This window comes from Oryctolagus cuniculus, chromosome 5 (genome assembly GCF_964237555.1).
Source record: "Oryctolagus cuniculus chromosome 5, mOryCun1.1, whole genome shotgun sequence".
Lineage (NCBI taxonomy): Eukaryota > Metazoa > Chordata > Mammalia > Lagomorpha > Leporidae > Oryctolagus > Oryctolagus cuniculus.
This window is the reverse complement of record NC_091436.1, coordinates 81177152-81249240: the sequence shown is the minus strand read 5'-3', so window position 1 is coordinate 81249240 and position 72089 is coordinate 81177152. Positions and strand designations below refer to the sequence as shown.

At 39.1% G+C, this 72089-nt stretch overlaps 1 long non-coding RNA gene and 1 pseudogene across 1 annotated transcript; one reads left to right on the top strand and one right to left on the bottom strand.

The window, feature by feature from the left end:
• Positions 1-16638: 16638 nt before the first annotated feature.
• Positions 16639-40712, top strand: LOC103349817 (uncharacterized). The gene is made up of 3 exons (XR_517956.4): positions 16639-16822; positions 31516-31637; positions 33983-40712. It is a non-coding gene; the product is annotated as an uncharacterized lncRNA (long non-coding RNA).
• A 29209-nt stretch (positions 40713-69921) lies between these two features.
• LOC127493321 (U6 spliceosomal RNA) lies at positions 69922-69993 on the bottom strand (annotated as a pseudogene).
• Between the last annotated feature and the right edge of the window lie 2096 nt (positions 69994-72089).

Here is a 72089-nt window from a genome sequence, read left to right as displayed (position 1 = left end):
TATACTTGTGCTATAATTTTTTAGATCAAGTAAAATGTCTGAATTCGTGATGATTCTCATTTGCCTGTATTTAAAACTTGAAAAGAAAATGAGAAACATCAAGAAATCAGACCAGTGTACTCTATCCAAAAGGAGAGAAGCACTTGGAAGTGAATGGAACAATCTTATTCTACTCCAGTAGAAAAGAAAAGCGTTTTGTCTTTGTCTGTTTGAGAAAATGGGCACCCAGGATTTCCTTGTGAGCATGAAGACCCAGGACTGTAGGCGTCAGCCAAAATGAGGCTTAGGACATTAAATCTGTGATGAAAATTCTAGAATTTACATAAAAACTCCTGACATAATCTTGGCATTGATAAAAATGTCCAGCTGAGTGAAGGCAGCAGGCTGATCAGCTCTCAGGAAAGACCTAGTGAAAGCCAAGCTTACTATCCTCTACTTAGAACAGTCATATCAGTGCATTTGCCTATTAATAGTTGAATCTAAACAGGATTTATTGACTTTAAATAGATGAAAATATTACGATAAACATCACAAGCATTACAAAATACAATAGATGTTTTGTTTGCTTATGATTTATTTATGCTTAAAATTTACATACTTTCTTTTCCCAAAGACATATTTTATTTTATTTGAAAAGCAGAGTTAGAGACACACACACACAGAGAGAGAGAGAGAGAGAGAAGGAGAGAGAGAGAGAGAGATCTTCCATCCACTGGTTCACTCCCCAAATGGCTGAAGTGGCTGTGACTGGGCCAGGCTGAAGCCACTGGCCATCATCCCAGGGCATTAGCAGGGAGCTGAATCAGAAGTGGAGCAGCCAGGACATGAACTGGTGCCCATATCGGATGCCAGCATAATAGACAGCAGCTTTACCAGCTATGTCACAGTGATGCCCCCTTCTATGTCAATCTTACTGAAGAGCAGTAGCTCTTTATGATTTCAAATGATTTTCATGCTCATCAACACATAATTCTCATAAAAATCTGGTCTTAATTATGTGATCCCTTTAACACTTATTCCTATCTTTATAGGAAAGCCAAGACACTGTGGCAAAAAATGACCTACAGGATTCCACCTTCTGGGTACAAAATCTTCATTGTATTGATGCTAAGGATATTTCAGAGTGCAGATTCATTTAGAGAGTTCTGGAACACTGGTTCATATAAATTACTAATAATGAAACGTTCACTGAAAAGCCACTCCATTATCCTGTCCAGTTTTTGATTGTTGCTCTTTTTGTAAGAAAGTGTAAGACATAAATAACCTAAGACAAAGTTACAGAGTACTTCTGAAAGTTCATCAGAGAGGAGTATTATAAAACAAACTACACATGGATTTCAAAAATTTGAATCAAAAAAGCGTATCTTTTACTTTCATTTCTTGAAGTCCTCATATTTATTCACATTGAAAGTGATGGAATGAATGTTTGTGTTCCCTGAACTCATATGTTGAAGCTTTAACCTCCCAGTGTGTCTACATTAGGAAATGGGATATTTAAGGAAGTAATTCAGATTTAATAAGGTCGTAAGAGTGGGACCCTGGTCTACTAGGATGTGTCCTTAAATGAAGAGACACCAGAAAGCTTGTTGTGCTTTGTCTATACCGTGTGAGGACATAAGATGGTGGCCGTCAGCAATCCAACACTACTTGTATCTTAATCTTGGGTTTCCAGTTTCCAAACTGTGAGAAATAAATTTCTCCTGTTGAAGCTATCTGTGATGTTTTGTTATAGCAGCCTGAGAAGTTTAAGACAGTGAGTGGACTTACCGGCTGCCTGTATGATGAGACATGAAAGTATCAAGTGAGCTGGTAGTTACCTTCGAGTAGTAAATCCTAATATATTTTACCATTTAAGGTACTTTTTGCCTATTAATAGTTGAATCTAAACAGGATTTATTGACTTTAAATAGATGAAAATATTACAATAAACATCACAAGCATTACAAAATACAATAGATGTTTTGTTTGCTTATGATTTATTTATGCTTAAAATTTACATACTTTCTTTTCCCAAAGACATATTTTATTTTATTTGAAAAGCAGAGTTAGAGACACACACACACACACAGAGAGAGAGAGAGAGAGAGAGAGAAGGAGAGAGAGAGAGAGATCTTCCATCCACTGGTTCACTCCCCAAATGGCTGAAGTGGCTGTGACTGGGCCAGGCTGAAGCCAGGAGCCCATAGCTTCTTCCAGGTCTCCCACGTGGGTGCAGGAACCCAAGCACTTGGACTATCTTCCACTGCTTTCCCAGGTGCATTAGCAGGGAGCTGGATGGGAAATGGAGCAGCCGGGACAGGACATTGTGTATATGGGATACTGGTGCTGCAGAGAGCAGCTTAACCCTGTATGCCACAATGTCCTCCCTACATGCTTATTTTCTGACCCATTTTTTCTCATCAAGGAAACAGGAAAAAGAAGTACCTATGAAATATGCCATATTTCTGCAATTTCATATTAAGTATCTAAGAAACAATTGCAGGAAAACAGGGAAGTTCTATTTCATTTGGAATTATTCAGGAAGAGACATTATCATATGATCTCAAGTCGCGCAGGTAAGGTTTGTGCAGTGTATAGGATGGTGGGAAAGAAGCACGCACAGCCTAATAACTAATAGTCCTCGTGGGGAATTGGAGCATTTATCAGAATCTCTCAGCAGTTCTGAGTCTGCCACTCAGGTGCCTGTCGCTTTCCTCAGCATCTCGGTTCTTGCCCTCTCAACATCACCCATTGAACCCACAGTGCTCTTGTCTTCTTCCAGCTCATCTCTCATTGTGGCTCTTAGTAACATTTCACCTGTTCCAGTTATTATATTTTCCATTTTTTTCCTTTGTTTCCACTCAGCTAGTTCATTGGTAAGGACTGTTTTGTGTGCCTCCCCTAAGCATGGTTTTGTAGCAGTTGGTTGTGTTCCTGTAGGACAGCAAGGTAAAAAGTAGTGTACTATCTAGAAGTAATGTCTCCAACATTGACCTAAATCTTAATGTACAATCGGGGGAAATATTTCCTTCAGGAATTATTTCTGTACTTTCTAAAGTTAGTTATGAATGCTTTCATAGTCTTCTAACTCAGTAGTGGGCAGTTCTGTCCTCTGTGACGTCCCTCTGTGTCTTTATGAAATTTAGTAGCAGCCGGTGCCGCGGCTCACTAGGCTAATCCTCTGCCTTGCGGCGCCGGCACACCGGGTTCTAGTCCCGGTCGGGGCGCCGGATTCTGTCCCGGTTGCCCCTCTTCCAGGCCAGCTCTCTGCTGTGGCCAGGGAGTGCAGTGGAGGATGGCCCAAGTCGTTGGGCCTTGCACCCCATGGGAGACCAGGAGGAAGCACCTGGCTCCTGCCATCAGATCAGCGCGGTGCACCAGCTGCAGCGCGCCGGCGGCGGCGGCCATTGGAGGTGAACCAATGGCAAAGGAAGACCTTTCTCTCTGTCTGTCTCTCTCTCTCACTGTCCACTCTGCCTGTCAAAAAAAAAAAAAAAAAAAAAAAAAAAAAAAAAAAAAAAGAAAGAAATTTAGTAGCACCACATTCAGTAAAGCTTCATTAGCTCTGGGCTGAAGTGCATCCAGGAAACAGGACTGTAACCCACTCTTTTCAGCCTGGGAGCCGTCATGGAGCACTGGCTTTGTATGCTTAGGGATATTCCCTCTAATTATATTTAGAAGTTTCCTGAGCTGAGTGAAACATGGCTTTGGTGCTGGCTAACACATCCTTTCTGACCAAAGTGTCAGTTAATTTCCAGAAAGATTAAACCACTCCTGCATACACAAATGTTCAAAATTCACAGGCCATCTGGGGTTCCGGCATCCTCACATGAGAGACCCCAGATGGATTGTAAATCCATCCCTGTGGGTAATATACTGCTGCTGCTCCTCAGTCCTCCTGCTTTTTCCCAGTGGCTTCTGATACTATGGCCATGATGAGGTTAATTTATGTGGCTTGATACACTTTATCATCTGTCACTTGTGTAGCTCTCGCTGTGCCATCTGGTGTCTCAGAGGCAGTTTCAGGAAGCAGCATGCATAACAAGGTATCTGCATTTGTGAATTCTTTCAAGCATTTATAGGTAATAGCTGAAAGATATGTTGAGAAGCCAGTGTCCATCACTGCTGTGGATCACCACTAACGTGGATAATCTGACATGAGGTTCAAACAAAGCCTGTTCTATTTTGCACGAAAATACATCTGAATTAGTCTGCAATCACCAATATTGATGGAACCTATTTATTTCGAGACCCTGAATATCTCTATCAGGCTGAGAATATCTTACTGGGCTCTTGTACAAATCAAGAAAAGGCACAGGCAATGGCTTACTACCAAACATGATGGATGATGAGACAAAGCAGCATGAAAAATTGTTTAAATCAAAAAATCCTGCAGCAAAATGCCTAAGTGCACATGTTATAATGATTTCATATCCATGTCTCATTTTCAGCAATGTGTTAGGAACTCGAGAAAGCCCAACAAAACATCAAATAGATAAAAAGAGAGAGAAAATATACTCCGAGAAAGTGGGGAATGCTGTAATGATGCAGTGTGGATCATCCTGTCAGGTATCTCTGTCAGGTGCCATGGACAGGGCTAGGGATGGGGTGAAGGTGGTTATTATTGTCCTCTGAATGTTCCACTTTACTTTAGGAGAGTGAAATAATGAGGATCTCTATTTTAGTGAACACTCAAGTAGAAAAGAGGAGAAAATCAGGGGTCTTTTTTTGAAAGGAAAAATGGCAGCATACGGCCAAGTTCTTGAAAGAAATTATTGTTAATTACAGTTCTGGACAAGGGAAGACAGGCCTTTAGGAAAAGTACACAGGAGAAAGCAGAGGTCAAGAGGCAAAGTTGAACGTCTGCATATAGGGTATAGTTGGGCCTGAGCAAGGCACAGAGGTCTGTGGTTGGAGGTGGAATCAGTAGACAAGGAGGAAGCCAATTAGTGCAGGTTGTCTTAGGTTGAGGTTTTGTTTTGAAATTTAATTTAATAGTAATCACAGAACGATTATGTGTTTTCAGGGGGTTAGCTAACGAAAGTGGAGTTGAGAAGAAAATTATTCTAGCAGTTGGATGAATCAATATATCAAATATTGGGGGGAGAACAGTAAAGACCTGAACTGCTGTTAAAATCTAACCATAAGGTAGCTCAAGTACATGAGCTATCAAAGGAAATCCATTGTTTAAAAATCAATCTTCAGTCCATTAATGAATTTACAAATATTGTGAAGCTTTATTATTTCCTCCCCATCCTGTCTTCCTGTCTTTCAGCTTTCCTCTCAATATTAGAGGGATAAGTAAACACAGCCCATGCATATGTCCCATCAAGGCAAAATTTGTTTGGAGAGCTGTAAGGATAGGAACAAAATTATTGAGTTCAATTGAAAAGTCACTTGATCAAAAAGCACCCTTTGAAAACCATCTGCTCTGTGTAGAACTACTTCTTGGCACTTTCTGATTATAAAGTCCTAGAAAGAAAAATCTAAATTTCATGTTTGAATGGCATTGCTCATTAGGAAGGCCTCACTGAGCCAGTACAGTCATAAGTTGAATCTCCAGGGATTGGTTCCAGGATTTCCTCCCTTTTGCATGGATAGCAACATCCAAGAATTCTCAAGTCCCTTATATTTACATGTAACATATGAGCATCTCTTATATATTCTAAATAATCTCTAGACTACTTATAATACTTAGTACACTGTAAATGCTATGCAAATAGCTGTTAGATTGAATTGTTTAGGGAATAATGATAAGAAAACAAAGTCTGTATATGTTCAGTATAGATGTGATTTTTTTCTCCTGAGTGTTTTCAATTTGCAGTTTGCTGAATCTTGGATACAGAAGCAGCAGATACAGAGGGCCAATATATTGCTGACAGTGCTATGAACAAAGGATTTCACCAGAATGCACAAGGATTTGCTTTTTATGTCAATTTCCAAGAGATTGGAGAAGTAGCATGGCCAGGCTCATGTGCTATTTTAAGTCCCTCTGTGACTCTTTCCCTGCTAGGCAAGTTCAAAAACTGTTGTAGTCAGTCCATGGGATCTCCAGTGCCTACTCAGCCCAGGGCCTGGCAGACAGTAGGAACTCAATAAATGACTGTGAAATTCACTGTGTGTTGATACTGTCCAACTTCATGAGAAAGCAACCTTTTCTTTTCTCCTACTGAAACACCTTTATTCAACCTGCTCAGAGAGCAGCCTGGTAACCTTGGAGTTGTGGGAGAACACCCTCAATATTTCCTCTCTGCTAGTATATATTCTGCTGACTAGGCATATTTTTGACTGACTGGAATAAGTCATGATCCTACTTGGCAATCTTAGTCATTTATCCCTCTTTTATTAGTCTAGAGGTCAGTACATTTTTATGTAGAAAGTCACATGGCAAACAGTTTAGCTATTTTGGGCTGGATGCACCATCAAAGTCCAATTCTGCAGTTAAGGTTTGAAAGCAGCCATAGACAAAATGTATACAAATGGGTGAGCCAATCAAACTTTATTTCTGAAACAGACAGTGGTTGTATTTGGCCTTCAGGCCATAGTTTACTCATCCAATTTAGTCTTCGTGGTATATTGACCTCAATTTATTGTTTTGAGTATTCTTACCTTCCTACTCACCAACATTGTGATAATGTCCACTCTTTTCTCTTTTTTTTACCATTTATTTTGTCCCATATATAACTTTCATATTCATGCTCAAACAGACAGACTTGAGTCTTACTAAACTGTGCTTTGTGCACTATGGGTATTCAGTTCTTTAACAGAGAACCCGCTCTAAACTATAAAGTATATTTTTCTATTATTTAAATAGAAGGTGATACTGTCACATAACAATGCAGCAAAATATAATTAAGGCTGGTCAGTTTTCTGTTTATTTCTAGAGCTGTCACTGATCTTGTGAATTGCTTCAGCAGAATGTTATCTTGTGTTTCTGTAATAGTAATTAAGCTTCGCTTGGCTTCCTGGTATCATGGAGCCTCTTACTACTCATTCCTTCATATTTTTGACCTTCTTTGAAGAACTAATGGCTGTAACTGGCAATTTACCTTCTCTCCATCACCTTTCCCTGACCTAGGCCTGATGCTTTACACTTTCTGAGAGGAGGGAAAATTGGGTAGAGTCAATGGTCATTAAACTATCGTCTGTGATGTAGTGACTTTTTTTTGAAACATCCACAGGGGTTCTTTGAATGCTAATGTGCTTACAGTAAAGATACTCCTTTCATCATCATCAAGATATCTGATAATGAGAGCCCTAGATATATGTTGTACAAAGGAAATTTTGCAGCTTGAAGAAAATTAGGTTAAGAATGTTCTCCAGATTCTATCAGTCTTGAAACATATTTTCATGACAAGTGTCATTTAAGGGCTCTTGTGTTTGTAAGTTTTCCTTTGGTCTTTTTACACTACTCTGTATGGTAAATGTGGAGTCATGTAGAAACCAATGCATTTTGTGACAGGCTCCTTTTAAGAATGCGATCTGTGTATTACTTCTTTCTGTTTCTCCTAGGCAGTCATGCTTGAGTCCCCTCCCCCAGAAATAAGAGGTCTATTTATAACACTGCCCAACCAATATATTAAAAGAAAGCTTATTAAAATGCAAAATACTGTTCCCAAAGCAATAGTAATTTTATTGCCTGAGATATATAAAACAGGTTGATTAAAGAAAAAGGAAATAAAATGTGAAGAGAAATTCTAATCTCTCCTTTACAATGGGGAAAAATAAGCTTTTGCTTTTAATTGCTGAGATTCTCAGTGAATGGTTGTCTTGCCAACATAAATAAATAACAATAACAGCAAGGAACCACAGTGAATATAGAACCATGAAAGTGTCAGAGTTCTTCAGTCAGTGAGCTAAACTCTGGACAAGGGATTTCATTTGTCTGTTTTGATCCCCAACTCAGACACATGTACTTCGTGATCCAGCCTTTAAAAGCCTTTGACCTTTTCATTTAAAACTTTTTATAAGGGCAGGCATTTGACATAGCCCTTAAGATGCCAGGCCTCCTGTGTTCAATACTTGTCTCTGGGTCCTCATTCCAGCTTCCTGCTAAAGCAGACCCTAGGAGACAAAGGCTCCTGGCCTTGGCCCAGCCCAGCCTCAGATTTCACAAGCATGCAGGGACTTGATCAGTGGATGGCAGCTCTCTTGGTGTCTCTCTGGTTGTCAAATAAATGAATAATTTAAAAAAAACAAAGCTATAAGCAGTGAGTCCTGCATACATTTGCTGTTGAAGAAAGCAGTCATTTCAGGTCGTAGGTCTTTCAAAATTTGGCCTTGTATTATAAAACTGCCAAATTCTGCAAATCTTGAGAAACTAGATTGGAGATGTGAGTGAGAAACTAGATTTAGAGATGGCTGAAGGCATTTTCCACTTCATGAACATTTAAAACTCATGAAAGACATGCAATGAATACAGAATTTAGGGGAAACGTCCTTTTCTTTAAGAGTGATAAGATGGGAGAAGGATCATACAAATTGCAGCTCTCAAAATAGGAGCATTGTATCAGGAAGTAAGTTGGAAAAAAATTCTATTTAGAAAAAAAGTATATCGCACAGCTGATGGAGATGTTCTCCTGAAAAAATTTAGAGCCAACTCTTGGCATGGTGTGAGCAGAGAGGGAGAGATGTGAGACACACATGGCTGTTTCCTCTCGGCCCTTGAGAGACTGTCAAAGCTGTTAAATATAAGAGTGGGAATAAGAGAGGGAAGAGATGTGCAAACAGTAGTTAGAAACATACCAGGGGATTCGAATTCAATCCCATCAAGGTGGCATGTACCAATGCCATCTCACTAGTCCCAGTGATCAATCTCTGTTCACAATTGATCATAATGACAGGACTAAGAACCAAAGGGATCACATAAACAAGACTAGTGTCTGCAAATACTAGCTGATAGAATAAAAAAGGGAGAGAATGGTCCAACATGGGAAGTGAGATACACAGCAGACCCATAGAATGGCAAATGTCCTAACAGCACTCTGGCCTCATAATCAGCCATTAAGGCATGCGGATCCGGCTGAAAAGCCCATGAGAGTATTTCAGGCATGGAAAGCCAAGACACTCTGGGGGGAAAAAAAAAAACCTAAATGAAAGATCTCTGTGAGTGAGATCCCAGTGGAAAGAATGGGTCATCAAAGAAGGAGGTACTTTTCTCTGAAGGGAGGAGAGAACTTCCACTTTGACCATGGCCTTGTCTAAAAATGATCAGAATCAGTGAACTCAGGGGGCTTCCATAGCCTTGGCAGCTCATGACAAGAGCCTAGGGTGATTACTGAGGCCATAAACAAGAGTGTCAATTTGTTAAGTCAACAACAGGAGTCACTGTGCACTTACTCCTCATGTAGGACCTTTGTCCTTAGTGTGCTGTACATTGAGATGTAATGCTATAACTAGTACTCAAACAGTATTTTTCACTTTATGTTTCTGTGTGGGAGCAAACTGTTGAAATCTTTACTTAATGTATGCTAAACTGATCTTCTGTATATAAAGAGAATCGAAAATGAATCTTGATATGAATGGAAGGGGAGAGGGAGTGGGAAAGGGGAGGGTTGCGGGTGGGAGGGACGTTATGGGGGGGAAGCCATTGTAATCCATATTCTGTACTTTGGAAATTTATATTCATTAAATAGAAGTTAAAAAAAACAATATGTTGCAATGTCATAAACCAAGGAACCATCATGAAATCATCAATATTGATGTCATTAAACACCATTGGATTATAATAAAAATCAAACAAACAAACAAACAAACAAACAAAAAAAAACAAAGTAAAGACCCCAGGATGTGTTCAGAGGCTGTCAGTGGTCTGGGCACCGTGCAGACCACATGGCGAGGGAATTGGTGGCTCATAGACGTGAACTAGGTTTTGTTTCCACAATTCTCTATAGATAGAAAGAAGGGAGAAACATTTTATTCTTGATCAGAGAACAAATATAAAAGAGGCAGACTACATGGAGACCAGGATGAGGATTTAAATTTAGTCAGACCTCCTTTCCTAGCTACACACTCCCATGTCTTAAATGGTATGGGGAAAAGAGACAGGGCACCTAAATGTAGTTGTTGGAGGAGAAAAGGCTCTTAGATCTTTATATTAACATTAAATCCCATGGCCTCAGCTCTTAGTGTCATGCAATCTGTCTCTAAGGCAGAGTTCAGACTAGGAGAGCAAGGTCACCATGTTTGACGTTTCAGTGCCCTGAGAGCTACTTGCTGCCTGAGGAACAGCCTCTTATGAAGGTTCCTACTATGACGCATGATTGGGAATGACACGCAGTGAGAATCCAGATGACCTGAATTACATGGCTGGATTTGGTTCGACTAAGTCCATAGTCCATATGCTCAGCAAGCATATTTCAGAGAAGAAAATACTTTGCTAATCACTGACTACTCCCTTCAACGTGCATTTCCAATAAAAATACTTTTTTTGAACACTTACTGTACCACTATACTTTTTTCCTGATTTCTTTCAATTGACAATAGTTATCAGAAACCAGGATGATCACTTTACATTCCATTATTTTCATATCTATATAGACTGGGTTTGGTAATGTGCCCAGAAGCACACAAAGCTATTAAATGCAGAAGGTGGCACAGGAACCCAGGTCACTTTATCTGCAAACCACTCCTTCTAGCCACTTGGTAATAGTGCTTCTTTTTTTCTGAAATGCTATATACTCTTTTTGCTGCCATATGTAGTTACATTAAATGTATACATTGTAAGTGACCAAGTCAATGTACAAAGTGCCAACTGCATACAATATGCATATTCCAAAAATTTTATGGAAAATGGAATTAAAAGATAAGTTTACTTTGGTGCAGAAAATTTTTTGAAATTCAGGATAGTTCTTCCATAATTCACATTTTCCATGAACTTTTTGACATCCCCCCTCACATTCCTGGAGAAAGACTCTCCCATCCTAGGTGTGCTAGTAATAAAAAAGGGCCTTTACCAGCTGAGTGTAACTATGACCCTGGTTGCCTGCCTAATTATCCTTCCTCCTCCAATAAGATTTTCTTTTCTCCTTCAGCAAATTGAAGAAATATGATTGGCTACTGGTCACTGAGCTATTAGGGAACGAGAATTGGTGGAAAGACAGTGAAAAAGAATGGAAGGTAGATGCTTCAGTACCCTAGGCAATGTGACGGTGGCCAATGAAGTTGCCATTGCAACTACCATCAAAAAAAAAAGTGAGCTTTTTGACAGCTAGTACTTAAGAATATGCATAAACATTTGAGGAGATCTGTCTTTTCTTTGCCTGCTTATCCCCACTCCCTGTCTTCTTGGTAGGATATGGTGAAAGAGAAATTCCTGCACAGCTTTTGCTGGTGATTGACTGCCTTTGTTCTATAGCCTCTCACTGTTGGCTGTGCTGAGCACTTCTTGCTGAGACCTGGGCCTGCTGCAAAGGCTGTCGAAATCAGTTTCACCGGTAGTCCCAGTCACTTCCCAGAGCAATAGTGGAATGATTCAGACTTAGAAAAGGACAAGGGGATTCAACAGGCCGTGAGAGGTTGTGTAATTTGAAACTTTGAGAATGATAACCTGAGAAGAGACGATAAAGGAAAAGAAAGTGATCTTTATTTCTATAGGTAGGTCTTGAATGGATCATTGGTTCAGCACAGAAGTATCTGGGACATAACCTATTCAATGTGTGATTTATCATCTTCAGAAACAGAACTTGCTTTTGCATTTATCATTTTACTTTAGTATTCCATTACATCAGCTAAGCTCACAATCTCTTTTACTCTTCCCACTTCTATGTTTTATCAAAAATATAGTGGGTAAGCATTTTGCTCTGTGCTGACCCCCAGCCAGTTGAGAATGTACATGGCACTTGAGCTAGAAAAACACACAATTCCATAATGCCACTGACATCTGCGTATCTCAGCATCTTTGCAGTGACATTGAAGCACACAAGGACCTGCCTTTAACCACCTAGCTGTTGATTCCTTGCCAGAAGGACATTCTGCCACATTAATCCTTCTGATGGCCTATCTATGTATGTAGATTGGTTTTTAACACACTGTTTTTTTTTTTAACTACCTAATATCTCTATTGATAACCATTTTAAAATTCCGTGTTTCTTAACTATTAGCGACATAGTTCACACCTTTTAAAATGCACTGAATTAGAAAAAGGTTCTAATATTTTCTTCTTTTAAAAGATTTATTTATTTATTTGAAAGTCAGAGTTATACAGAGAGAGGTGAGGCAGAGAGAGAGACAGGTCTTCCATCTGCTGGTTCAATCCCCAATCAGCCACAACGGTCGGGGCTGCGATGATCTGAAGCCAGGAGCCAGGAGCCTCCTCCAGGTCTCCCATGTGGGAGTAGGGGCACAAGAACTTGGGCCATCTTCTACTGCTTTCCCAGGCCATAGCAGAGAGCTGGATCGGAAATAGAGCAGCTAGGTCTCTAACAGGTGCCCATAGGGGATGCTGGCACTTCAGGCCAGGGCATTAACCCGCTGCGCCACAGTGCAGGCCCCCTAATATTTTCCAATATATCTGATTTTACAATAGCAAAATAAATCAAGAAAGATCATACATGTGTTACACGACCTGTGCACATTAATTAAATAATAATTATGTTCATTTTTTTTTGACGGGCAGAGTGGACAATGAGAGAGAGAGACAGAGAGAAATGTCTTCCTTTTTCCATTGGTTCACCCTGCAATGGCCGCTGTGGCTGGGCGCTGCAGCCGGCGCACCGCGCTGATCCAAAGCCAGGAGCCAGGTGCTTCTCCTGGTCTCCCATGCGGGTGCAGGGCCCAAGCACTTGGGCCATCCTCCACTGCACTCCCGGGCCATAGCAGAGAGCTAGACTGGAAGAGGAGCAACCAGGACAGAATCCGGTGGCCCAACCAGGACTAGAACCCTGGGGTGCTGGTGCCGCAGGCGAAGGATTAGCCTATTGAGCCGTGGCGCTGCCAAATATGTTCATTTTTAATAAAAGATTCTGAGTGTTTGGATTGATGGGAAAGTTCAGACTAATTGCTGAAACAGGTTCATACTTCATCAAATAATACTATGATCTATTAGTACACAGGAGTGGTTAGGCTTTGTGAAACATCTAATCCCAGCCATATCTGTATGGTGGATGCTGATATGTTTTAAATATAACTCTATAATGAAAAGGTGAGAAACCCATGTACCAAAAGCTGAAGTCTTTATACATGGCTCCAGCTTCTCTTAGCAGAAAGACTTCAGGGAATAGAGAGTTGTAATGGAAAATGCATTCTGAGTCTGTGTGGTAGCTGTGAAAACCAGAGACCATGTTGAATGTAAACATATTTTTTTTCAACTGGGCAAAGAATATCATAGTTGGACAGAAGTCTTGTTAGCTATTGTGTCAAACTGGAATAATGTTTCTACCAGAATGAGTCTCATTCTTAAAAATAAGCACTGTAACTGTAAAAACTGTAAGTGTTGGCAGCACCATATCTTAAATTGGGCAACAAGATAGTTTTTTTACAATAGAAAGATTGTAAGATTCTTCAGAAGCAGAATTATGTTTCCCCTAATTTCTAGATCTCGTAAAAAATTTCTGTGTGAATTACTCTGCCTGAGGCACTCTGTATAATCGATATTCCTATTTTCTTTTGTTTTACAATAAATTTTATTGTACATATCTAAGTTGTACAACATATATTTAAGTTAAAAGATACATATTTAGTAAAGTAGTTACCTCATTTTCAGCTAACCAGAAAGAAAACACTTTGAAACATATCTCATTCAAAATGATGGTAGACTGCCTAATAGGTGAGAAGCAAAGCATGGGAGAAAAGATGGGAGATAAGGATTACTTATTCTGCCTTCAAGTCTGTATGTGGTAATCAGAAAGTTATTAACCATTGATACAAAGAGTAAAACTGAGGGGGATGGAGAAGACCTAGACTTAAATGTTTACTAAGTACCAGGAGCTGTTCTATAAGTGAGTATTTTCTCTATCTTAATAGATTGAAGTGTGGGGATGGCACTGTGGCGCAGTGGGTTAAAGTCCTGGCCTGAAGCGCAGGCACCCCATATGGGCGCCAGTTGGAGACTGGGCTGCTCCACTTCCGATCCAACTCTCTGCTGTGGCCTGGGAAAGCAGTGGAGGATGGCCCAAGTCCTAAAGTATATATGCTTTATTTAGGAACACTTGGAAGACCTGTAAGAAGTTCCTGGCTCCTGGCTTCGGATTGGCACAGCTCCGGCTGTTGCTGCCAATTGGGGAGTGAACCATTGAAAGGAAGACCTCTCTCTCTCTCTTTGCCTCCCCTATCTCTGTGTAACTCTGACTTTCAAATAAATAGATAAATCTTTAAAAAAAAATAGAAGTGAAGTAACATGTGATTGGTCTGAATGGGATCATCAAGCATAGACCTGCATGTTGAATACAATCAGTATTACCCAGCAGTAAGCCCAATGCAAGCACATAGCTCAGTGAATGATGTGTATTCCTCTTGTCACAGCAGGTCTTTGCCATCTTAATTTCATGTGAAATTCATTGTCTATTCATTTTAAATTTGGTTTTCCTTCTGCTTTAAGGCAGTTTTGTTTTTCTTAAATTTGACTATTGAAAGCCAGTGTGAGTCTTTATAAACAGTATGTCTTTAGGCTGAAAGAACTAAAAATGTTCAAAATAGTTTGGAACACAATATAAATTTTTGACTGCCATCTTCAGTGTCACATGAACCACTGGTCAGAAATACCTGGAGGACACAGGTATAGTTTCTTGCACTGCTTCTACGTTATCAGCAGAAAATCTCTGGGGAGTAATTTTTCTCGGCTCTTTTTCTGAGCTGAAGAAGTTTTATGGAGTGTTTGACTGGAACCTGATCATTGATTATGAATAGAATAGCTGTAGTGACTTTCACTGCTGCTTCAAAACTCTTTTGCCTGACTGACCACAAAACAGAGAATGCAACCCTCTTCTCATTGTAGCAATGAGGTGATGCCGGCATATTGTTTGTCACTGTGGCAATTATTCATCAAGTTTCTAGTGCTTTCTCTCCTCTCCCTCTCTCCTTTCCTTCCTTCCCTCCTTCTCATAGTGAATAGTGGGAAATGAAGATGTGTGCCCTAAAAGGTCTAATTTCAATGGAAAGTCCAAAAATTTCTTATAATTACCTTAAAAATTGGATGTTTTGATCTATTGACTCTGTCTTCTTTAACCATATAAAAGTATATATGCTTTATTTGGGAACATAACCTGTGAATTGATATTATGAAATTCTCTCTTTCCTTAACTAAAGGTGTTATGTGGGTTACTTTGAAATGAAAATGTTACCCAAGTGTGTGAGCTGAAACAGTTCCAAGTTTTTATCTGATGATGAATGACATTGTATATGACCTTGAAGAAGGTACTTGTCTTACAATTGCTTATCTGTAGAAGTAGGAATAATACAGGCACCTAATGATTATCAAAAAAGCTTTGATGTTTCAAATGAAAGAAGATAAGTATATGATTTGAATTGAATACTTACAATGGATATAATTTCATTACTTTTCATAATTTCCTTGTGAAGCCAATATGTGTCATGAATTACAAGACTGTCCTACAGATAAATATAACAAAGCATAACATTGTTAGTGGACTAATGTAGAAAATTATTAGGGAGTCAAAACTTAAATCCAGATTTGCTAACTTTAATTTCCTTTCAATTAATTTCTTTTCATGTATTATTTTAAAAATGATTCATTACTTTATTTATTTGAAAGACAGAGTGATACACAGAGAGGGGGAGAGACAGAGAAAGAAATCTTTCATTGGTTCACTAACCAAATGTCTGCAACTGCCTGGCCTGCGCCAGGCTGAAGCCAGGATTCAGGATCCAGGAAAGCAATCCTGATCTCCCTTATGGGAGACAAGAGCCCAGATACTTGCACCACCATCTTCTGTTGGCTTTCTAGGTACATTAGCAGGAAGCTGGGTTGGAAGCAGTGTAGCCCAGACTAAAATTGATATTTTCACATGGTATTCTGGCCTTGTAAGCAGTGGTTTAATCCTCTGATCTATGACTTTAACTCATAACTCAGAAATTTCCATGGTTTCTGATATTCTTTACCCTGTAATTCATAAAGAATAACTAGAAGTATTATTATTATTTTAAAATCTAAGATGTTTTTCATTGTTAGGTCAAAATCCTCTCACAAAATCCATCTATATTCTTACTCAGAAATTCTTATGTAGCTTAGTAAAAATCTCAAATCTCTTTGATTCTTAGTTTTTCTCCCTGTAGGAATTTTTATGATTTATTAAGAACATAGGCCTTCGTCAGGACCACGCCTGCACTGAGTGGCCGTGTGACCACGTGTAACCGGGAAGCCATCTTTGGACACGGACATCTTTGGACTGCACCCCTTACTTGGTGCAGGGCCTGACACAGATGCCGGGAGCTGGTGGCTCCCCTTCCTCCGGGAGAGCGCCTCGTTCTGTCTGCTCTACCCTGACACCTTCCTACTGAAGATGGGGCTCAGATCTACACCTGGATAAATCTGGCTGGGTTGCCCTAGAATCTGGGGAGGATTGGGTTCCTGAGATATACAAGGTGTTTAAATTGCTGAATAGCATAACCAGAACTCCCCGTGGATGGCTGCCTTGCTGAGATCTTTCCACCAGGGTGGTTGATGGAACCAGGCTGGGGGAGGCGGAGTACAAGGCAGTCTGTGGGTTACCATGGAAACCGGAGTGTGTGCGGCCACAGCCCGAGCCAAAGAGCTGTGGAGCACTCCCCCAGCCATGTTGGGGACAAGCTGTTCCCTCTCCCCGGGTCCCGCCTTCGTAGCACAGGTGTCTTTGCCCTGTCCCTGACTTCACTCCACGAGATTAAGGAGGCTTCTTCAGAGAGAAAGGTTTTACTGCTTTTTGTGTATCATTTTTACTTGACTATATATATATATATATGTAATTGTAAAGAAACAATCATATTATGTTGTCTTTCTTTTATATTCTTGGAATATTCTGAAATTAAATGTCCTTGTTTCATAAAAAAAGAACATAGGCCTTTCATATTACAATCATATCTACATTATAAGATTTAATGAGTATTTGAGTAAATATAATAATATGTATAAAATGCTTCTCAAACTGTAATGGATTATAAAAATGTAAGACTTTGTTTTTGAAGGTAGTGTGTGATCAGAGTATAGCGAGCATTATATATCAGTGTTAGAAGTGCTATCCCTGATGAGTTAGAAGTGCCAATTTATTGGAGAATGGAGACCCCTTAAACATTTTAAGAAAAGAAAGTAAAAAAGATCAAATAGAGCTTGGAAAAGATAGATCTGTATGACCATTAAAGAAAATTTGAGGTTCATGGCTTGGGGATAGGTAAAAGACTAACAGAACAGTTCAGATGAGAGATGAAGAGAAGAGTCTGAATCAGACCAGTGGCTACAATATTAAAAAATAAAAATAACAGATGCAAAAGTTATTACCCAATAAAATCCTTGGAACCAGCTAAAAAATGAAAAGGGTGGGTTAAGAAAAAGAAAGACCAAAATATGGCTTTGAGTGTTTGATCTCATACATATGAGACAAAAATTAAAAAAATTTAGAAAATGGAGTTGAATGTTCATAAAAGATGAAAAACGAACTTCAGCATATTCTTACTTTTAGAAATTGGAAAGTAGTGTCCAGGAGACACTGAGATGCGTTGAATGAAATCAAGGACATGGTCAAAGGATAAAGTATTTAGAGGAGAAAGAGTAGGTTTCAGAGAAGCAATAATAGTAGTCCTGGGATAGAAGTCTTTGATGAGAAAGATACCACAAAAACAGAAAGATTTATATTCTCATATTAAGAAGTTGTGAGAGGGGCTGGCTCTGTGGCTCACTTGGCTAATCCTCTGCCTGCAGCACCGGCATCCCATATGGGCACCAGGTTCTAGTCCCTGTTGCTCCTCTTCCAGTCCAGCTCTCTGCTGTGGCCCGGGAAGGCAGTGGAGGATGGCCCAGGTGTTTGGGCCCTGCACCCACATGGGAGACCAGGGGGAGGCACCTGGCTCCTGGCTTCTGATCGGAGCAGCGCCGGCCCTGGTGGCTATTTGGGGAGTGAACCAACGGAAGGAAGACATTTCTCTCTGTCTCTCTCTCTGTCTATAATTCTACCTGTCAAATAAATAATAAAAAATTAAAAAAAAAAAGTTGTGAGAAAGTGGGGTTACAGAAGAGAACTGGAAGGAAGGTCAGAGAAATAAATGAATCAAAAGAACATAGCATCAGGGGTTGACGCTGTGGCATAGTGGGTAAAGTCGCCACCTGCAGTGCCGGCATCCCATATGGGCAATGGTTTCAGTCCTGGCTGCTCTGGTATGCCCTGGAAAGCAATAGAAGATGGCTTGAATCCTTAGGCCCCTGAACCTGCGTGGGAGACCAGGAGAAGGCTCCTGGCTCCGGCTTCGGGTCGGCGCAGCTCAGGCCATTACAGCTGACTGGGGAGTGAACCAGAGGATGGAAGACTTTCTCTCTCTCTCTCTCCCTCTCTTTCCCTGCCTCCCATTCTCTCTCTGTATAACTCCGACTTTCAAATAAAATAAATAAATCTTTTCATTTATTTATTTATTTATTTTTTGACAGGCAGAGTGGACAGTGAGAGAGAGATACAGAGAGAAAGGTCTTCCTTTGCCGTTGGTTCACCCTCCAATGGCCACCGCGGCCAGCGCGCTGTGGCCGGCGCACTGCGCTGATCCGAAGGCAGGAGCCAGGTATTTATCCTGGTCTCCCATGGGGTGCAGGGCCCAAGCACTTGGGCCATCCTCCACTGCACTCCTTGGCCAGAGCAGAGAGCTGGCCTGGAAGAGGGGCAACTGGGACAGAATCCGGTGCCCCGACCGGGACTAGAATCCGGTGTGCCGGCGCCGCAAGGCAGAGGATTAGCCTAGTGAGCCACGGCACCGGCCGATAAATAAATCTTAATAAAAAAGTTATAGCATCCTGAAAGCCAACCAAGGAGAGAAGCTGATACATACATTCATGCAGATGGCTGCTCAGTATTTTAAAATGTCTTATAGGTCAATAAGAAACCACATGTATTTTACCTTAACACTACTACCTAATAATGGCCTCCCATTTATGAGTAATTTATTAAATATTTCTGCGAATGAGTGAATGCTGAAAAATGGGTTGTGAGAATTCAGTGAATAAATTAGTCACTTAAAGATATAAATTTAATTTTAAAGATATTTGCAGTGTTACAAGGATTTATATCATGAGTGTATGTTGCTGCTATTAACGGCAAAGATTTGCTTATAGCTTGCTATTATTAACTCATTTGATATGCTCATTGATTCTATGAAGGAGGAACTATCATTATCTTCATTTTAAGGTTGAGGGAACCTAAATATAGAGAGATTAATAAATCATCTGAAGGTCATATATCTGACCATAGAAATAGGATATATCTGATTGTATCACTCATCTACTTAAAATCTTTAATAGCTTCCATACTGAATTCTTAGTGTTTACCACAGTATCTCGCACTCTGGAGGATTTATTGCCTTCCTTCTGATGGATAGACCAAGGCACAGAAATCAAATCTCTTGCCCAAGGAAGGTAATAAATCCTTGAATGTGCCAGACAATGTGTTAGACACTAAGAATTCAATATGGAGGCTGCTGTAGATTTTAATTCGGTGGGTGATATGATCAGATATACAGTTAATTCTAGTGGTTGAGATTGGGTTTAGCTTCAGGCACTCTGATTCCGGAAGGCCTGCCCCCAAACACTATACCACACAGCCTCAAACTATGTTATGCTTGACATGGTTGCCTATGATATTGAGCCTTATCTGGCATTAAGAAAAAGTATAACTAGCAATGGAAAATTGGGGGAAAAGTGAGTGATTAAAAAAGTAAAAATTTTGATGAAGAAGAAAGTAGGATAGTAAGTATGGAAGAAATGACAGAGTGGGAGAAGTGATGGATAGCCAACCTTCTTAGAGGAAATGTGGTTCTGAGTGATGCGGGGGTCTGAGATGCATTGTACAAGTGTGTGAGAGTGAGTGGACTTGAAGGTCACCAATGTTGTATACCATGAGACCAGGGAGTTCAAAGGCTGCATGTGATGAGCTTTTGGAGACAAATCTAGATAAAGGAAACTTCTATTTTCAGGCAGTATCTCAGAATTGCTGGAAATTCACTTGTAGTGTGTTAGCAGTATCCACATGATGGGTTACAATCCTCTTGGAGTTTCTTCTCTATGGAAGATGCTAAATCCCCTGTGGGGTTCCTTCACTTCTAGAGTTGTGAGTCTAGAGAAGTTCCTCTCAATATGAATTTATGGAACTTTCTTTTTAAAAAATGTATCTGACAGAGAGAGAGAGAGAGAGAGAGAGAGAGAGCACTTTTATCCACTGGTTCAAATGTCTACAATAGCTTTGCGAGGTTGGGGCTGAAGTGGAGACATGACAATTCAGTCTAAGTTTGTCATAGGGTAGCAGGGACTGAACTACTAAAATTATTACCTCCCAGGTTTCACATTGCCTGGAGGCTGCAGTCAGGAGCCAGAGTCGGCAAACATATCCAGGAGACAGAGCCAGCAAACTAAAATGTAGGATGTAGGCATCTTAAGCATTTAGTAAATGTATGAATTATGCAGATTGTGCCTAATAAGAGGTCTCATCTCACTTCTAAGTAGAGTATTATAGCAGGTAACTTCCCTTCATTGTACTTTCTCCAAAGATGTTGATGATAATAATTTTCCTAAGGGAAGTCACTTGAGGGTCATGTATTCAATTCAGAAGTCAAGGATGTGGTTTGGAAGTTTAAGTGTCAAGGGTGAGACTTTATGAGTGACAGAAGACACTGATATTCCATTATATTCTGTTCACACAGAGCTGCCCTAAAGATTCCTGCCATGTTGCACCACTCCCAAAGGTCCTAAGCTAAAAAAACTAGAATTCCCTCACAGTGCTCTGAGTGTCCTTCCATGGTTCCATGTTGAAACAGCCCCAGTTAACATGAATTATGTCTGGTGGATTGTGGACTTCAGAAAGAAATGTTACATGGTTTAGGAACAGCTCTAGTTGAATCGACAACCTCGCTCTAAGGAGAGAATCACATTTGGTATTCATTATTATTCCAGGCTGCATATTTCCTCGTTCACCTGTGCTCTCTCTCACACACACAGATACACACATAAACACACACACACACATGTTCACATGCACATACATGCCTTTTCCTCAATAAATCTTCTTAAAAGCCTGACATTCTTCTTCTGAGACAGACTGCACATTAGAAATACATGTTGAGCCTAGTGAGATATAAAACATAATTCCTCTTTAAAAGAAGACATTTCTTTTTCTTTAGATTCTTATTCATTACCGGTTCAGGAAGTTAGAAGAACAGGCAATAAAAGGCAAAAATGAGCCACATTTTCCCATAACAGATAGTCAACTTCCATAGACTTTTGTGTCATTCTTCAGAGGTATTTTTTTTCTTCCTCTTTGAAACTTTTGCAGGTATAGTTTTTAACTATGCTGTATTAGCCTCAGTGATAACCTAGTGAGGGTCAGTCTGTAACTGCCTTTTGGATCGCGAGAGAGAACAGAAGTTAGAGTGGGACTAATAGCATGTGGGGAGTTCAGTGCTTTGGCTGCTTTGAAGCCTATCTGTCAATTTTTCTTAAAATACACACGTCTGTACACTGCCTTGGGTCCTTTCGCTGACTGATTAATGTGGCTCCTTTCCTCCGGGCGAACACATGCTGCACTTGCCTTGTTTCTAGCAGCCAAGCCCCTCTGGTGTTGCCCGAACTATACCTGGTTCTTTCCGACAGATTATTGTGATGATTAAGAAAGTTTGATGATACATCATTTTTCAGATTGCAGACCTCCTATCAGATAATAGAGTCAGAATTGTGAGGCTGCTGCAATGCTCTGAGTTCAAATAAAGTGTCAGGATGACTAAGTACAAGGGATTTGTGGAATGCTTTAATGTTGCCTCATTTCAAATCACTTCATAAGCAGCCTAGTAATGAGCTCAATAAATTCTGTTGGAGGAGAAAAAAAAAGAGCCCTGTATTCACTACAGAAAAAGTAGGTTGCTATTTTATAATTAGGCCTCTGGGCTGGTGGGAAGGAGTCTTATTTCCTGTTTGAAATCCACTTTGTTAGCTCTGTGATGTGGAGATGGCTAAATGAGTATGAAATATTATAATTAAGGACATCACAAGCTGTTTATCTTATCAGCAGTGTTTTTCCTTAAAGGCTGCCTGGTTGACCACTTGTGTATTATAACGGCTCTTTTTTGTGCTTTGCCAGTTGTAACCAACAGAGGTTTATCTGCCCCTGAGGGGTGAAAGAAGCGAGAGGAACAGCAGCCCAGAAACCAGAGTCATGTGAAAGACCAAAATTGCTTTTATTTTGCCTGGATCAGATGTTCTTTCCATTAGCTGTAAGAAGCTGCTTGTTTATAGAAATAAGCAAGTTTATAAAAACTGTGATAAACCTGGTGAGAGCATGTGACACATGCTGTCTAGGGCCAGCCCATGGGGCGCTGCCATGGACTTGCTGCCAGGCATGGTGTTTTCTTTTGAGGAGAACACAGAAAACCAATCCCACTTTGGAAAATGAGAACTAGTTTATTATTGATTTGGGTGGAAAGCAAATGGCTGGATCTTTAACCTCCACTGTGATTTGACAGGCTCTACCTTATGATAATCTTTTGACCTGCCAACTTCTGTGCTTTTATTCAGCTGGGGGAGGGCGGGTCCTGCACTGCTATAATAGGCCAAAATGACAATTCTCACTAGGTTGTGCTGAAAAGGTCCAGATACAGTGATTTGCCTGGTAAGCTATTTGGCTGAACTAAAAAGATCAAATCATATATTTACAACAACTTGCACTAGTGTTGATTTCTAAAAAAAATTCTAGTTCTCCAAAAACACAGTGAAATCCAATGTGCTCTTAAGAATGACGGCATATCTGGATATTCAGCATTGATTTGCGGTTGGCAAGATGATAGAGGGTGACACATTTTTCCTCCAAATTCCATCCATAAACCTAATTTGAGCCTAGAATCTGAAAGCTCTTTCTGTGTGCATGCTGTCTGCAGGCAGAATTGCTTTAAGTAACAGGACAAAATAGTGATAAACTCAGTCACATTAGAAGTGTTCAGCACTTCTTTTTTTAACTTTTATTTAATATAAATTTCCAAAAGACAGCTTATGGATTACAGTGGCTTTCCCCCCCATAACTTTCCTCCCACCCGCAACCCTCCCCTTATCCACTCCCTCTCCCCTTCCATTCACATCAAGATTCATTTTCAATTATCTTTATATACAGAAGATCAATTTAATATATATTAAGTAAAGATTTCATCAGTTTGCACCCACACAGAAACAGAAAGTGTAAAGTACTTTTTGAGTACTAGTTATAGCATTAATTCACATTGTACAACACATTAAGGACAGAGATCCTACATGAGGAGTAAGCACAGTGACTCCTGTTGTTGACTTAACAATTGAAACTCTTGTTTATGACGTCAGTAATCACCTTAGGCTCTTGTCATAAGTTGTGAAGGCTATGGAAGCTTTTTGAGTTCACAGACTCCGATCTTATTTAGACAAGGTCATAGTCAAAGTGGAATTTCTCTCCTCCCTTCAGAGAAAGATACCTCCTTCTTTGATGGCCAGTTCTTTCCACTGGAATCTCACTCCCAGAGAGCTTTCGTTTAGGTGTTTTTTTTTTTTTTTTTTCCAGAGCGACTTGGCTTTCCATGCCTAAAATACTCTCATGGGCTTTTCAGCTGGATCCGCATGCCTTAAGGGCTGATTCTGAGGCCAGAGTGCTATTTAGGACATCAGCCATTCTATGAGTCTGCTGTGTCTCCTGCTTCCCATGTTGGATCGTTCTCTCCCTTTTTGATTCTATCAGTTAGTATTAGCAGACACTAGTCTTGTTTATGTGATCCCTTTGACTCTTAATCCTATCATTATGATCAATTGATCACTTAGACTAGTGAGATGGCATTGGTACATGCCACCTTGATGGGATTGAATTTGAATCCCCTGTTCAGCACTTCTGATAAGGTTTTATGTGATTGGCTGGCACTGTGGTGCAGCGAGTTAACCCCTTGGTCTGAAGAGCTGGCATCCCATATGGGCGCCTGTTTGAGACCTGGCTGCTCCACTTCTGATCCAGCTTTCTGCTATGGCCTAGGAAAGCAGTGGAAGATGGCTCAAGTCTTTGAGCCCCTGCACCCACATGAGAGACCCAGAAGAAGCTGCTGGCTCCTGGCTTCGGATTGTCACAGTTCCGGCCATTGTAGTCAATTGGGGAGTGAACCATCAGATGGAAGACCTCTCTCTCTCTCTCTCTGTCTCTCCTCTCCCTGTGTAACTCTGACTTTCAAATAAATAAATAAATCTTTAAAAAAAGGTTTTATGTGATTGATACACAGGGCTCATATTTATGCCTGTGATTTTGTGCCCTAGCACATTTTGCACTCAGTCCATTCAGCCTTTCATCTTGGGACAAGTTTGGGTCTCTGTGGAGACATGGGCTGTTTGCTCTAATTCACTGTCCACTGTGGATGCCTGTGCCCAATTTACACAATAGCACCACATGAGCTAGAACTGAGTCCTGTATTATTTTCAGTAGTATAAAATGACATAAGTCTGCAATTATAACCTTTCTGTTATCATAGAGGTTATTTGAATACCAGGGCTCCGGAAATAACCTTATGTACATAGAGGCCAACTTTGTCCATTTGCAGAATTATCGTACAAACATTTGCATTGTTTGTATTAAGTGCCAGCATGTAAGCCATTGAATGTTTTAGAACAGAGGTTGGTAAACTTTTTCTGTAAAAAGCCTTACATTAAATATGGGTATTTTAGGATTTGCAGGACATGAGGTATCTGTCGCAACTGCAGCTCTGCTGTTGTAGCACAGAAGCAGCCATGGGCAATACATAAGTGAAGGGGTGTGGCTTTGTTCCAACACAGTTTTATTTATGGATGTTGAAATTTGAATTTCATGTAGGCTTCACATGTCACTGTTTAAAAATGTGCAAACCATTCTTAGCTCAAATTCCACACAAAAGTGGGCTGCAGTCTGGATTTGACTGGTGGCCAGTAGTTTACTGGTTGATATATCTCTTCTACAGTAACTAGAAAGTATGGTCTCTACTTTTCCTGGGGGCTGGACCATGGTAGGGACAGGGTAACCACTGAATGAGCGTTATAACTCTAATGACACATTCTGAGAAACTGATTTTTTTAAAAAGATTTATTTATTTATTTGAAAGTGAGAATTACACCGAGAGAGAAGGAAAGGCAGAGAAAGAGAGGTCTTCCATCTGCTGGTTCATTCCCCAATTGGCCACATTGACCAGAGCTACACCGATCCAAAGCCAGGAGCCAGGAGCTTCTTCCGGGTCTCCCACACCAATACAGGGGCCCAAAGGACTTGGGACATCTTCTTCTGCTTTACCAGGCCATGGCAGAGAGCTGGATTGGAAGTGGAGCAGCCAGGACTTGAACAGGCACACATATGGGATGCCGGCACTGCAGGCAGCAGCTTTACCCGCTAAACCATAGCACTGGCCCAGAAACTGATTTATAAAAGGAGAAAAAGGCAAGCGACATTTTAAAACATTTTATTTCCTTTAAGTTCTTTATCTATCAAGTTTTTCAAGGGAGTGAGACCATTTGAAAATTATCATTGGAATGCAAGAGAGAATCAACAAAAATTGAGATCTGCCTGATCATAAATCACAATTAATGCTGTAAGTTCTACCTGATGTCTGCAGGGTTCTAGTATTCGTTTGTTCACTAATTGATTTAGCAAATACATGTTGAGCTCTTGCTTTCTGGAGGATCTATGACACATTAATTCTAGAGAAAAGAGCAAATGGTTGGAGGCAGGTTTGTTGACCTAAGAACTCTCAGCAAAGCATTCCAGAGGCCAATTAGAACTGCCACAGAAGGCTGAGGACAATCAGCCACCAGCAGATAGATGACCTGTCTCATGGATTCTTTCTGGGAGCAAGTGTGGCACACACCTTAGGAGAAGGGGCGGGGTTCCACATGACAGCAGAACGTCAACAACAGCTGGACACTATCCACCAAAGCACAGCTTTCCAGGGTGAATGTGGGGCTTTCAGCCACAAAAAATCAAACAAGCAAACAAACAAACAATATAACCTGAGATCTTAGCAGTTCAATCTTCTAGGAGGAAGGAAAGCCCTCCTTTATTTGCATATTTGTTGATAACATAGAATGAAATCTTTTGCTCTTTCCTCCTGAGATTTTTGTGTTTTTAATAGGTAGCTCCTTCTATCTGCAGTCTATCCATTGTTTTCCCTGCCACGCTTGATGTATTTCTTCATTTTTTTTCTGGGACAGCCTTTCTGAAGTAACACCTTCATCACCACACCACCTCATCGCTACCACCACCTTACACACTGATGGGATTCCCTGAAAGCGAAATTTATGATTGCACTTGATTTTTCAATGAAAGTATTAATTGAACTGATAGAGGAAAGAGTTAACGTGACTTCTCATAGTCATCCACAATTCAGGCAGTCTGCACAGAAACTAAATGCATCGGGAAGAAGTAGAAAATTTATTTTCATTCCAAAGTGCCCTAAACATCTGGATGAACGTGAAACATGAGAAATGCAGTCAAGTGTCCAGATACTACATCTTCTAAATGACAAGCACATTATATTTACTGATTTCTCTGCCTTAAAATCTATATAGAATAAGGCTCTGACACAATTTATTCATTCTGTGCAATATTTGTGGAGGTCTTCATATTTTCAAATAGTTTTTCCAAATTGTATTTTACTAAAAACTGCTTAGTGCAATTTTAGCAATAATTCCATTTTGCAGGAGTCGCAACTTAGGGTGAAGACATGAAGAAACTTGCCCCAACTCATTGAGAGAAGACAGGGTCTGAGAGCTCCGTCTAAGGCACAGGTTCTTTCAATTATTCCATACTGTCTTATTATTTGACAAAATAGCACGAAGGCTGCTGTGAACTCCCTTTGTAAGTATGGTTACAGAAACCAAACTGTTTAAGCCATAATCTTAAATGAATTGCTGATATTTTCAATCTTCTGTTGAAAGCCTCACCTGTTGGTCCCAAGTTCTCTCCTAACCTAGCCCCGGAAATGCGAAATTCCAGATCCAGATGTTCTCTTTGCTGCCTGATGCTTCCCTTTCCTGAGAACTTGTACAACATGGCATGTGGTTTAAAGTTGCTGAATATCAAGCATTCAGCCAAGCCAAATGCCTCATAAAGTATTAGGCAGATGAACACTTTGCTGTGGATGTGATCGTTCATCATCACAGGGAGATGTATAAGCAGCATCATTCCTAATGAGACAAGAGACACAGACTTCACGTTTGATGTGATTCTGCCAACAATTTAACATGGTGCAGTTAAAAATGACATGGATCATATATTTGGTTAGTGGTCTGTGAGGGGAACTTATCTCAGCCCCATCAAGATGGGGCATATACTGTACATCCCGTAGCCTCCCGTGAGAATGTTTATTTTAAAGGGGGTGGGGAAGGGATACATTCATGAGAATGTGGTGATGCCTAATTGCTTTCCAAATCTAGCATAAATATTTACCTAGAGAAAATTCTCCAAGACATTAAGGCAACTGTTCTCCTAAGCCAGGGAAACACAGCAAACCACAGGCATTTGTGGGCTGTCAGAGAGGCCCAGTTGATTCACAGTAGCGCTTGCATGTGCCTTCTTGAACCTCCATGGTTACTCTCCTACTGACACCCTGCAGGCTCTTTTTTCCACTCTTAGCAACTTAGGCAAACAAGACAAAAATATCAATTTGTAAAAAGTAGCAAACCAGGTACAGAGAAAATGCAATAGAGGGTTTTTTTTCTTCCTTTCTCCTCTGTTTCTTCATTCTGGACCCCAATTTCTCCAATGTCCAAGAGACCAAGAGACCATGACTGAGAAAGACGTAAAGTTAGATGAACCATGTTCCTGTTTACCTGCAGAGGTGTTCCAGGGAAAATTGAGGCTTTGGGTGTTGAGGCTTTGGGTGTTGAGTCACTGGCACATTCAGTATCTGCCCGTGGCTGTGCTGAGCTCAGAAGGTGTGTCTGCCTTCACTTACCACCCCTAAAGTAAAGATGCAAAACCCAGCCTAGTGGGGCAGGCAGAAACATATGTTAAACAATTAATACAGAATGATGAAGGATGGGCCTGGCGCTATTAAAGCATAAGGGAGGGAACTCTAACCCAGATAAAGGACAGTGGCAAGACTTCCTAGAGGAGAGAAACATGTGCACCCTTGTTCGACGCTCCTGCCAGGGCTCCTGTTTCAGTTTGTCTCCTGTCATCCTAGGGCTTCCCACTGGGTGGCTCACATTTGCTGTTTCTCACTTGTCCCATTCCAATCTGGGCTGTGATGCTGCTGTGTCTTGTCTCTCTCCTGCTCAGTGACAGGCAAAATCTCTGGGATGTTTCTGCTGAAGTCTGCAGAGGGAGCTGATGCAATGGTCATGACTAGTGCTGGTGCTGCTGGACTGACCTGAGTACCACTTCTCCCCCGACCTCCAGCCCTGTAACACCTCTCACCTTCCCCACCCCTCACCTCAGGGCTAGCCCTACCACAGGTCCGGGCACTGAATAAAGATGGCTAAACTGTATTGAATTGCTGCTCAAACTATTTTGCCTTGTGCCCACGCTGCTGCCACTTTAATTCTGAACAATGGTTTTCATCCCTGTCCCTGCTGCCATTCAGAGAAGCTGTGTGCTTGGGTTTTCTTGCAGAGAAAACAGTTCTCAGTTTTCCAGTTGGGCTGTCTGTGGTCTTAGGACTCAGGGGTATCAGGCAGTGGAATCTTCTCCTGCTGTAGTCAGGAGAAAAATAAATGAAAGCCTCACTCTTGACCTTAAAGCATTGTCGTTGGACATAATTTGTGTGGCTTGATGCTCCCTTTCCAAAGATAAATTCTTTCCCAAGATTATCTCTTACTCTGTCATGCATATAAAATTCTAAAAGGCTTTCCTGAGCCAGCGTTCCAGATCTGCACAGACACATGGGAGCCTCCAGAGAATGTAGCTTAAAATCTAGCAGATAGGAAATGAAAAAAGCAGGGGAGAAAGTAGAGTGCCAGGGCAAAACAAAAACAAAAAACAACCATGTTTGCATGGAGGGCGGAGAACTGCCAGTCCCTACCTAACCAACTCTCACATACCCTAGCAGTCTGGGTTCCCTAACTCAGCTTCTGAAAGACTCCTTGTGCCCACAGGAAAGAGCTGTGGGGTAGAACATCTGAAGAAACCCATTGGTTTTGAGTTCCACCCTCTTCTTGGATCACTGGGAAAACTAATTGATGTGAGGCTGCCTTTAACCATAGTAACAAAAAGAAGAGTGTATGGAATCCTGGCCAGCCACGCCCCCATGGGGTGATAAGAAAGAATAAGTGTGACTTAGCCAAGGGGATTGTCCCACAGGAGGTTTAATTTTCTTTTACTGGGGAGGATCTGATCTCTGAAACTTCAAAATGTATGGCACTTAGAAACTCTCTCTATATATATGTATAAATATATATGTATATGTACTTTGTAATTAAATATCAGTGATTTCATATAAAATATTTACTTCTGTACTCTTCGTCTTGATAGCTTTCATTTGCAAATATCTGGAGCCCTTAGCTTGGACAACACCTGTCATTTTAGATTTTGGAATATAACTGCGCATTTTAGATGTACAATATGTATTTGTGAAATTATATTAAATAAAATTGGAAACTATATCTGTTACTTGGCTTAAACCCTTGGACTTTCAAAGAACAAATCTGTGACTCAGTAATGTTGTAGTAATAAAATAAGGAGTATCCAGCCTGGACTCTGTTGCTATCTTTTTATTATTTTTCATTTTGATGCTTTTCTTATACTGTTGGCTCTCTTATTAGTACCTCCTGTAGGGAAATATTTTCCTTTAGCATAGTATCTTAATAACTATTATGGTGGCTTACTCAGGGTTTCTCAATGCTTAGCATTCTCAGGAATTGTAATTTGGTAAATATCATGTGGGCAAAGGGACTGCATTTTTTAAAAAATCTTTCAGTGATTGCATATTTTATGTGTGATCTAGGCACATTCTTAATATACAGAAACAATCTCCCTTGAGAAATATGGCATGATTTCTGATAGAAAGATACCTCATTATAGATTATAATTTAGAATTTTAAAAAGATCTTTTAAAAATCCGTTTCTAAATATGGAAGGCTGGATTTTGAGATTTCAATCCCATGAATTCATTTTCAGCAGAGCCTTGTTTGATTAAGCTCATTAGTCTCGGTAGATGGGCGACAGCCATTGTAACTGAATTATTATTGTATAAAACAATTACTATTTCTCATCAGCTTCTCCTTCAATGTATTCTCCAAAGTGAACACTTCACTATGAAAGAAGCAAATATGAACACAGTTTTCAGCATCTTCTGAAATTATGGCATGACAGATTGTATATTTTGTTGTACTTTATTATTATTCTTCATCCATTTCCAATATAATTTTATTTATAAAAACATTATTTCAGCAATATATAGTTTTTTCCACCATTCCTCAGAGGCTTTGAAACAGCTTACAGTAATATATACAATGATGTGGTGCATACTTCGTCCCTTGGCAAAGTCATTAAGAACCTGCCAAATTAATTCAATGCTGATAAATTTTGGAAAGATAATAAATGCTTTTGATATTTGAGAATTTCTGTCATTCATCATTTTGAGCTTCTAGGTCACTGTGCCTATACCACTGCCTACACTTTTTTTCTTTTCTTTTTTGCCACTGAGATAAGAAATTATAGAGGCAGGTAAGAGGTTTGCGAATGGCTAATTATAGTCAATTCCTGATTATACATGGGGGAGTCATTGCTGATTATCTTCTGCAAATCTTGCTTTCAAGTTCTATTGACATTCAAACAGAATGGGCTATAAAGTCATTTGTGGTTATTACTCAATACCTTTGGTCTAATTTCCCTTCCCCATGTAGCCTATCACCCAGCAGGAGATCTTTTATGTCAAAACACTTAATTACCTCCCCAAATCAGTGAAGGTTAAAAACAAAGCAAAACAAACAAGAAAAACAAATATGGCATATTTATAGCCTTTCACCCTGACTTATGATTTGCTTTTACCTGCCTGGCTTGAAGCAACTTGCAGAACGTAATGAAAACAAAGACTCTTTTCTGAAGGCAACAGCAAATCTTCTTCTTAGGGGCCCACTATGTTTGAGTGGCGTTAGGAGACCATGAATTAAGGAAAAGAGATCTGTACCAGCCACTTGTACTACAAAACCTTGATGTGTTTGAGGATACTTTGTGTGTGTGTGAATATGTGTGTATGCATGTGTGAAAGGTTTATATTACAGACACCAAATATCTTTGTGTATGTATAGATGTGTGCAGTATCTATAAGTCTGTGTGTATCGGGGAATGTCAAATACAAGTAAAATAACTCAATGAAATGCATTCCATGTCTTCTGTGTGTAGTTAATGAAGATCTTCACCCTCTTATATTCTCAGCCACTATATACTGCTTATGTTTTTATAGATGTAGAACAGATGAAGGATACAATCTTTAGTCCCCAATGCCAAAATATTCTAATTCTACTGTTTCCTTGGACCTGCAAATCTTCTCTGGGTAAGGGTCAAAGATACTCTCAGGACTCAAAGGTGAGACTTATTTTTAAACAAAGATTTGCATCCTTAGACCTCCAACAACAGAACCAAACTGTTTTGCTTGTCTCCCTTACAACATCACATGTTGTGAATTTCTCAGATACATTCCTATAAAAGAGAGAATTTGCCCATTCCTTGTCCATGCATTTGCTTGCAGAATACATTGTTGGCTTGGATGCTGTTAATACTGCCACCATCCCTGCCCCACCCCCGCCCCGCCTTGTTTTTAGAAGCACCATGTGACCCTAGAAAAGCAATGCTTGAAGTGTGTTTCTACTTCACCTGTGAGAAGATCTAATGTATTTCATCATTAGACTCCTGTGGAAATATACAATGAAAGCAGGGGATCTGGTTAGTGCCGGAGGCAAAGCACTACTAACTCATCCCAAAAGATTGCTTTTTGATTAAGGGGCTCTTGCTGTAAGGTACTCAGCCTTTGCTGCCTCTGATATGAACTGCTATTCTTAGCTTTATCACCTAAGTTGAACATCTAATTTTTTTTTTAAAGAAACGGCAATTATATTAAGGAGTCCTCTTGTAAGGTACAATGCCTTGAAATTTTCAAGTAGAATTCAATAAGCAGACTGAACTTTGTGCCGTAGAATTCGGTAGAAATTCATAAGAGAAAAGAATTTGTCTGGGGAAGGTAAGGATCATTCCACCCCAAATGTTTTCTGGGCAAATAGGACTGTTATCAGGCACAATTCAAACTAGCAGTCTGCCCTGCGTTAAGAAAATGAAAGGTAGTCTAATGAATAGCTGAGCTTAAAAACAAGGTAATGCTTTTTTTCCCCCCTCTTGCATGCCCTTCATTTTGTTAGGAGAGTGAGAAGGCAGTGAAAGGGGGTAGAGTAAGCTGATGGCAAATATATAATTTACTTTCCAAACTGGGACACTTTTGGAGTTGAAGGTACTCTAATAATAATTACAACAGATAAAAGACATAAACTGGGACTCTTGCAGGCAAACTGGGATGTTTGGTGACCCCTGGGAAGTACAATTAATACGGCTTTATGTCCCTGGTCTTTTAGCCTTGCTGTGACCATGAGCTCACAGTAGAAACATCATTTCAGTTGATGGCTTTTTTCCTTCAAGGTTTCTGATCATAAACTGTCTGTGGTTTAGGCAATCTCAATTACACTTTGTGGGGGAATAGGTTTTCTGTTCTTGGCATTCTGTTATTAGATTAACAAGCATTTTATTGTTCCTTTTGTATATGGACTTTTTACATTTGGTACAATTGGAATGTGAAAAAGGAAAAAAAAAGTATTTAATAGGACAGCTAAAAAAGAACATCAAAGCCCACTATTTGAATTATCTTTAACTGTTAGCTATCTTTTGTTCTTTACAGCTCCTCTATCTGTGGATTCTGCCTCTTTTCTTCATATAATGATACTGTTTTTGCATTTTCCCTGGGAAAAGAAAAAGGCAGAAAGAAATTTGTTGTGATTGTTTTATAAAAATCCTCCTGATTTTTCTTTCACAGAACTTTCTCAAGAATGGAATACATCATAATTTTAGTACACAATATTGGTCTAACTGGGTATCCTTTGATACTTCTCAAGCCAAGTTTGAAACTGAAGAGATCAATCTGAAACAAGGACAACTGTGTACTAACATTAGGAATGTGAAATGTTGTGGTTTCATTCATCAGCTTTAAGTACTCTGAGATGGCAGATTTTGGTTATGTTATTAAAAATACTACTGTCATGTAAATGACAAAAACTCACTTGAGAAAAGGAAACTGTAAATCATGCTTAATTGCTGATTTTAAACATTGTATATTCAGAGCTCTTGCAGGTGTTTGGGACATATTATGCTCTGCTGTAGAGCAAGCAAAGCAACCAACAACCCCAGAAGGTGATACCCTCCACTTATTAAGAGCTTATCCAGTGCCAGAGTCCGTGCTAATTGTTTCAAATACATTAGCTCATGTAATCCTTAAGGAAATCGTATAGGTATGATTTCTATATAAAAGGTAAAAAAAAAATCAAAAGTCCTAGAGGGCAAATTACTAGAGCAAAATCACAGGGGAATAAGAAAGTGAAAATCAGACTATGGTAGCATTAAATGGGTATGACTGCCTACTATTTAAAGAGAAAATTTAGGTGAAATTTTAAAAAGATAAAAGTATCATTTTGTAAATAATTTTCCACTTGAATTACTGTGTGCATATGAAAATTACTATTTGAATATGAATACACATTTTAAACCCTAGTTTTTTCATAATTTAAAAAAATCATTAGGAAAGTTAAAGGCAGGAGAAGTGTGTTACTAAAAATGTGACCCTTAGCTCTTTCTTCAGTTACACAAATCACTTCTCTGTCTCCCTTACACAGAATGCTTCCCTGTGAGGAAAAGAAGAATGATATCCCAAGACCCGATTTAGCAGCTCTTAACACTGCTCAGCTCACTTTCTCCACTAGAATGACAATTCACTATTCATCATTCCCATTATCTGTCTTTTCCCGTAAAGATCCTGAGAACTCCTCCTCCTTCAAAGACCCATCAGCTTGGTAACTCCCATCAATAAATGAGTGTTGGATTAAATCGACTGAACTGAATCACAGGTCTCCAGACGCTGGTCTACAAACTGACTTCCCCATCTCCTGTCTCTTGTTTGTTCTGCTTGAAAGAAAACTGGAAATCAGAGAGAAAATATTTGAGAAGTTCCTAAGTCTCATACAGAAAAACAATCAAAATGTATTGATGCCATTTGGGGTCAAAGCTGGGAAGCCACTTAATGTTTTGGAGGATAAACAATGAGTAGCAATGGATAAGCATTTGCAATAGAGATTGGCATCAGTCAGAGCTTTGTTCAAATTCTGATCTAAACCATGATCAGCTATGTGACCTTGGATATATCACTTCTCTGGCCTCATTTTATGGACCTGGAAATGGGATAATAAATTTATGCCCCCCAGGGTTGTGGTTGAGGATTAAAATAGTGAAGGTACATTTCTGGATGGAAGAATGCATTCAGTTCTTGCTTGTTGGTGTCTAAGTAAACAGGACTGGCTTCTAATTCTTAAAGATGTACCTGCATTTAGTGTATCAGTAAGCACTATTAAGAAATGAATGAAGACATTTGTATTATGTAATAAAGTGAAATCAACAGTGCTAAATCTTAGTTTAAGATAGCTTATGTCACTTCATGATTTGTATCATGTTTTCTCTTATAGAAACAAAGAATGCTAATACAATTTTTTTTTATGATGGATGTGACTCATTGACCTTCCTTATGTTTGGAGTAAGGATATTTAGATGGAAACTGTAATTCATGTATCAGGAGCCTTTTATAGAAATCTTGAATGGATATTGTGTTTTAAAATATAAAGTTATTAGAATGTTTTCTGGGCATTCTGTTTTCTACTTGTACCCATTAAATTCTGTCCATTCATGATAAGCACTTTATTTGGTTTCTATCACATCTTTCTTACAGGAAAGCCTTACGATATCTTGTGTAGCTAATGACACACTCAAATTATATACAGAATTAAGTGATAGGAAATATTTCTAAAAGACTGCCTTTATGAAACTGCTAATAAGTTGATGTCTGTTTCCATTAATGACCTGAAAAACAAGTGAAGCCTGTCGCATTTCAAACAAAATTGGGTTAATTACAATATTTTTTTCTATTTTGTGCAGAGATTTCCTTTCAGTTATCATGTATTTATGATTAAAGATGTGCAGATCCACTTTGATATGTGCAAAATCTTGTTACAAATATTTGCTGGGCATTCTTTTGGAACCACGAAATTCAAATTATTTAAGGCAAATTTTGAAGAGTGTATTCTTAATAGGGAAACTCTTAGCCCTTCTCCTTAATGCAATTCTTTTTATTCAAATAATGGGGATGAGTCTTATGGTATTGTCCTGTTAGCTTCTTAACAATATTTTTTACTTCTTTCATAGTGACTGCAGGATTATTCCATAAATATTATTGTTTCACATTTGATGTTTAGGACTGAAGCTTAATATTGATGACATTTCTCATCTTCTGCACATGCATGTCCCTGCATTCACGGTTCCAATTTAAGCTGAGTATAAATACAAGAAGGAAAAATAATGTTGTAGGAGATAGAATTAGACTTGCCTGGTTGATTGTGTTGGGGATGCAGCCGCAGCTCTCTGTAGCATGGCTTGCCACTCAGGGAACCTCCATCATGAGATTAAAGTGCTTTTTCAAGCTGTCTGATGAGGGACTTTTAACTCACAATGTCTAGGTATTGCAATGGCTTCTTCTCGTCACGGTTGCTAAAAACACACAGCCTTTTGTCAGGCTACAGAATGTTTTAATTCCCAATGCAAATCTCGGTGACATGTTTGTTACGCTAGCGGATATACCTGACAGATCCTATTCTGAGTTTTCCAGGAAAAAACACACGTCAGCACGTTTGTGGGATATCAAATCTTTTATGTGAGCATGCCTTTTAGTAATTGGGGAAACCATTTCAAACTAGAGTTGATTTGATATAAAAATACCATGGAAGTTGGTGTTTGTATAATTCCTAGCGTAAGTACATTTGAACAGATCTTGTTGTTAGTTACAAGAATGGTTTTATGGTTTGCATGAAGCGCTAAATAAGAGTCTGTGAAAATAAAAATAATGCTTCCATCACACCTTTGCTAACCTTTAGAAATATACTCATTGAGTTTTACAGTTACACATATGTGTACAAAATGTGTAAAGAATTATGGTACATGCACTCAAATAAATATAAAACAGAACAATTAAATACACATGTTTCTGAAACCATAAATCATAGGTGTTTGCAGAAGTATTCTGAAGTGTATTTACTATGCACTACAAAAATAGATATTAAGGAAACTTTCCTTGAGATTTCAATTCCATCATTTATTTATAATGAGATACATTGCCTTTAGCCAACAGAACATAGATTCAAATTCAGGTCACTTGGATGTAAGGAACCTACCTGAAATGTTTGGTCACAGTATTCAATAACGTTATGGGCTTGACTGTGTATGCAGTGTCTCCTGGTAATAAAGTTTTTTGAGTTTAAAAGCAGATTTTTAGATCACATTACACTGTGTCCCAAATTCTTCATTTCTGTTTTTAGAATTAAAGGAAAGGAAGATGTGAGATATACCCGTTTTGAACTTCTTCATTAATTTTGCTTAGTACTGCTACAAAGATTTTTAAAACATGCTTCCTCATTACAAAATGCTAGTAACTGCAAGGTTTCAGTAATATCCTCAATTCCCCTTCTTTTTATCCATTACCACTTGCGTTTGCTTTTTTTCATTCTTATATGTGTCTTTGTTTTGAATTTATCATCTGCAATGTAGTATTTGTTATCTGAGACTATTCTATGTATGAAAATATGAGAACTAACAGTATAAAACTGGGTGAGAATAGATTAGAATTGGGCATGTATCCTTTTAATCTTTTTATTGAAAATGCAAGTTGCATATTTAGTGCACTTTAATCTTATTTGAATAAATTGTTATGTTGGTTCAATTAATATGTTTGGATTTCCTTGCTCAGGGGCAGAATTGTGATAAAGTATTTAAATTTCTATTTGCAGCCCTCACCTTGTGGCATGTGAAAAGGAGCTTATCTTGTTTCAATTTGCAGGCCACCAGAATCTATTTTCCTTTTAATATAGGTATAAGAAAGACTAAGCATCCCGACTTGCTGCAATTGGTGAGAATATTCTTAGACTTTACAAACTTACTGAAAGAGAGTGTTGAATTGACTATGGATCCTCTGCTTTATTTTGAATATTTTTATTCCTTTGTAAGTTACTAAGGTTATTTATATTATTCTGCTGAACTATTTGCTATTGTGGAGATTTGGTGAGTCATTGAAAAAATGCCTTTTGAGTTGTATTTTTTCTTTGTTATTACCAAGAACCTACTGGAGGAGCTCAGGGATAGCTATAACTGTGTTAATGTACTTCTACTTCAGGACCCGGAAATAATGTGAGATCTTGGGAGGGTCATGTCCACAATCCGATTGACAAAGACTGCATAAGAGCAAGCAACTTCTAGAGAGTTGTGGGCTTGTGGCATAACAAAAAATAAAAAAGGGCAATGGGAGCAGGAAAGGGAGAGATTTAAAAAAAAAATTTAACTGTAAAGGAAACAAATTTTCCTCTGGGAAACTACTCAAAGTGCAACACAAGCATATTTTTCTAATTAGATAGATTACTCTATGCCTTTGGCACTTAAAAGAAAGTCCTTAGATTCACAGCCTCCTGAGTTAAACGTATTTCCCAGGTTAATTCTCTGGAAATTAAATCTGGCACTGTTTTTCGCCACTTTGCTCCCTTTTTTTCTATTTCCTTTTCTTTTTTCACCTATGGCTCATTTCCTTCTCTCTTTTTGATCCGTCCTCAACTCTTCTACCTGTTGGAGTGAAATGGAACCAGCTCTGACGTTTCCCCTCCATCTTTGTCCCTTGAGGCAGAATGAATCACTGCTTAGCTTATATCCCTATAAGACTTACTTCATCCCATTTCGTGCGTACAGCTCTTCATTGTCTGTCTCCAACAACAGCTGGTTGCCCACATGTCCATTATGATTGCATCAAGGGCATCTTAGGAACAAAGGTGTCATTTGTTTCCTGCTGTTCTCCAGTGTTAGACATACAGTTTTACATAGAGAAACCACTCGAAGGAGGCTGAACTTGTTTCTGGTTAAACATTATCAGCAAATAAGCCCTTAAAATCTGTGAAGTGAAGATTTATATTTCTTTTTGATTTTTAAATTTAGAATTTTTTTCCCTTTTTATATCTGCCTTCTCATCTTCTGTTCATTCACTGAGATACCCCTAAGTGCCACTACAGAGAAGAGTAGAGATGTGTGTATTTGGAGTGTGTCTCCACACAGGACTGTGTATGGTGTGTGCTGCAGATGCAGGGGACTCATTGGTCCCAAGAAAGGAGCTGACGAGAGACTAGGGCTGAGAAAGAAATTGTATTGTACTAACAAGCAATCATTGGGAAATCATTTTAAGACTTTGACAATAATTTCCCAGTGGTTGGTTGTCTAGAAAAGGGAAGGAAAAAAAGAAAAAGAAATAGTGTTTTATGCTGAATACCAAATAATTCCATATGACAATGCAAATCAAGTTTGAATGCCAGAAGCGTAGAAATTAAAGCCCACTCAGCCATTAGGTTGTCTGTCTTGATCAAGAAGGCGTGGAGATTCGTTGCCTCGGAAAAGCAATGTGAAGGAAATGTAGAAAAGGAATTTGAAGGTGAGAGGCTTAAAATAAGAGCATTTTTCAGTTTGTTCCAAATGAAAGCCAAGGCAAGTCAGTAATACAGAGCTAATGTATCACTAAAATGTGATAAACAAAATGTTATACCAAGTCCTGCCATTGAATACTGGGGAAATCATCTTATAAAAAAATTAAAAGGAGAAAGTATTAGGGTACCAAACAGCATGCCTTTATGAAATGGATCACTTGGAATTGGGTTGTGGTTTCATTTTGTATGACACATTGGCATACATACATAAAACGTATTGCATTGAGTGTTACAACATGCAATCCCAAGGTCTCCTTCTTTTGGTTTGTTTTGCATAAGTGGTGTCTATGTTTGTGCCTCTACTGATGGGAATTCATATATAACCTACTGCAGTGAATTTTTGAACTGTCTTTTGTGATGAGCTCCTTTTCAGTACCTAAGATTTTTTCTTGAGATTTCTGTGCCATAAGAGACTTCAAATGTGCATATTAGAGAATTTCATTGAGCAAAAAAGCTTGGATCAAGGTTAGATAAAGAAAAACAAAACCTTTAGATTTTTTTCTCTTACATTTCTTAAACCAATTAAAAATGGACACTGGTTTATTTTATTATATTAAGAAGTCTGGGTTCAAAGGAAAATTTACTGAGAAAAGTAAATGGAAGCTTTCAAGATAAAAAAAAAATGCAGTTTACTAAAAGATATACATTGACTAGAGGTCGAGTGGTTGGAAAGACATCAAGGCCATAATCAGAGACTTAGTTCCAGCATTATCTATTGACCACTCTTTAGGAGACTTGTGGCCACATGTGGTCATACCATAGAAACCTAATCTTAGAACCAGGGGCAAAAGAACTGTGGGGGGACAAAAAATCAAAGAGGTAGGCATTTGGCCTTGTGGTTAGGTGCCCATATCCCACATAGAAGAGTTTGGGTTCCGTTCCTCGCTCTGGCTCCCAATTGTAGCTTCCTGCCCATGCAGACCCTGGGAGGCCGTAAGTGATGGCTCATGTAGTTGGGTTTTTGCCAGCTCGTTGTCTGCAATTGGGAAATAAATCAGAGGATGGGAGTTGTGTCTGTCTGCCTGTGTCTCTGCCTCTGGAATTAAAAAAAAAAAAAAAGGCAAGCAAACAAAAACAAAACAAAAATTCGATGTCCTTTCTTGGCACCAAGGGGAGGTGATCCCTGCTTTTGCATGTGAACTCCGCCGTCTTTTATTCCACAGTTAATGGTATTGATAATTCTGTTTCAGCTCATCTCTGGGTGAGGTTGGTGTCTCTGCTCCATTTTTTCAGTAAATCCAAGAGGCTCAGCTCAAGTCGAAGAAACCCTAACATGATGGTAGACACTTTTCTTATTTTTAATAGGCCAACAAGGTAATATAACTTCTTTACAGAGATGAATAGCATTTACTTTACAGAAGTTGCATAAACAACCTGCTTGCCACCAAGGTTGCTGCAGATGACTGCACATCAACTGGGGGAGCCTTGCTCAAGAATCGCTTCTCCCAAGAAGGCTTCTCTGGCTGCTCTGTTTCATGAGCTTTCTCCCTGTACTAACAGCCTGTTGTGATGTGTTTGCTTTTTCTAGCACACAGTTGATTATAAATAACAACACGTCCTTCATTCAGAGGTCTAAGGCAAATCGCATGGCACTCAATTGCTTGATTCCAAAGCAGAGGTGCATTGTCATATAAAAATCAAGGCAGCACTTACTAAATGCACAGACATTTACTGAGCTCCTGCTATACATCACACTATGAGTTAAGTGCTAAGCATGCAAAGATGTATAAGATCTTTAAGGAGCTTACATTTTAGTGGGGAGAACAGATTGATAAACAGAAATTTATTTCTTTATTTTGTGATACATTTAGTTCCAGCTATATACACCCAGCGCTGGTGTTGTGTGGAAATAAATCTGCTGATTTTTACTCTGGATTTGGAAAATAATATCTCCAGGGAAACTTCACTATAGATCCTTATTTCTAGTTTGGATTTGAATAAGTGCTTTTTTTTAAACTAGACAAGTAAAAGAAAAGGCATCCAATGCATAGCTACAGAAGTGGGATACAGCATATTGTGTTTAGAAGCTGTATGGATTGGTGAATTACTGAAAAAGAGTTATAGAGAATGGCATTAATGGAAGGAAAAAAACCTGGGGGATGAAGTTGAAGAAAGAATCCAGAGATTGGTCATGAAAGGTTTCTCATGTGATGCCAGGGAACAGCAGATTAGAATTAGCCAAGTCACAGTGAAAGCAGTGAGTGATGGCATCTGACAGAGAGGAAGAAGGCAATACCCTGCACAGCACAGGCAGAAAAATCTTAGAAATCCTAAAGCCTGGTGCCACTTAATGTCCAGACAGATGGCTTTCCAGAACTCACCAACAACTATAGAGGCACCATGCTTGCTTGCACTTCACAGCACAATGATTGAAATGCAGACTGGTGATCCCAAGTCATCAAGGAAAGGAAAAATTATGTGCAATAAGCTATGTTTATGAAGTCAGGGAAGTGTGTAATAGAGTTTAGAATTCATCAAACAGTGAATATGAGAAAAATGTTGGGTGTTTACAGATATGTGTATTAATGTATGAATCCTCTTATTCTCCAACATGGCCAGCTCTGTTAGGCATTATTATGGTCAATGTTATCTTTTCATATCCATGTTAGGCTACTTTCACTCTTTGTTGACAGATGCCTCATCATATACTCCCCTCCACCACTGAGGCCAGTGCTGGGGATACTTAGTTCCTTAATCAATCTTTAATGATTGTTTTTTAAACTATAGTATACCTCTTCTCTATTGTCTACCTCTTCTCTATTGTCTACTGGGTTCTTGGCTGACTCACTTATGGGACATCTCAGGAAGCCACTGAATTCTCCTATGGATTATATTACAGAGAATAAATCCACTGGCTGTACATTATTTTGCAGAATAATATACCTAGGAAGCTGGTTTTGGGAAAATGACATAATACTGGAGAAAGGTGTCAATTTAGAACTCAGAGAGTCTTGGATTGGAATGCTTGCTGCTACTCACTAGGGGTTTAACTCAGCCAAGATGCAGTCTCCATGAGCCTCAGTCTTCCTATAAGAAGAAAATGGGTACAGAATCTGCAGAGCACTAAGAAATAATGGATTATCTTTGAAATCACATAACATGCAGACTAGTACAAGTGAGCATTCAGTAAAAGTAGCTATTAATATTTTAAAACCATACTTAAGAACATTGTAATTTTTTTAAAGACTTATTTTATTTATTTGAAATACAGCATTACAGAGAGAGGTAGAGACAGAGAAAGAGGTCTTCCATCCGCTGGTTTACTCCCCAGATGGCCACAACGGCCGGAGCCGTGCTGATCTGAAGCCAGTAGCCAGGAGCGTCCTCCGAGACTCCCACATGGCTGCAGGGACCCAAGGACTTGGTCTATCTTCTACTGCCATTCCAGGCCATAGCAGACAGCTGGATCGGAAGAGGAGCAGCCAGGACTAGAATTGGCGCTCATACGGGATGTTGGCGCTTCAGGCCAGGGTGTTAACCTGCTGTGCCACAGTGCTGGCCCCAAGAACGCTGTATTTTTAATAGCACATCTTAAAGGTACATGAAATGCTTTTGAGAAAAAAATCAAAATAGTGAGAGCAGATCACCAAACACGAACCCACAGTCTTGTTTTTCTGTTTGTCCCTGAAATGAATACCTGGGGCACTTCACCTTGCCCTAGACCAAGCATTCTTAAAAATATTCTGAAACAGGATTAAATATAATACATTTTGACTGATTTTTAAGTATGAGAAGACTGGTGTAAAATAAAGAAAGAGAAGAAGCAGACCGGCAATTTAAAATGCAACAATGGGAGCCAATGGAAAAAGTAGATATGTTGGAGCACAGCAAAACTGACAGAGGCTGAAAGGTCTACAGGAGAGGGTATTGAGATATTGACTTTAGAATCCATTCTCAGAAAGTATTTCCCATAGTAAGAAGCTTATTTTAAGCATATTCTTCTTTTAAATTTTTATTACATATTCAAAACTTCATGATAATAATCATTCTCTTGTTCTGACTCTCCTTTTTCCTGTGGGAACACAGGGCATTGTTGGTGAGCAAGATTTGTCCCCTTTTATCCCCCCTTTTTTGCTGATCTCGTCAGTATAAATGCATTTTTATGTCTGCATTTCCCGAGTGTGATTTTTTTTTTTGACATTGATGATTAAGAAATGGCAAAATGACACCTGGGCTTCTTTTTTCTGGACAAAAAGAGCAAAGTACATATTAGTAGTGACTGCCTATTTTAAAATCCCCTTTTTCTTTGTCTGTTGAGCTGTCTGTAATCATCAGAGTGGAAAATAACTTTGAAAGCTCAAGCTCAGAGGGGAAAAAATGGAGCTTTAGTGCCTCAGTATGGGAAAAGAACTGGCAGGCAGGAGAGCTGCTTTTTTGAAACATAAGGTTTTACTCAGTGTTGTGGAGTTCTACAAAGTGTACAACCACACAGTGCAAATGCCAGCATGGTCGGCTTGACTTGCAGCTTTTCAGGTAAATTTTGTCCCATGGATAGCTAGAGAGAAGATGATCAGTCCTCAGGAAAGAGAGGGAGAGACCAGAGGAGGGGAATGGAGTGGGTGGTCAGGAAGGACAGAGGAGAGGAGATGAGACAGGAAAGTCACTTCAAATGGACAAATCAAAAGGCACACTTGCTTCTGGCTTAGGTTGGACTCAGTTTCATCAATGACCCCAGACTATTCTCCTCAGCAAATTCATCCTGTGTACTTCATGCATGACAAATGGTGCTACATGTTTGCCGTGGTTTGCATCGCTTCAGTTTCTCTTCATGGCATTCATTCTGTCATCTGTGCTAGACACTATGAAAATACCTTCACATTCTTTGTGGGTCTTGAAGACATTTTATGTATGTTAAGCTTAATCTTTTCCAGCTTCTATTAATGGTATATGGAAGTTTCCTTTGTTTTTCTTTGTATTTCTCTTTGCTGCAACATCTTCCCGTTGGTCTCCAAGATGTGATGTATTATGCATGTCTTTTCTAGCAGACTAGGGTGGGAAGTGCAAGCTAGGAGGGGTCATACCCCCAGAGACACGCCTACTGATGTCAGTGCTGACTGGCTGCTGCGGATGGTCTGGAGGGGTTGGCGGGGTTGGACTTTTGGAAAAAGAACATGCGTTTTCTTTCATCCAGGAGTCTGAATGAAGAGCAATCTTTTGTTTGTTACAGTGATGGGTAATTTGGAGCATTTCCCTTTGCATGCAGAAATTTGCTATTCTAATCAAAATCTCGTCCCTTTCTACAGAGCATTATAAGATACTTATGAAAATAGGCAGATTCAGATTTCCTGTTTGAGTTTTTGTCAGCTTTCACTTTTATGCTCATTTGCAGAATCACATAACTATGAAAGGCCAATTAGCTCTAAGTCCCCAGAAAGTGACAGAATAAATTGCTTTCTTCCTAGCAAATCAAGAATAATATTGTGGGTGCAGTGCAAAAGTGTCCACCCAGAGATTTTAGTTCATTTTCTCAATCTAATAGAGTGCTTCTGGCCTCCCTGCTTTCCTGTCAGAGCTCTTATATAACACTTCTCTTCTGTGCTAAGATAGGATAAATCTGTAAATTTGAGCAGCGCCTTGGTCAAGATGCTTAGTATGGAATAGATCTCGCACCTCAGTCAAAATTTATTTAAGTCAAATCAAAGAATTCATAGAATTCTCTTTAGCAGGGTCGACTGTCACCAAGCTAATATCCGTACATGCAGCTGAGTGGGCATTTGAGATTTGATTCACAGAGAGTGGCCAGGATGCTATTGCTGTTTTTTGCAGTAGCTATGCAAACAGAAATGAAGATCATGGCATACTTGCAGTTTTCAAAATCAAGCCATCTCTAAAGAGTTGAGGACTTTTCTCAGATCCTGCTCCTCCTGGGCGTGCCTATGCAACATTTGCTTCCTTTCTCCATGTGTCTCTCTGACTCTTCTCTTTTTGTTGCACACTTTATCCCTAAGTTTCCCTGAGCAACTTCTCCAAGCCTAGGAAGCTCAGGGCACTTCAAGGAAACAAACACAGTTCTTCAAGTTGTGAAGAATTTCCACAAGGAAAAGGGATGTAGCAGCCAGGCAAAGAGGCCATGTCCCGTCATGACAAGGCCAGGATTTAAGGTAAGTTTTATCTCTAAAGGAACAAGGTATCTTTTTTGTTTCATGTTGTCAAGGTTTTCTCTGAAAGAACCCTGACGTGTATTCATCATTGCCAGTATTATTATTAATGGACTTTAGAGAGGAGGACAGAATAACAAGGGAGTTCACTTAGAATTAATGTTGAATTATTTTGTTATTCTTGAGACTGAAAGACAATGAATTACTAATCATTTCTTTTTCTTAAGTGACACCTACATGGGGATAAGTGGGTTAGTGGGTTGTATTCGATCAGTGGTACTAAAATGGGTACTTGATTTGGAACCCAAATTTTGTTTTCAGCAGAATGAATACAGGATATTTGAATTTTGTTCTCGAGTCCCTTGGCGATACATAAGATTTTTCAATTAATACCCAATGAGTTTGATGTGATTAGTGTCATTACAATGAATTCCTTAAGGATTAAAAAGGATTTGCTACTTGTAGGGAGCTGTTGTTGTGAAGAGGCTACCATGGAACGGTTCCAGGGTGGCATCACTTTGTCAAAACTTTTAGATTAGAGATATGAAATAGAAACATCTGTAAACTGTTAAAAGATTTACGTTCTTCCTCTTGTTAGACATGACATTGCTAACTCTACTGCACTACTGGGGCTCATTTAATCTAGCAGTCATTTCAGCAAGCACTCCATAAAAACCATTATTGAATTAACTGTCGTCTTTCTAGACCACTATGCATTTATGATAACCCCTCTACTTCCCCTCCCAGTTGCCTTGTAGAGGCAAACCCAGATTATTTCACAGAATATGTGTTCTTTTTGTTATTAAAAGTCTATAACAAGAATTCTACTGGTAGCAAACACACCACTCTGGTGTCTGCTTTCTTTCTGCTTTGAGGAAATGAAACCCTGAAACTTACCAGGAGATGAGTTAATTCAAACTCTCTGCCCACTGTTCAGCTGTCCTTCCTTGAAAGGGCTCCTTCACATACCCTCCCACATAGTTTCAAAAATTCGCTGGATGTTTTCTTCCTTGAGTTATTTTTAACCACATAAGAAAAGAAAAAAGCATACTCTGAAGCCCGAATGTGTTTGTGAAAAGGAGAAAAGTGTTTAATCTTCCCAAATTCTCATACTTTTTTTTGGAATGGTGGTTATAAGATATAGTTTTATTTGGGTAGTATGTGTTATTTTTCAAAACTTCATAAGGTTGAGTTGGACACCTTGATTTCTGAAGTTTATATTTAAGCAATTTCCTAAGATGTGCTCATTCTGTGATAAAACAGTCATAAGGGGGAACCTGACTGGCAAAGAGCAATTGGGTAACTGAAATGCCTGAAACTGGAGCTTGGTAAGTGTAGGAACACACAAATGAGGGCCTTTGCTTGACTTGTATGCAATAGGGGATCTTGGGTATCTACGTTAGAGCATCAAGCAGCTCAGTGTTTTTATTTCTAAGTTCTTTATTGTATCTGTCGACCCACAGAGAAATCACACTTCAATTTTGTAGCTACAGTATAGATGGCATTTATACCTTAACAGTTTCAGGCATAGATTAAGTATCTACACATCCTAAAAGAATGTGCTACTTGTTTTAGTAGCATGGATTGGATCCAAATCAATTGTTCCATTGGAGAGAATGAGGATAAAGCATACATACTTAGGGAAGTATGCTACGGGGAAGGTGATGGGGGAAGGTGGGTGTAAATAAATCTAGGAAGCTAGAGGAATCTTCCACCTAAATAGAATAGCATTTGTATTTCAAATGCAAAAACATCAGTGAGGATCAACACAAGGAATTCATTTTAGCCTTTGAGTAACTCACAGTGTAGTGGATGGCAAACTTTGGTGAACGGCTTTTCAGTACAATAAGAGAGCAGCGATCACATGCGTCCCAGTCAACAACACTTGTCAATTCTAGTTGGAATCTCCAACCAGTTCTGTTACAGGAGGATATGAGGAGAATACATGGATCTCGTTCATGATTAGTGAAAATACAGTCAGGACAGCAGGGAGTTTTGGGGAGCTGTTTTCTATCTTCATTGCGGTAGTGGTTACACTGACCTCTGAGTGTGTTAAAACACAAAGAACTATACCTGTCAGAAATCAACTTTACTGTATGTAAATTGAACCATAATAATACAACAAATTACAATTAAGTTAAAATTTAGGGTATTCTGGTGTATGTCATAGAAGAATAAGAAGGACTTGATTGATGGATTAACATAGTAATATAAAACCTGAGAGAAAAAATTCATGTAATAAGATACAGTAGGAAGAGCAAAAGACATTAAAATAATTAAAAATTGAGTGTGAAAAATTATCAAAGTAAACAAAAGCTTACTCCCAATCCAGGCAGAGAGAGCTCTTATAATGTGTTCCCATCTCACCTTGCAGGCTGCATCTGCCTCTACAGGTCACAAAATATCTTATCCATGGATAAACATGAGAACATTTTCACATAACTCATTTGGTGGTGAAAACTGATCTGTACTGACATAAGACTATTTATGTATTTTCCATATGTCACTTTGTGTGAATATTTGCATGTTTGCTGTAGAAATATTACTATGTTTGATTATTCAGCGCTGCCTAGAGCTCACAGGCTGTGTTTTAATATACAGCGTGTGAACAGAATTCGCCCTTTAAAATCTGAAAAACTCCGAACTCTAAAACATATCTGATCCCAGGGGTTTCTGGTAAAGGATTACTGATTGTGCTTTCAAAAGATTGTTTCTGCACAAAGCAGATGGTACCACTTACTTCCTCTGACATGCTTCATGTGGTTATGCTTTAGCCCCATTCCTAGTATCACTGCTGCAGTCTGGAAGCATTGTTCTCTTAACTCACCCATGTGAAAGCCAACTTTAATGTCCTTGCTTTCTAGAAGCCTGCCTCATATATCCCTACAGGGCTTATTATTAACGTTTACATTTCTGATTCTCTCTTATAACTCCACGTAGACTATAAATTCATGACATCCCAGACTGCTCTGAGTTGCCATGACAGTTTGGAGATAGTTATCATTGCAACATTGCTTGCGCAAAATACTGGATTCATGACTTGTGTTAGGATCAGAAAGTCCCTAGACTGAAGGATATGATCATGACTACCTGGGCAAGAATGAAAGCTGAAATTCTTAGGTCAAGACTGGATATAAAATATTGGTTGAGGTTGGGTATTTACCCTGAGGTTTGGCACAAGAATGGTAAACATGGATAAGACACCTAGGAAAAGAAAAGAAAACAAACCATGTGCTAATCACTGAGTACTGGAACCTGTGCAGAGTCATTATTTCACTTAGTGCTGAATTTGGGGGGGGGGGGGAGGTAATTCTTATCTCCATTTTACAAATGAAGGACTAAGCTTAGAAATGGTAAGCCCCTAACATATGTAGGTAGGAATGAAGCCAAGATTTGAATTCAGTCTCTTCAATACCCCATCCTTGTTCACAACCATTGTGCAATACTGCCACTTCAATTGGGGCCCACAGATACAGTGAGAAATTATATTTAAAAGAGATAGACACTGGAGTCGGGAGCAGCGTCTTATAATTTCAGTGCATGCAGTGGTGCACAATGGCTAACTGTGATCTTGCATCTTGCATCTAGCAGCAGTGCTCAGGGTTTTCATCATTTTTTTTTTTTTTTTTTTTTTTTTTTACAGGCAGAGTGCATAGTGATAAAGAGAGACAGACAGAGAGAAAGGTCTTCCTTTTTGCCGTTGGTTCACCCTCCAATGGCCGCCGCCGCCAGCACCGCGCCTATCCGATGGCAGGAGCCGGGTACTTATCCTGGTCTCCCATGGGGTGCAGGGCCCAAGCACTTGGGCCATCCTCCACTGCCTTCCCGGGCCACAGCAGAGAGCTGGCCTGGAAGAGGGGCAACCGGGAAAGAATCTGGTGCCCCAACCGGGACTAGGACCCGGTGTGCCGGCTCCGCTAGTTGGAGGATTAGCCTATTGAGCCATGGTGCCGGCCCATCATAAGTTCTAAAGCTTCACACACCTCCTTTAAACCTTACAGTGCCCTTGTGTGCGAGGATGGGCACCTCTAATGGAGGCAGCAAGTACACCTAAGACTGCTCTCTAGTATCATATAGTGCTCTCTAATACCATAACAAGAGAAATCAGGAGAGCGATTAATTATATGGAAGATGCAGTGGTGACAGAATACCATAGTCTTGGAATTTCATCAGGATATCACCTCCTTTGTCCTTGAATCTGACAGGGACCAGAACACACTCATTGTTGTCCATAGTGATAAATAACACATTGTCTTAAATCTAAAAGTAATTCTTACTACCAGAGATTGGTAGATTCTTAAAGATTTGTCTATTTATTTGATAGCATTTCAGAGAGAGAGGGAGAGACAGAGAATCTTCTATCTGCTGGTGTACTCCTCAAATGGCCTCAGTGGCCAGGGGTAGGCAAGGCCAAAGGCAGAAGTCAGGAGCTTCTTCCACATCTCCCACGTGAGTGGCAGGGGCCCAAGTACTTGGGCCATCTTCTGCTGCTTTTTTCAGGACATTAGCAGAGAGCTGGATGGGAAGTGGAGCAGCTGAGACAGGAACTGACACCCATGTGGGATACCAGCATCACAGGCAGCAGCTTTACCTGCTATGCCACAATGCTGGCTGAGATTGGTAGATCTTGATGGTTTGTTAGGAACATATTGTTGTTGATATCTATTTCATAATATGAGGCAGTTTCCTTATGTTCTCTGTTTTTTGGGAAATTCAGACTAGAGCCAAACTATTTATAAATGTTGAAAAAAGAACTAATAAACTTCACTCTTCTTCAACTGGAAAAAAGGTTGTAAACATGTTAATTTCTCACAACATTGCTCTATGGTTTCTGTGTAGACTGAAAGATTTTTGATGTGTTCGATGCAATGGGGGAACATCCCAATAGTGTCAAGAAAAAGCTGACATTCTATATTCTGCTCAGTTCAGCCTTTCATTCTGAATTCTGTCTGTGAAATCAGCAACTTTCACTCCAGGAAAGGAGATTGTGGATGAATTAATGATAACAGAGTTAGCATAGGTACTCTCAACAATTTATAGCAAGTAAATTAAAATCACTTGTTGGTCTTTGAGCAAACCCTTTAGGAATAAGTTAAACTCAAAGGGACAAATATGCATAAATATAAATGTATCTTTTCCTCCTCTAATTCCACTAGAAAGGTGTGGAAATAGTTACAAGGAAAAGTAGAATATAAGAGAGTATGAAACTCATAATGCTTTTGCTCTGTAATGCATAACCATATTCAAACATGGACTGTTCCTTTATTAATCAGTAAAAATTTACATAAATGTTTTATTAGGTAATTAGATATTTTATTAGGTAATTACTCAGCATTTAGGAGGTTAACTTTGGATCTCATCTTTTACCCAGGGACCAGTTATAGAAAAATCCCGAGTTCTTCACATTGGTATGCCAATAACAATAGTGAAGACACTTTAGTGATTTCTGAGAATAGACTGAGGCAGTTGATTGAGAGCTGCATGGGGTTACCTGATTTCTAGCTACAGACATCAGCGTCAGGGATGGAAGATTATTGAATTGGACTTAGGTGCTGCTATTCCTAAATGTATCCACTGAATAGGAAATACTTGTTGAAAACACAAATTTTAGGGCTTCAGCTCACACTGACATCATCAGAATCTCCACGATCCAATGTAAGACACTTATTTTTCATAAGTTTTTTATGTAATCCTGGTGACTAGCCACATTTAGGAGCTACTGTTTGGTCCAGGCCGCAACCATTTATTCTGCAAAATACTTACTACATTACCATGGCTGAGCATCAACCAGTGTATATAGGATCCACCAGTCTGTTTATAACCAAGAGACCATCTGCCTGAGCCTCCAGTCTGCTCGAGGAACTTGGATATTTAATATTCAAATGTAATACACTGAAATCTACACTTTACATATGATGAGAAACCCAGAATCTCTCACAATACCACTGAGAGTAATGGTGAGATTTAGCCTATTCTATGCTGTAATTTTCAGCATCTAGGTTTACATCCTGATCTCCTTTCTCTTTTCCTATGTAGTCCTTTTCTATATCACATACCCCAACAGATGCCACTGTTCTAACTTGTCATTCCCAAAGTTAACACTGAAAAGGTTTTTTGGTGAATTCCTTAACCTTTTCTTATTTGACAATCCCACCCTCCTCAAATTATTTTTTACTTTGCTATGTAGAGCTATTTAATTCTCCTCATCTGACTTCTCAGAGGACTGTCAGTTACAGGTGTACTGGTTGTGTACTGTACAACTCTAGCAGATGTCATTCATACTAGAGAGCATGTGTTCAGCAACTCTCATTACTGAACAATTTTCTTTCTTTCTTTCTTTCTTTCTTTCTTTCTTTCTTTCTTTCTTTCCTTCCTTCCTTCCTTCCTTCCTTCCTTCCTTCCTTCCTTCCTTCCTTCTTTTTTATTTTTTATTTGACAGGTAGAGTTATAGACAGTGAGAGAGAGAGACAGAGAGAAAGGTCTTCCTTCCGTTGGTTCACTCCGCAAATGGCTGCTACGGCCGGCGCTGTGCCGATCCGAAGCCAGGAGCCAGGTGCTTCTTCCTGGTCTCCCATGCGGGTGTAGGGGCCCAAGCACTTGGACCATCCTCCACTGCTTCTTGGGCCACAGCAGAGAGCTGGACTGGAAGAGGAGCAGCTGGGACTAGAACCGGCACCCATATGGGATGCCGGCGTGGCAGGCGGAGGATTAACCAAGTGACCCACGATGCTGGCCCGACAATTTTCAAGCTCTCTGGACATACACTGGGGCTGTGCCTTTCCATTAGCCTGCCATGCTTCCAAGCTTATTGGATCTCCCTCATGCAATGATTTATTAACATTAACCACACATTCTAGTTTTCCTATGTACCAGCAAGATTTTGATTATTCAGTTTATAGAAGATCTAGTGAAATTCTGCCCTTAGAGTCTTTTGCAACCATACTGCTATCATCATTTTGAATTTGGTTGTGATCCTCCTCTGTGTAATGCTCTCTGATTGTATTCTGGTTGAGTCCTTTCTTGCTTTAGGATTGCATCCACTCACAGATTGGGATCAAGGCTTGTCTTAAGGGAATATCCTAGAAGTGGGCTCTTACACAGCATAGAGATATGTAGGGAATGAAGATCTGAATAATTACCTGGCAGTGCAATGATTTGTAGCGATCACAGAAAGTGGTGAGTGGCAGCAACAGTGACACTGTAGTTCAGCAGTGTTACCTTCTGTTCTGGCAAGCACTGTAGGCCCAGGGAGACAGGTGTGAGGTGGCATTTAAGCAAAAAACAAAGAAAAAAAAATATTTAACAGGGGCTGGCATTGCAGTGAGGCAGCTTGAGTCACTGCTTGAAATGACGGCATCCCATATGAGAACGGCCAGAGTCTCGGCTACTCTGCTCCTGATGCAGCCTCCTTCTAATGTGCCTGTGAAGTCAGTGGACCATATGGTTCAAGAACTTGACAGCTGCCACCCCTGTGGGAGACTAGGATGGAGCTCCTGGCTCTTGGTTTCTGCCAGACCTGAACCTGGATGTTGTAGCCATTTTGGAAGTGAATCAGCAGGATGAGATTCACTCTCTCTCCATCTCTGTAGCTCTGCTTTTGAAAATAAATAAATAAATAAATAAATAATCCATCATTAAAAATTAAAAAAGAAACTTAACAAAATTAGAGACAGGATGGAACTGTTCTAATGGGATAACTAACAGTGTTAAATGCCCTAAATACTTAATCTTGTATCCCAAATTCCTCCTGTGTTAGTACAGAATTGGTTCTGGAGCTGAATGTTTAGATGGATGACAAGTGACTATACGTGTACAGTTTGATATGGTAATCATTAATACATTGAGAACCTGAAATGCAGCTAGTTTGAATTCATGTGTTCTTAAATGTAAAAAACCCTAAATTTAGATTTTTTTAAAAAAAAGTTAACTCACTAATAATACTTTATATTGGTCATATTAAAATGGGCATTTTTGGTCAGCTCCTTTCTCATTCTTCATTTATAGTGGGTTAAATAAACTATAGAATTAAATTAATTTCACTTATATATATTTTAATGTGGCCACTAGAAAATTTAATCTTAGAGGCCAGCATTGTGGTGTAGCAAGTAGAGCTGCCAACTGCAACACCTGCATCCCATATGGACACTGATTCAAGTGCCAGCTGCTCTGCTTCCAATCTAGTTCCCTGCTGATGTGCCTGGGAGGACAGTAGAGAATGACACAAAGCCTTGGGCCCCTGCAGCCACATAGGAGTCCTGGAAGAAGCTCCTGGCTCCTGGCTTCAGCCTGCCACTGCCCTCTATGTTGCAGCCACTTGGGGACTGAACAAGTGATAGAAGACCTCTCTCTCTCTCTCTCTCTCTCTCTTTCTGGCTCTGCCTTTCAAATGAATAAGATAAATCTTTAAAACACAAACACACACAATTGTCATTTTTATTTAAAAAATAAAATTTAAGCTTAGATGTTTGTCTTGAGTTATATTTCTAATGGACAGCACTGTTTTATATCATGGAGGAATGAAACCACAGCCTCTCCAAGAAGGGATTCAATTTCCTTCTATCACTAGTTAAATCTTCCCTCCTCCATCCCCAAAGTATGAATGTTTGCTATTTTCTGAGTATTGACTGTTTTCGAGGTACCTTATCATGCTATTTCTAATCCTCATGATAAGCCTCACAATAAATATTTTATACTTATTTTTTAGTGGAGGAAACTACTTAGAAAGAATAATATACATTATAAGAGCTAACCATTTATGGAAGCTTATTATTGTGCAGCATTAAATTAACTGTCAGCACAAGTGTATTATGGCAATTTTATTATTTTATATATTTTTAGTACAATTGATTTCAAGGAAGTCAGACCATTTGTTCAAAGTCCAGCAGCCACATGTAACTGAGCCAGGTTCCAAGTGAGGCTGAGTCTGGATCCCTTGAATTTTCTAGCATGTATACTAATGAGCAAGTCCATATTGTTTTCTGGAGATTATTACTGAAAAAGCCATTTGGCAAGCAGACAAAGTGACTGGCTTTCATTTTATCAAATATTTTCATTATCATTGAGTTGATACTGTTTGAGGTGCAATTAATATTACCCATCTTTCACTATTTATCACATAGAATGCATTGTTTGAGACCCCAAATAGCTTTTTGCCTCAGTATTGCCCTTGCCTGAATGAAATTCTACTGAAGGCCTTGTTCTCTTCCTACCTTCACTATTCACCCTAGGGCAGCTGTTGCACGTGTTTAGCCATCCTGAAATACAGTGCTGCTATGTGCTGGCAGTAGCAGCTGTGGGGGAAAGTACAGCTACTGCTAATCTAGCATCACTAAAGTAGCATCCACTGCATGATCAGTAGTCCAGGACCATGTATTGGGTGAGCAATCTACCCTGTGCAGCTCTGGCTGATGGTGGTGGTTTGTACACATGCAAATGCAGGTGTGTGATTACCCCCCGGCCTTCCTGCTGATCTGAAGTAGAAGACCAGCATAAATGTATTATGTTGCTTCTACACATTTTTAGAAAAATGAGATTCAAAGAGGTCAAGTTATTTTTCTAAAGTTCAGCAACCATGGGAGTCACATAAAATTAAGGTATAAAATAAATGCCCTTCATAGTCAATCAAAATTGATGTAGCAGTGCCTACTAGTTCATAATAACACATAGAAAGAAAATAGAGACATAATAGGTACTACATCAATATCTACTACCAGCTATCTTGTGCCAGATATTTTAAAGATACTGCCTCTAATCCTCATTGCTACCTTGAAACCTCTGGACCACCATCTCTATTTGACAAAAGTAGGATTCTTAGGTTGAAAATACCCACAGAGCCTCAGGATGTTATTTCCAGTTTACTTGGCCTTGTGGAACTGTTGTTTTTATACTGCAATTGGTCTTACAAAAAAAAGGGGGGGTTTGAGGGAAGAGACGATTTTGAAATAGTAATTTTAGTGATGTTTATGGTTTTTACTTACACTTTTTGAAAGCATAATGCTATTGTTATAATTGCTTGAAAGTTATTCAGGCTATCTGAGTTGCTCTTGGGATATTAAGCAAGCCTCAAAGAAAATCCACAGTTTATTTCCCTTCCATATTTAATTATGATATCTATGTTGCATGCATCTTAAATGTATAGCAAGCAAAAAAATTAAATTTCAGTAACATTTTCAACCGCCTTTGTTAGTGCATACACAAATATACACAAGAAAAGGTTTTCAGCTTTCATTTCTTTAATAGAAGGAAACAAGTGAGTAGAAGAAAGAAAGATGCACATAAGGAGTTAAATAATATTATTAAAATAGTATTGATATATAGCCACATAACAAAATTGAAGACAGACTGGTGTGTTTTAAAATGGAAAGCTATTCCATAGATAGCATCAAACCAAACAAGTTTAAAAATATATAAAACTCACAAATGCTGAAATAGTGTGGTAAAATTACATTTGGGAACTCAAGATAAATCCTTAGGCAAATATCTGAACTCCAAAAGTGACAATTATAATGTTTGAATAACAAATGTGGACTTTACTGTATATTCCTAATATACCATATTTAAATTATTTCTAATATGAGATGTATACAATAAAATGTAGCTAGCATTGTACACATGTAAATAATATTTATTTTAAAACCAGAGACTTGAGAGTCATATTGCTGAGGTCTCTAGTGGGGTTATATTACATCAGCTAAAATCAAATCTGTTATCTGCTACTCCAAAGACCTGTGTAGCAAAAAAGAGAAGGGCTTGGAAGAGCAGCATGATTTTGAATGCTTACACTTTGCAGTTGTGTAATCAATGACAAATCACTTAATTACTCTGAACTTCAATTGTTTGAATTGAAAACCAAGTGCACGCTACATATTGTATTGTCATGAGGATCAAATTAAATAATTTAAGTCAAATTTCACACAAAAAAGGAAATATGTAAAAACAAAAATATTAATTTCTCTTTTTTCTTGATCACTTTGTGGAACTCCTTTTCCCTGTCTCTCTTTACCTGTCAATTAAAAAATAAATAAATAATAAAAAAATTAAAGAAATTAAAAGTTAAATAATCAAGTCATCTTCTATTTTCTGATATATGAATAAATTCTTAGAATGGTTTAAGATACACAGCATGATTGGGACTATTTATTATTTTAAAGGCTTTCTAGTATCTCTCCTCTAAAAAATTTTTCAAGACACACTATGTCCATGAAAATTATATAAGGATTTATATTGTATAACAATACCTTATACTGCAGTCAGCTTTGTGGCCACTGCCTGCAATACCAGCATCCCATATGAGTACAGTTTTTGAGTCCTGGTTGCTAGACTTCTCACTTCTTTTTTTTTTTAATTTGACAGGTAGAGTTACAGACAGTGAGAGAGTCAGAGAGAAAGATCTTCCTTCCGTTGATTCACTCCCCAAATGGCTGCCACGGCTGGTGCTGCGTCTATCCAAAGCCAGGAGCCAGGTACTTCTTCCTGGTCTCCCATGCGGGTGCAGGGTCCCAAGCACTTGGACCATCCTCCACTGCCCTCCTGGCCACAGCATAAAGCTGTGGAGCAATCAGGACTAGAACCCGGTGCCCATATGGGATGCTGGCACCACAAGCAGAGGATTAACCAAGTGAGCCATGGCCCCGGCCCCTCACTTCTGATCCAGCTCCCTGCTAATACACCTGGGAAATCAGTGGAAAATAGCCTAAGTGCTTGGCCCTTGCCACCCACTGGGGAATCTGGATGGAATTCCTGGCTCCTGGTTTTGATACGGCCCAGCCCCAATCTTTGTGGCCATTTGGGACATGAACCAGCAGATGGAAGATCTCTTTCTCTCTCTCCCTTTCAAGTACATACATAAATCTGTTTTAAAAAGTCTTGCACTTTTAACTCTTGTTCTATAATCAGTCATGTATTTGTAGCTTATTACTGTTAAGTGAGGAAGAAAACCTCTGGAATAGAGCAGCATTCCAAACTAAATACAGCTCAGAAAGCTCCTTCCTAAAATGTGGTGAGCTACTTTTATAAACAAAAAGACAGGAAATGACATACAGAGATTATCTGACTGGTGCAGTTTGGATTTTGCCTTATTTGGGCATAATTTTGCAGCTTTCAGCCTGGGACTGACTAAGGGGATTGTTGTGACTGACTGAGGTTCAGTTGATTAGCTTCAAGAGCCTTCTCTCAGATTCCTTTGCAAGAGCTTGTTGCATGTCAGTCTAAGACGTAGTTCACTGATTGTGGAAGCCCCTTTAGGTCAAACTCATTCAACTACAGGGGTTACTTTAGGCCTAATTTGTTCCAATTCAACATTCCCTAACTAGAGTATAAACTGCTTGAAGTTAGAGATTTCTCTTAGTATTCTATAACATCTCATTCATCTTCTGATTGATTGCAAGCAAACTCATTAATCATTTCTACAGAGAAAGTAAAAATTCTCAAATGTGATTTGGGCACATATGTTTAAAATTGTTTCTAACAAAAATCTTTGAACATGTGTTACCATTTAATCAATCTCCATTGCCCATGAAAGTAAGTACAAGTCTGCATGGATCTATAATGCCCTTTCACACTTTTTTGACAACTGTTGTAAACATACCATATTTGCTTATGGGAAGGATTGCACACTGCTTGCTTATCTCGCTCTATTCTTTTTCATTATTCCAAATACTATTGCTATCATATGATTATTAAGTTACACAAACAAGTATACAACATTTGCAAACTATAGATTCAAAACACTCAAATAAAAAAAAGAAGAAATCAAAATCCCTCCAGAAAATAATGAATACATTTTCTAGTATGTATTTCTTTCTTCACCTAAGCTTATATAAAAATAGATAATGATATATAATGACAAAATAACACATAAAATTCCTAGCTAGCTGACTGGATTTTGAATGCAAAGAAGGAATTTGTTTTCATTTCAGAATTCTATGTGGATGTTTTCAGTATATGGTATATTTGGCATTTTCTTTGTACTTTATTTCAAAAATTTTTAATTGACACATAACGATCATTTATTTATGGGGTACAGTGTGATATTTCAATACTGTGTGCAATGTATAATAACTAAACTCCATTCCTAAAAGCTTTTGATTCTCTGCTCTGACTGTTCCTTTTCAGGAAATATCCTATCCATTTGCTACCTTTCAAAATCTTTCCTCATTCTTCCAATCATGTCCCAAGTTTAGACACTGCCTTTGCTATTTATCTTTCTCTTCTAAAACTCCATGGTACTATACCTCTCTTAAGAAGCTTACAGATCACATATAATGGATTTTAGTGATAATTACTGCACAACCATCAGCCTACTAATTACATAGAAGGGACATTCTGTTTTTCAACTCATCTGACAAATTATAGAGAGTTCTGTTGGGTCAGGATTCCCAGTACAAGGCAGTCCCTGAATTCTTCTTGACCACTTCAAGCCTGAGTAAGTGCATCTTTAATTCTGTGAATTACTCTGTGGTTAAACTCATCAGATAGCATTGAACCTCTTTACTGGTTGTCCAGTGCTTCAACTACTCCAGAGTTGTGTGTCTGTTTCTGCATACACATAGCCCTACACAGTTCCTGACAAATAGAAGACAATTAAAGATTGATAGTGCAAAGAATGAATGTATCATCTGATTTTTGAATTACTCTCAAGATCAATTGCTTGTGAATCTTTCACTTTGTAGTAGAATTAAAGTTTATATATCTCATCCTAGCTCTGAGTGTACACTCTAAAACGAAAAAAAAAATCTTTAGTTACTTTGTTGTGTTTCATTTCATTTGAAAATGCAAAGAAAATTTAGCTGATTACACTAAAGCCATCTGTTCTCCATCGGTCCTGTGTATCTACCAATGGATGCCAAAAAGAAGCGTGTGAGAATGGATGGGACGGAGGAGGTTTACTTTTAGAAATATCATCAGAAGCAGTGCAAGCAAACAAAATTTGCTGCTACACATGCCTACAAAAGGCAAAAATATTCCCTTTGTGTTTTAATTTTAGAAATGTGTTCGCCTATAGAAATATAAAAAGTATTGGTCTATAGAGTCCAAATTTTCTACAACTAGTAGACTCTTTTTGTAGTAAGAAAACTCCAGCAAAGTTTTTAGTTTTGCTTTAAGAAATGATTAAGAAGGTAACATCAAGATCTGGTAGCTGAATATAATACTATGATATTAGTTTACTCTACAGAAGCATCTAGAGTGAATCTCAAATAATTTTTAGTTATTTAATTAATTAAATGTATAGGTTCATATTTAGGTTTTTTTAGCTTATTTTAGATCAACTTTGGTATTTAAATTTAGGCTTAATTATAAATTTTGATTTCTATAATCATTTGTTTTGGATTTTATAAGCAATCATCATTTTAAGTCTAAAATTTACTCTTGTAAAAATAATTCAAAGTTATTCTAGGCCATAGACTTTGCTTTGCACACGAATTTTGCATGTTTAAGGATAAGCTTTACATATCTGTGTAATAATTTATTAATATTAATCACATTCTTTTAGTGTTAATCATTACAGCAAGTTTATTGTTTATTGTTATGCTATGGGTGTGTGTCTGTGTTTAAAAGTAGAATCATTTTAATGCAAGTGAGCTCTCTCTTTCAAACTGTGAATGAAAACTTATAAAGAATGTTGCAATATTAATAATGAATGCATTCTTTATGAGTAGAGTAAGTTTAGGTTTTCATTGATTGTAATTTGCTTTAGGAGGAGATCTTGAGTGTAATAAATTAGATTCTATTTCAAATTTTATTTTGCTGATACAGTACATTATGACAAATGGCAGAACATTTCTTTCTACTATCAATTTGATGTTAAAGGCTGAATTTTTTTTACTGTGTCTTATCGACCTGTTAATTCTTTTAGTAAATTTTCTATTTATTATATGTTACTCTTGCAGCTTTGTGCTGCTTCTTCTCAATAGCCACACCTTGCAGAAGTGCAGTCTAAAATGAAAAAGTGTAAATTGTAAATTTCATCATAGAGCTTCTGTCAAAGTTTGTTGAAGAATATAGCTGTTGTCATTGTGTCATATAGTTGCCGTGGAAACTAGAAATTACAGAAAAAGACATGGTTCTTGCTTTTTGAGGGAATATATAAAATCTAAGGTATATTAAGTGATAAAAAATAAGTGCTGCAGTGCAAAAGAGGGCAAGATAAAGGGTGTGAGGCATGCTGGTTTAGCTAGGGTTTACCATCTGTGCAGAGAGGTCAAAAAGAAAGCCTCACTTTTAAGGTGATATTTGAACAGACACCTGAAAGAAATTAAGGCACAAGCCATGAAGTATCTGGGGAAAAGAGTTCTTGGCAAGGGATCAGCAAGAGCAAATGTCTTCATGAGGGAGCATGCTCAGAGTGTTCCTATTCAGATGTGAATATGACTGGACCACTCTATGTGGGAGAGTAGGAGATGAGGTTAGAGAGGGGACAGGTATGCCATGTGTGCTGAGACTGGTTGACTTATCTAATAACTGATTCTTTGTATCTATGAGATTTGAAGGCAGTGTAGGGATTTGAGTTGCTCTGGCTGCTCCTTTCAGAAGAAAGTCTGGGGAACAAGGTTAAAATAGAGACAGCAGGAAGGGAATGTAGCCTAGTGGTAGAAACCTATATCCCAGATTGGCAGGCCCAGGTCTGGCTCCTGATTCCAGCTTCCTATGAACACAGAGGCAGCAGTGATGGCTCAAATAATTGTGCTCCTGCCACCCATGTGGGAAGCTTAGATTGCCTTCCCTCTTGTTGGCCCTAGCTCAGCCCCAGCCTGAGCTGAGAGCTTTTGTGGGTGTTTGGGGAGTGAATCTGTCAATGGAGCCTCTTCCTGTATCTAATTTTCTATCTCTTTCTTTTGTCTATCAAATATTTTTTAATTCTAAAAAATAGGGAAAACAGTGAAGAAGCTATTTTCATAATACAGGTGAAGGACAGATGATGGCAGCTTCGAGCAGGAGTGTGAAAGTAACCATGGTAAGGATTCTATATATATTTTGAAGGTAAAGCCAATACAATTTGCCAACTACAGAAGTGGAAGAAACAAATCAACCATTCTTTAGCTCAAGAAATTGGAAATGTGGGCTGAGATTGGTAAATATTGCGGAAGAAGGCCGGCGCCGCGGCTCACTAAGCTAATCCTCCACCTATGGCACCGGCACCCGGGGTTCTAGTCCTGGTTGGGGTGCCAGATTCTGTCCTGGTTGCTCCTCTTCCAGTCCAGCTCTCTGCTGTGGCCCGGGAAGGCAGTGGAGGATGGCCCAAGTGCTTGGGCCCTGCACCTGCATGGGAGACCAGGAGGAAGCACCTGGCTTGTAGCGGCCATTTAGGGGGGTGAACCAAAGGAAAAGGAAGACCTTTCTCTCTCTCTTTCTCACTGTCTAACTTTGCCTGTCAAAAAAAAAAAAAAAGATTGTGGAAGAAGAAATGCTCCTTTGCCTACAGATTTGGGACTTTATGAGATTTAGGAATTAATCTTTGGACTTGTTATGTCTGAAATTCCAACTAGAAATATTAAGCAGTAATTAAAATATAAATTTGAAGTTAGAGCAGAAGGCAGAGCTGGAAATATTGCTTTGGGAAGTACCAGCATACAGGAAGATTCATAGTCATGAAACTAGGGTCTGCTATTGAAGGAATGACCAGTGGATAAAGGAATAATAAGAGGATGAGAAGGTAGGCATGGCTTTCCACTGCTAGGAGAGCAGATGAAGAACAGGAGTGTGGAGAACCAACAGGGGTGTTATTCTGGAAGTGAAAAAAAGTGTTTCAAGAAGGTAATGATAACAAAGTTTGTCCATAATGCTGAGGACAATAGGCTCTGAGATTTGACAGCGAGTTATGGGAATAAGACTCGAGTTTTTACTTTAACAAGACCTATTTTTATAAAGTAGTAAGAATGATTGGAGTGAATTTAAAAGATAAATGAGGGGCCGGTTTTGTGGCACAGTGGGTTAAGTTACCACCTGCGGCACTGACATCCCATGTTGGAGGGCTGGTTGTGTTCCAGCTATTTGACTTCTAGTACAGCTCCCTGGGAAGGAAGAAGAGGATGACCCAAGTGTTTGGGTCCCTGATACCACATGGGAGACCTGGAGGGATTTCCCTGCTGACTTTGACCTTGTACAGCCCCCACTTTTGTGGCCATTTGGGGAGTGAACCAGTGAATGGAAGAGCTCTTTCTTTCTCCCTTACTCTGCCTTTGAAACACATAAAATAAGTCTTTTTTTAAAAAAAAAAAAAAAAGCAATGAATTGGATTAGAGATGGGGAACAAACATAAGCAACTCTTTTGATAAATATCCTATAAAAGAATACAGAAAAACAAGGCATTAAATGGATATTTTAGTGGAAATTATTGATTTGTTTTATAGAAGGTGAGAATGATTCCATAGACAGGGAAAAATGGCAGAATCTGGAGGTAAAGGAGAGATACAATCACACTGGAGTCATGTAATTGAGTAGAAAAGAAGAAACGGGTTTTGCCTATGTGAAGGAAATCAACGGGCTTTCCTTAGACCTGGTGTAAGGAGATCCTCCATAGCAACAATAGAAGCCTGAGTGTGTGGGTGTAGAGCTGGTTAGTTGGCAGATGGCAGTGGGAGATCATAGAACTGGAAGCAAAATCATGAGCAAAATAGTAATGCCTGGGAGGGAAATGCTGGAGATTGAGGAGAAAGGAGAGGCTGTGTCATCTAAGAGTGTGTGAGAGGGCATAGACTAGACAAATGAATTCAGATTTCTGTATAGACTGAGTGCCTTGCTTGTTTGGTGTTAGAATGCTATCTGTTCACCAAAATTCATGTTCTCCTTTTATACCAGGGTCACACAGAAATCCTAAAACTCTGTGTTAGCAGTGGCCTGATAGCTAACACATCAGTGGAAGTGATGTGTTCTGCTTCCAGGTCTGGCCTCAGCAGAACGCTCTTCCGTTCTGTTTTTCCATCTGGCTAGAGGGACTGCACATAACTCAATCATGTCCTTAGACAGCCACAGATTGTAGAGAGCAGGGCCTTTGTCAATCTAGGATCTTGAATGACTACGTGGATGAAGACTTGCCCCAATGCCTTGGCAACCTGTGTGGTACTATTACATAACCAAGCACTCAACTTCTACTGCACTTGCACAGTTATTCAGGTTTTTATTTTTATTTTTCTGAAGGAGGTGGCTCACTTACCAGAGCAGCTAGAGTTGGCTCTAAATGATCTTTATTGTGATTAATGCCTTGCTTGTGTATCTATGTTTTCTTCACTCTTTTCTTGTTCTTAGATTCCTTATTGATAAGCTAATTTAACACTATCACAACAATTTATTGGGAAAAAATGTAAAAGCTACTTTCAAATATTTTGTAAGTAAAATATGTGAAGAAATACATTACATTTATTATTTTATATTACATACTTTGTATTTTACATATTATGCATATTATTTATATTCTATATATATACATACATTTCGGTTTCCCAGGACTGTCAAAACTAAAAACCACAAACTGGACGGCTGAAACCACAGAAACCTATTGCCTCCTCTTTCTGGATTGGTTCCTTCTGAGGGCCATGAGGGAACCCTGGTTCCTTCCCTTTATACTTCTGAGGGTATTCTGGTGATCTTTGGATTTTCTTGGCTTGTATACACATCACCATCATCTCTGCCTTCTATGAAATTTTAGAAGATGTGGTCTTTATGGAGGTAATCAAGAAGAAGAAGAAGAAGAAGAAGAAGAAGAAGAAGAGCGTTCTGCTGTAATCAAGTTACAGACGGTCATTAGCACAGGCTAATCCAATATTTTAGTGTCCTTATGAAGTGCAGAAAGAAATAAAACGTACACAAGGAGAACACCATAAAGACCGTATCTTCAACAATTCATAGGCTGAAGTGCTAAGGGCTGGGAGTCCAAGACATTTTCTTTGGGGAGATACCTTTCAACATGTAGCAGTATTATACCAGGAGGTCTGATAGCAGAAAGGAGAGAGCACAGGCCCATGAATCTGGAAGAATTAAGTTGGAATCTCAGCACTGCAACTTACTGACTTTGTGACTCAGTTGTATTTAGTTCACCTCTCTGAGCCACAGTTTTTTCTTTCTAACAGGGAGAGATGACACCAAACATCACATTTTTGTGAGGTTTAAATGAAACATTAGGTACATATTAGGTACTCAATAAATTGCAGCTATCACTTGTAGTTACAGGGTTAATAAATCATGATAAATAAACACTGTGATCCACATGTAATTAGAACATTCTGTTTTGGGGCCAACTCTGTGGTGTAGTGGGTAAAGCTACAACCTGCAGTGCCAGCAGCCCAAATGAGTGCTGGTTCGAGACCTGGCTGCTCCACTTCTGATTCAGCTCTCTGCTATGGCATGGGAAAGCAGTGAAAGATAGCCCAAGTACTTGGGCCCCTGCACCTACATGGGAGATCTGGAAGAAACTCCTGGCTCCAGGCTTTGGATCGGCACAGCTCCAGCCATTGCAGCCATCTGGGGAGTGAACCAGTAGATGGAAGACCTCTCCCTCTCTCTCTCTCTCTCCCTCTGCCTCTGCCTTTCAAGTAAATAAATCTTAAGAAAAAGAACATTCTATTGTTATGGAAGTAGTATAGTGTTAGGAAATGATCATAAATTCATCATAAAAAAGTCCAAGTAGACTCAGCTGTCTTAATTTAACACTATTGAGGTTATCATCTTAAATGTAATCTTGAGTATAGGGTTCACAATCTCAATTCATCCCTTATTAATTGACACCTGTACTTGAATGCTTGTCCTTAGCTGGTTTTATCTGATACGAAATGATAGCTATATCATGGGATTAACTACTTACTTCAAAGTCATGTTCTTTCGTGATTTGTGTGTTGAAATGAATCAGTTGTTTTCAATTGAAAAGCTAATGAACTACTCACAGGACTGAAATTCTCCCCTCCCCTGCCAAAAGTTAAAATTCTGACAACGCCTGTGCATCTGATGAACACAAAACCTGTTTCCCTTCAGGTGTCACATTGTCCTTGAAATGGAGCACCAGCAGATTTCATAATACAGAGACATAATTCTTTGATACTCAACCATGCTCTATTCAGTCTCTTCACAGAAGAATAGCTCCAAAAGCACATTCACTCCCCCTCTTTCTTTTCTTTCCTAAATTTTTTTAGCTTGTAAGATTTCTCAGTTTTCCCACCAGGATAAACTGAGCAAGAGACAGCTGCTGAGCTCAATGCAGGAACAGCTGTTTGTGTTATTAGTTTAGTTACTGCATATACCTATGTCTGTTCATCTACAAACCAACAAGTTTAATCCTGAGACACAAATGCTACAATGGAGACTGGATCGTGGAAGGGCAAAAGAAACAAAAGAAGAAATGAAGTCTCTCACAGACTTGAAATGCAATGAGAGTTACAGGGAAGGAGATGGTAATTTAGAATGCAATTGTAACAGCAAATGAATCATGATATGATTATCAAAAGAAACAAAAAGAGGAGTGCCCCAGCAGTGGAAGGCAACTGAGTGTATTTTCAGACATTTTAAAACATTGCCTTTTGTCCAAGTGGATTAACACATTGGCTTACTGTAGCCCCTGGCAGTTTTTCCACTTATATTTTTCACCTGGCACTATACAATTTGTTTCAGACTTAGCTTTTGGAATTAACTTAAAATGGATTCCAAGGCTTCTAGTAAGGAACAAAAGAGAAAAACCAGCTGACATGAAAGTCACCACAAATCATTCACAGCTATAACTGCACTGCCTATGTCCCAGTTTCTATTTACTATGCTGAGTGCTAAGTACATCAACGTCCACTCTACACATTTCCTTTATAAGGGCTATAAAATGCTCATTGAGCTATTAGCACTCACTACAACTAGGGTTTCATTAAGGAGAACAGATACAGTACCTGGAGACGTCAGTCATAAAACTCCATTCAGAGCACAAACAGTGCTTAAAAGAAGCAGAAGGACCGCAAAAAATAAGAGAAGATGGTGTATGGCCGTTAGCCGTTAGACTGGGAATGGAGGGGGAGAAGCAGAAAGGAACTGAAGCAGAAAATTAAATGGTCTGATACTGACTTTGAATAATAGCTCTGGGTGACCCTGAATCTTACTACTGGAAGTGTGCACATATTAAAATTCTCCAGTTGTGATCAATTTTCTGTGTGATAGATATTCCCCGCTTCTACATGTGCTGTTAGGTGAGTGGGAAGAAGCCAGTCATTTAAAAAAAACTTAGAAGCTCTGCATCCATTTTGCCTCCTTTGTGAAATCTGGGGATTTCCTCTCCTTTCATTAACTGCCCCAGAACCATTGGCCCTCATGTGGGTCCTTCACTCATCAGAATCTAATTATTGCAATCCATTTTGGTTTGACTGCCCAGGCCTTGTGCTCAGAGATCCCCACAAGGGAAATCAGGGCTGCCGAGGTATTTGTTAGCACTGCCAGACACTTCTCCGCCGGGAGGTTATTTCTCCTATTTTTATTAACTTTTCTTTTGTTTTAAAACTGCTCACCCTTTTCCATCCCTGATTATTTTCACCAATGATTTACCACTAAGTGAACACTCATCTTAATGGTTGAACCTTAGCTTTTAGATCCCGATGCTTTACAATGACTGAATTCCACTAATGGTGCCATCCACAGCATCACTGTCCACAGCATCACTGTCTCCTCCAATGTCTTATTTGTAGGTACTGCTTGGCTAAATTTTTTCTACTCAGAGGAAGAAAGACTTCCTAAAATATTCAATGTTTAACATAATTTGAAAAGAAGTAATTCAAGATATCCATAAGGAAACAAAATATAGCTTTTCAGAGACATAGAAAGGCCATGAATTGGAGATTTGCTTTTCAATTTCTTGGGCAACACAAGCCAGCATTATGCTATTTTTTAATTTTTTAATTTTTTTGGACAGTTAGAGTTATAGACAGTAAGAGAGAGAGAGAGAGACAGAGAAAAAGGTCTTCCTTCCATTGGTTCACTCCCCAAATGGCCGCTATGGCCTGTGCTGTGCCAATCCAAAGCCAGGAGCCAGATGCTTCTTCCTGGTCTCTCATGCGGATGCAGGGGCCCAAGCACTTGGGCCATCCTCCACTGCCCTCTTGGGCCACAGCAGAGAGCTGGACTGGAAGAGGAGCAACTGGGACTAGAACCTGGCACCCACATGGGATGCCAGCGTGGCAGGCTGAGGATTAGCCATGTGAGCCACTCCGCTGGCCCCCAGCATTATGCTATTAACATCTAAACCAAGTTATTTCTGATGAACTAGAACACAAAACTAGATATCTAGTATTTATGGCTATCTGTAAGGTAGATGAAATACTGAAACTGGAGCCATCATCCATAAATTTATTTTATTTGAATGATTTTCCAATATTCTTTCTTTCCTCTTTTATTACACAGAATGAAATAGAATGATATTTTTTTATACTGGTGTTATTATACCCATAAGAAAAGGCTAAATAATTACATTATAATATTTAAAGAAATAACTGGACTATTCTTAAACTCCCAAGGAGCCTAAATGATGTCCTTTTGTTCTCCTTTCTTCTCCTCTTTCCTAGTTAAAGCAGCTGAGCACATGTCATGTCTCCTTCACACATGATGTGTATACCATGAAGAAAGTGAGCAAAGCTGTGGACGCATGGTGATCAGCTCTTTGTCCTGGAATGGATTTATGTAATATGAACTCTATTAATTTCCTATTGCTGGGGCCAGTGCTGTGGCATAGTGGGTAAAGTTGCCTCTGGCAGCGCCAGTATCCCATATGGGCACCGGTTTGAGTCCCAGCTGCTCCACTTCTGCTCCAGCTCTCTACTATGGCCTGGGAAAAGCAGTGGAAGATGGCCCAAGTCCTTGGGTACCCACGTGAGGGACCCAGAGAAGGCTCCTGGATCCTGGCTTCAGATCGACGTAGCTCCGGCAGTTGTGGCCAATTGGGAAGTGAACCATTGGATGGAAGACCTCTCTCTCTCTCTCTCCCTCTCTCTCTCTCTCTTTCTCTCTGTGCCTTTCCTTCTCTCTGTGTGTGTGACTCTTTCACTTGACCTTAGCCAAAAGGCAGAGAAGCTATGTGACTCTGACTTTCAAATAAATAAATACATAAATAAAAGAAAGTGACTTTGGAAATGACAATGACATAAGCTCAGGAATAGAGGTGCTTTATAGAAACTGGAAAGGGCAACAAAATAGATTTTCCTGAGAAACCCCAGAAAGGAACCCAATCCTTTTTTTTACTTTTAGTTAGTAAATGTAAATTTCCAAAGTACAGTTTATGGATTACAATGACTTCCCCCCTATAATTTCCCTCCTACTTGCACCCCTCCCATCTCCCGCTCCCTCTCCCATTCCATTCACATCAAGATTCATTTTCAATTATCTTTATATACAGAAGATCGATTTAGTATATATTAAGTAAAGATTTCATCAGTTTGCACCCACACAGAAACACAAAGTGTAAAATACTGTTTCAGTACTCGTTATAGCATTATTTCACATTGGACAACACATTAAGGACAGATCACACATGAGAAGTAAGTACACAGTGACTCCTGTTTTTGACTTAACAATTTGACACTCTTGTTTATGGCATCAGTAATCTCCCTAGGGTCGAGTCATGAGCTGCCAAGGCTATGGAAGCCTTTTGAGTTCGCCGACTTCACTCTTATTCCAACAGGGTCATAGTCAAAGTGGAAGTTCTCTCCTCCCTTCAGAGAAAGGTACCTCCTTCTTTGATGGTCCCGTTCCTTCCACTGGGATCTCACTTGCAGAGATCTTTCATTTAGGTCTTCTTCTTCTTCTTTTTTTTTTTCCCCAGAGTGTCTTGGCTTTCCATGCCTAAAATCCTCTCATGGGCTCTTCAGTCATATCTGAATGCCTTAAGGGCTGATTCTGAGGCCAGAGTTCTATTTAGGACATCTGCCATTCTATGAGTCTGCTGTGTATACCACTTCCCATGTTGGATCGTTCTCTCCCTTTTTTATTCTATCAGTTAGTATTAGCAGACACTAGTCTTGTTTGTGTGATCGCTTTGACTCTTAGACCTATCAGTGTGATCAATTATGAACTGAAATTGATCACTTGGACTAGTGAGATGGCATTGGTACATGACACCTTGATAGGATTGTATTGGGATCCCCTGGCACATTTCTAACTCCACTTTTGGGGCAACTCCGATTAAGCATGTCCCAAATTGTACATCTCCTCCCTCTCTTATTCCAACTCTTATATTTAACAGGAATCACTTTTCCATTAAAATTTAAACACCTAAGAATGATTGTGTGTTAATTACAGAGTTCAACCAATAGTATTAACTAGAACAAAAAAAATACTAAAAGGGATAAAGTATAACTTTGTACATCAAAAGTCAGGACAAGGGCTGATCAAGTCACTATTTCTCATAGTGTCCATTTCACTTCAACAGGTTTCCTTTTTCGTGCTTGGTTACTTGTCACCGATCAGGGAGTACATATGATATTTGCCCTTTGGGACTGGCTTAATTCACTCAGCATAATGCTTTCCAGATTCCTCCATCTTGTTGCAAATGACCAGATTTCATTGTTTTTGACTGATATATAGTATTCTATAAAGTACATGTCCCATAATTTCTTTATCCAGTCTACTGTTGATGGGCATTTGTGTTGATTCCAGGTCTTAGCTATTGTGAATTGAGCTGCAATAAACATTAAGGTGCAGACAGCTTGTTTGTATTTGCCAATTTAATTTTCTTTGGGTAAATTCCAAGGAGTGGGATGGCTGAGTTGTATGGTAGGGTTATATTCAGGTTTCTGAGGAATCTCCAGACTGACTTCCATAGTAGCTTTACCAGTTTGCATTCCCACCAACAGTGGGTTAGTGTCCCCTTTTCCCCACATCCTTCCCAGCATCTATTATTGGTAGATTTCTGAATGTGAGCCATTCTAACCGGGGTGAGGTGAAACCTCATTGTGGAAAAATATGGAATGCTTCACGAATTTGCGTGTCATCCTTGTGCAGGGGCCATGCTAATCTTCTCTGTATTGAGGAACCCAATCCTACCATCACAATGAGCTATTGGACTTCTAACCTATGGAACTATAAATTAATAAATAATAGTGCTGCCTGAAGCCATTAAATGTGTGATCATTGTTGCAGCAGCTACAGAAAAGTAATATACATACTTCATATCTATATTACTAAAGCAGATGATAGGCTAAATAGCTTAAAAAGATTAGTACATGGTAGTAATTTTAAAATATATTCCATGTTAATATCCCATTAAACACTATTCCATTATTATCTTAATTAATATATTTCTTCCAAAATGATATACTTCATTGATAATGCTTTCATAAAGTCACACCTATGTCTAAACTTTCATAGCAGATTGAGGTATGATTGAAAACTTAGAAATTTCAAAGAAAGTGTATTGAAGTACAAGGCATTGAAATTACATATAATTGTATGAAAATAGTTGTATCTGATATCTATGACAAATTAAAAGTCAACTGGGGCGGTCACTGTAGCACAGTTTGTTAAACCACTGCCTAAAATGCTGACATCCCCTATGAATGTTAGTTCAAGTACAGGCTATTCCACTTCTGATTCAGATCCCTGCTAATGCACCTGGGAAAGCATCAGAAGATGACCGAAGTACTTAGCCTCTTGCCAACTACGTGGGAGACCTGAATGATGTTCCAGGATCCTGACTTTGGCCTGGACCAGCCTCAACCAGTGTGGCCATTTGGAGAGTGAACCAGCAGATGGAAAATATCTCTCCTCTCTTTCTCTCCCCCCTCCCTTGCTAAATCTCTGTTCCTTTCTCTATAACTCTGCCTTTTAAATAAATAAATATTCAAAATAAAGAACAGCCACATTTAACCAGGACAAATGAAGTTCCTATTATTCAGATGTGAGAAAATTCAGCTTAACTTTATAAGCCATTTACTGTCTGTGTCTATCACACATAAAGTCCAAATTATTAAAGTTTTAAGGTTAATTGGAAGTCCAAGATACTGTCTCAAATATGCTTACTGTTCTGTTGTGAAGCATGGGTAGTATTTTCTGATGATTACATCATTTCATTAATCCTCTGACATTCTCTTCTCAAGTATGCTGGAGAACGCACCATGTCTTTCCTCTCCACCCAAAAGGGAAACCGAGGCAGGATCAAGACTGGGTACGTGGATCCAGATCATTGGAGAGGGTTTTGTGGGATGGAAAATAGTCTGTGTCTGTGAACTGGGACTCACATTTTCAGCTTTGCCTAACTACATTATGTCTTGCGTGAAATGTACTCTTTCTACAAGTTCTTATGCAATGGTCACACAATTGTCTGTTCCATTTTACTTTCCACTTCAAAAAAACGAATAAGGACATGAACAGAACATAAGTGAGAAACACCTCAAAGTCAGTTTTCTGCTTGTCATGGCCTACACTTCTCTTGCTGTCCTGAGAGAGACTTGCTGGGAGACTGAGGTTTGACTGGAACACTTTAAGAATGTTCCAGAAGTGTGTTTTGTAGCAGTGCCCCTAAAGAAAATGAACGCTCCCTCTGCAAGTTGCTGTGAAGCAAGGCAATGCACACAGAAGCGTCGTTCATCATCTTCCAGCTCCAGGGGCTTCTCCCACTAGCCTGTTTGACATATAAAATTTCCACCTCACTTGGTGGCAAAGCTGCCTGCTGCTGCTTCTGTATAGGGAAATGTGGTTTGAGTTCTATAAAGGTGAAAAAGTTATTTCTGCAAAAGAAGAGCACAGAGAATTGAGTGGGATGAGAAGCACCCTGATCTGTGAGAACTAATAGAGCACCTAAAACGAAATCTGTAGAAGTAAAATTGACACTTCAAGAAGGGATGTCTTGAAGGCCCTTGTCTTGACTGTAGAGGAACAGTTTTTTTTTTCTTTCCTCATAATATTTGTTGAACTCTTTACTTAACATAGAGCTAATCATATGTGTATAAAGTCAATTGAGGATGGATCTCATTAGAAAAAAGAGTGGGAAAAAGAGAGCTAAGAGGAAGTTTACAACTTTAAATTTATATAGTTCTGCATATATTCCTACAGACTTACTTTTAAGGGTACAGTATAAAAAGTGCCTTGGGGCCCCAAATCTCATTAAGCTGAGTGTTAAAAATGCC